The following is a 72,089-nucleotide window of genomic DNA, read 5'->3' as shown; positions in this document are numbered from 1 at the left end:
AGGTTCAGCTCTTCCATACCTATGCCACCGATACTAGCTCTATTGTTTTGCCCAGGTGAGGTCCATGGACTTCTCTTCTGAGGGCTACTGGTGACTAGAGGTAGAGACAACCCTCCTCCTCCCATAACCTCTGTGCCAGCTCTCCCGCCTGTCACAGGTAGTAAGGGGCAGAAGAGAGATTGGAGGAGGGCATCTTTCCCTCTCTCATGCTACCATATGGCAGATGAGGGGTGGGGTCAGATCTCCCATGATCACATTCTCAGACCGACTCACTGATGCCCTGTCTACAGGGTCTGTTCTACTGTGCTGCCCATGTGAGGTTTCAGGTCTGTTCTCCAGAGCACACGCACAGGGTGAGGGGCAGGACCAACTCTGTATAGCCCTATCCTCTCGGCCTTCAGTGGTATCAGGAGTCACTGACATCAACACATACTGAGACAATAGAAGGGCCATGGACCCAGACATGGAGCCTGACAGTAGCCCACAACCAGACATCACTTTGCTTGGCCTTGTGAGGCAAATGAGCCTCATACCTCAGCCCACTCTCCTCACCACTTTTACCTCTCAGATCTGCTTCTGTTCACAGGTTCACAGGAAATGAATCATTCTCATTCTCTCTCTCTCTCTCTCTCTCTCTCTCTCTCTCTCTCTCTCTCTCTCTCTGCATTTGCTCACCACGATAGTGCTAGATTGATGGGTACAGGCACCTATTTTCTTCTTTGCACACCGGGCAAGCTGCCACAGGTATGCGTGCATGTGGGTCTCCTTGTCCTACTCAGTCATGATGGTGCCGAGAAGGGCACATACGAGTTTCTAATATTCTGCTTTTTAAGCAATCTCACAATGAACACCATAGCTTATGTGTCAGTTGTAGGTGAGAGGATAAGTATGAAAGTATGAAAGGATTGAGTATACATAATTTAAGTTTAACTGTGCTTGTTTCTGAAATGGTAAAATCACTTTACCATAGGAAAGCAGTATATTTTGGGGAACTATGTAATGCTAAGTTATTTGAAATTATCATATCTTTGTATTTTTAATACTCCAATATATAAAAGAAAGCATCTGAGCATTGTTTCAATTCAACTTTTAGATACAAGTGTGCTTCTTCCTGAGAGTATAGCGTAGGTGTTTAATTCTATACTGAGTTTTAATTTTTTAAAATTATGTTGGCGCTTTCTGTAAATCCTCAATATTAATAATTAACTTTTAACACATAATTTTTATACAAAATGACATAAATTAGCTTTTAGTCTTTAAAACCATATTTATTGTTATTTTACGTGTATGCATGAGTGCCTACAAATTCCACATGTATTTTAAGTAATACACATACAATGCACTTCAGGAGGCCTTGCTGCACAACTGGAGAATAAACATGCTAAGTTCATACCCGACACCACGTGTGGAAGGCATTTCAATGAGCTGTCAAACTTGAAGGTATTACCCCTAGATGAGAAGACCAGAGTTGTAAAGGACATCCTGATCACTAGAACAGTACAAAGTCTCCTTGACTGAGGTTTAGATTTGCATCTCACTTGGAATTCTGCAGCTTCCTAACACAATTACAGGAGAACCCATTTACTTGCAAATCTGATAAGTGCATTATGTGCGTGTTCTTCAAGCCTAATGCAGTCTGCCAGCCTCGAAGAGCTGCGCAAAGACTAGCATAGTGTTCTGTGTTCCTCTTTCTGTCAACATGAGCCAGCATTCCCAGAGGTCACATGGCCCCACTGAGGACACCGAATGCTGCAACAACACCATGTCACTAAAAATACTTCTGGAGTTCAGGGAACAGAACATTAAGAGACCCTGTGAGTCTCAGGAAAAAGGTGTCTCTGTGTCATGTTAAGTAACTAAGTTTCTAACAATGCAATGTATTAAATCATTGTCACCAGCTCCTCCTAATGTGTGCATCAGAGAGGGGCTCTGTTGATGGAGCATGGAAACCAGAATAGGTTAAAAATGTTGTGACAATTTCTCTTTACTAATGGCTTCATATCCTGTAAAAGGCATTAGTTTTCAAGAGAGTGGTTATGATTTGCCTTTTATGTACCATTATGTCTAATTTATTTTATGTTTCAACAGTGAAAATTATTTTTCCCCTCCAATTTATATGACAAACATGAATGAATACTTCAATAAGAGTCCCATTGGTTTAATTTGAGCATCCTCTGTATCACCATAAAAGTGTGTACTTCCTCCTGAACCAAGTGAGTAGGAATAATAACGGTTGCAAGTCATTCATCTCAGAAAATAAATAAAAATGTTCCTGGAACAAATGTAGCATTCTCATTGAGGCAGGTGGAAAGGCAGGAGGATGTCCCAGGAAAGGACAAAGCATAGAGGGGCTTAAAAACCATGGCTCAGGGCAGGCACGGCTTTAGTTAGCAATTTATCCTAAGAAAAACATAGATGACAGAAGTGGGAGGTGTAAGCAACTGGATCCGATTAAGTAAGATATTAAAATCGTTAAGGCTAGAACAACTGTCTTTGTGCTCATTCATTTTTCTAAGCAAGAGCGAGACTGCATTTGTGGAAGAGCTAAGGAATGAAGAAGCTGAGATTCTCCTTCCAGCTTCTTCTCACGGCTGCAATAGCAAGTGTGTGGGAAAATGTGTACCTTAATTAGATCATTTAGAAATTCTTAGAGATACATTTCACAAGTGAGTGAAACAGAAATCCAGCCATTCCCCACACTCTAAAAATCCAGAGCAGTGGGTGGAGGGGTCATACTGTGAGGCTTCAAGGTCAAGACAGCCTAGAAATTCCAGCAGAGTGCTAAGCTCTCAATCTGTCTCCTACTAGTGAGTATGGGAATCAGTCTGTATCTGGACTATGAAAGAGAACACCAGTTCTTCCTATATCTGATTTCTCTCTCTCTCTCTCTCTCTCTCTCTCTCTCTCTCTCTCTCTCTCTCTCTCTCTCTCTGTGTGTGTGTGTGTGTGTGTGTGTGTGTGTGTGTGTGTGTGTCTGTGCATAGTCACATATGTCAATGTGGGTGCACATGCCTGTAGGTGAGATGATCACCTTGGGTACTAATCTTTGCTTCTCATCTGATTTGATTCATGGTCTCTTCTTTGCATTATGTGCAGAAAGGTAGCTTCCCCTGAGCTTCCATTATTCTCCTCTTTTCATTTCCCATCCTAACTTAGTAATAAGATTACTGGAGGCACTATGCCTGGCTTACAGTAGGTTCCAGGCATTCAAATTCAAGTCTTCATGATTGAGTGGGAAACAATTTGCCTACTAAGCCTTCTCAGGCCTTTTCTTTATTGCTGCTTATATAAACCCCACAAGTTGATTTTTCAAATACAAACAGTTCAAACAACAGAGTAAAATGTTAGGGGGTCTTTTCATCTACCTTCATCTTGGAAAATCTGAGAGGATGCTGCTGAAACATGCATTTTTTTTCCAACTCTGACTTTGTGGGGAACTGGATAAAAAGTGGATTCAACAATGACAGGACCTGTCTACCTTGACCACCCTACTACAACTGTTCACATTGGAGACTTTTCTCATTAAAATATTTAAGCCCCAGAGGTTTGAAATAGAAAACTATATATAAAATATAAAGTGATTTCATCTTTATTAGATTTCATAAACTGCACACTTCTCAGAACAAGTCTCTCCATGCTTGAAATAGAGTAGTAACTATAGTGCATGCCTTGCTAAATGGTATCAGTTACTTTAACTGTGACCAAAACACTTGACGGAAACAACTCAATGAGGAAAGGTTTATTGTGACTCATAGTTCAGGAGGGCTGGTTCCACAGTGGTGGGAAGGCATGGCAGTAGGTGTATCTCCATTGGTGGTCGTGAGGTGGAAGCTGACAATCATTCCTCAGTGGCATAGTATCAGGAGGCAGAGTGTGGCTGGAGTTAGCCACATGCATGACGGACACTGAGATTAAAAGGGGAAAGAGTTGTGAAGGTGTGCTAGTTACTTGTCCTGTTGTAATAAAACACCTCACAGAAGGAAATTAAGAAAAGTTTAATTTTGGTTTACTTTTGAAAGTCTGTAGAGAAGTTACAGCAACAAGAACCTGAGGTATCTAGCTATACTATACCCCCACACAGGAAGCAGTGAGGATAAGTGATTATATTGCCTCTGGCCTTCTCTTTGTTAGTGCAGTGTAGGACCTCTGCCCATGGGATGGCACCACTTACATCTAGGGTTGGCAGTCCTACCTCAGACAATCTAATCTGGACAGTCTTGCACAAGCATGTCTGGAGACCTGTCTTCTCTGTGATTATAGATCCTGTAAAGTTAACCATCACTATTAACCATCATAATAAACAAGAGTCGAATTTGCATTATATTGAGTGTGGTTCCTTTAAGGCTATATGAAGTCAAGGGGAAGTTGAAAATATTGAAGTTCCAAAAAGGGAAAGTTCAAGTTAAGAGTATTTTCGTGCTCTAAAGTATGCTCTAAACATGGGATCACTAAAGTAATGGGAATATTAATATTTCAGGTAAGGGGAGTCATTCAACATCAGTGCTTTTTTATTACCTATGATTATATTTTAATTAAAATTGTTTCCCTACAATAGATTTTGATTATGTTTCCCCTTGCCCAACTTCTCTCAGACTCTCCCCACCTTCTGATCCACTCCATTTTATACTATTTCTCTCTATTTCTACTTCCTCATTCTTTCTGTCTTTCAAAAACAAGCAAAAATACACAGAAAATAAAAAAGCATCAAAAGAATCAAAACACCACAGCAAGAAAAATGCCTAAACATAATAAAACAAAATAAAAAAGGCATGAAGTGAGTTACCAATAGTGGGTAAGGATTATGCATTTCTGAAATTGTATTATAGCATTTAAAAAATGCAAGGGGCTAAACACCTTTTGATTTATACTATTTTAAAATGAGCCTCCAAATTCAGACATCAGGAGCTAGAATACCCAATACCAACTTCTAATGTCTGTGTAGACTAAACAGTGGAATTTTGTCACTGTGAAATTCTTCATCATAGAGGGGACAAATGACATGTGTGCTATTTTAGGCATTGCTGAGAGCATGTACAGAAAAACACAATGGTGTCATAATTTCCTTAAAGAAGTTGACTTCTCCTTCTTGGCGATTATTAGAAAGTCAAACCTTAAGGAAGGTATTATCAGAGCTACTATTCACCGTAGCCCAAGTTATTTGCCTTTTTGAGCTCTGTACAGACTCCTCAGATTTCATGTTTACAAAACTTTGGCTCAAGAATCGCCTAACTCAATGAACAAGGTAATGCATCATCTGTCTCTTGACAAGGGATGGATGGGGCATTTCTGACGTACTAGGGAAGAAGTATGAAACTGATTTTCATACTGTTCAAGCATCATCAGAGTGTCAGGGATTAGATAGTCTTTGTCCATGAAAAGAATTTTTTGGTAAGTTACTATTAACGACTTGACAATACAGTTTTTTCAGTCACGTAGAATAGTCTCACAATACAGAAAGGATGAACGTGTTTCTGCATTTAAAGTACAGTAGTGTAAACCAAGTAATGGAGACATATCTACCCCTCTCTCATCACAAATCTCAAAGCCATAGAAATTATAACTATTCTGCTGCATCATCCCAATGGGGTCACAGAAAGTTCAGGCTCCACAGCCCTGGACATCCTTTGACTCAGCATCTGTACTTCCTCAGTACTTCCAAATTGTATTTGGCCACATTCTGGTGTTGGAACTGACAGCAACTTTAGTCTTTCATTTGTGTAACTTTAGTCTGTCAAAAATCCATTGTGCGACAATGTAGACGGGCCCTCTTTGAAGAGTCAATGCACAGCTAATGCACTTTTTTATTTGCTTTCCCACTACAGAGTTTCCAAAACTACCTTTCAATGATTGTCCAACTGCTTGTAATTTCATCCATTGCTCCCTAAGAGAATGTTCTGGCTTGGTTTTGATACAAACCTTCCAGGGAACTGGCTAATAATGTAATTCTTATTCAAGAACAAAACCATTCCTCTTCAATTGACATAGCATCCTAGAAAATACTGTTGTGCATTAGCCATGATCATGAATTTTGGATTTCAAATATTTATCCCATTTTTACTCATTGAGGAATCTTAATCTTTATCCCTGTTCTTTTTCTTTATCTCATCTTTCCTGTCTTATGTTCATAGGTGTAAAGCAGTTTCCCTCTGTGCCCACTGTTGTAATAGAAGGGATGGGGGGTAAGAAAAGTGAAAAAGGGAGCCATTTTAGGGTTTACAGGAGACTTGATTATATATGGAATCCCAGGTCCAAGGAGAAATCCCCCAGATTGCTCTCTGGACAGAGGAGAGGGTGCCTGAATCGGCCGTGGCCCATGACCATACTGATGTATATTTTGCTTATCACCATAGATCCTTCGTCTGGCGAAGGACGGCTATGCAGTCGGAGGCCCACATTGGAGCAACGGATTGAGCCCTCCGAGGTCCGGAGGGGGAGCGGAAGGAGGAGGAACATGAAAGACGAAATCAGTACTGCGAGGGATGCTATCACCCACTGATACAAGGGAACGGATCTGATGAGAATTTACCAGGGCCAGTCGGACTGGGACTGAACGAGGACGTGATCTAGCAAGATTCTCGGAATTTGGCCGGATTCTCTGACTGTGGCTGGCCCGGGGTCTTTCTGAAAAGCCATTGACTATGACACTGGGACCTGTTTCCTCTGCATATGCTGGATTTTGGGGATCCAGTCTGTTTGGACGCTCGCCTTCCTGGACCTGGAGGGAGGGGGAGGGAGCTGGAGCTTCCCACAGGGCAGGAAACCCTGACTGCCCTGGGGGACAGAGGGGAAGGAGGGGGGGAGTGGGGGGAGTGGGAGGGTGTTGGGAGGGGGGGCGGAAATGGAAACTTTTATAATTTAATAAAATTTACTAAAAAAAAAAAAAGAAAAGTGAAAACAAAAAGATGTGGATTAACCTTTAGAAGTTCAAAATGTTTTTTAATTTTCTGTCTTTAGCTTTGTAATTGAAATTTATTAATCTGCTGCCTGGTCCTGAGGCTACTTCCTGTCCTAAACCCAAAACAAGACAAGATGTCCAGATATGGTCATTCTAAATTTCTGAGCAGAATATTGATCACTTCTCTGGAAGATGGTTTCTAATCACAATATCGTAAAACAAAGGAAATATGACACAAATATTTTCATACTAATAGGGATCTACTACATAGCTGATATATGTGAAATATTTCTGTGTTAAATATATAAAATTAGTTCTGCTATTCATAAAGCGAAGTTGTGGTAACTCACTATAATCTCCTCATCTCAAGAGAGAAGAGAATTGATGCTGTGGCTTTTTCTCCCTGGCAGTTTCTGTCACAGCCCAGGAATTTTGGTACACTCATGGGAGAGCACTGAATGTGAATATTATATGTTATTTCTTATAGGAAAATCAGAACAAATGTTATCAAAAATTGTAACAAATATCATGGCATATGAACAGTTGGAGAGAAATATCCTCTGCTAAAATTACAGTTAATCTATAAGAAGAACCAATAGTGCAACATTTTAATAAATTGATCAGCTGTGTAGTAATAGTACAATGTAAGAAATTCAGAGGAAAATCAAATTAAATTTGATTAGACAAACTGAGTTCTATAAAAAAGATCAAGGCAGTGTTCAGAGAACATACAAATATACAGGAGATCTATGGGTATTTAGTTTAAAATATATTCCCTGAGTGAATTCGGATTTTTACTTAAAAAAATCCAAAACTACATTTTTAAATAATGTCAGTGTAGTGTCATGTTCAGCTTACAATTTTACACAATTTTTACAGTATTTGCCTAACAGCAAATAATATTTGTTGCTCAGTGATGACTGAAATTGTTAGACTAATAAGGCTTACCTCCTAGGATTTGTCACATTTCTGCAAAAATTACAAATAAATGTCTTTATTAACTGAAACTGAGCACACATATTGTTCATAAAAGTGAGGCCTGATTTTTCCACAGGGCTATCACAGGGTGCACATCTTTTACTATAAAACCTTATATTTCTCAGAGTATAGAGGCAAGGTAAGTTCCATCCACTTCTCACAAACAGAGAGTGTTAATCCCACCAAATGAGAGTACGAATACTTACCCATATTTTTTGGTCAAATTAAGCAAGATTTGTATTTGAGATGATAACCCGGAACATAAGAGAAGCGAACCTTTATAGTCACAAAACCACCAGACTAAGGGCTTCCCAAGTGCTGGGGAATTTCCAGAGGAATTTTGATTCCACTGGAACTTGGCAGAGCATCTTAAAATTATTTTTCCAAATACTATCTTACTAGAAGGGTAGGTGTAGGTCAAGCCTCAGTCAGGGTACGAATCAAATTTCAGGAAGGTTTTTTTTTTTCCTTTTCTTTTTTTAAATTAATTTTTATTGAGCTCTACATTTTTCTCTGCTCCCCTCCCTGCCTCTCTCCTCCCACTTCAATCCTCCCCCAAGGTCCCCATGCTCCCAAATTACTCAGGAGATCTTGTCTTCTTTTACTCTTGACTAGCAGACACATACACACAAAGGCAAAGGAAGAAAGGTTATATTATGTAACTTAGAACAAACAATTTTAGGGCAGATGTACTATTTTCTGGGTGCTGGAATCAAATATCAAGCAAAAGGTAACTTAAGACAAGAAGGGGTTTTCTGGCTTTGGTTTGTTTGGGCTCATAATTTGAGCTTTCTCTCTATTACTGTAGAGAAGGCATGGCAACAGAAACCTAACCCAGTTGTTCACACTGGAGGTTAGAAAGAGAATGAACAGAAAGTTTATCTGGATTATACTACCTGTTTGACATTACCTAGGCCCCTTGAAACACAGCTACAGTTGTCTTCAAGTACCTGGATGACTAGTCATGGTGAAATGAATCCCGGAAAACCACTTTCTAAGAATCCTTCTACAACAAGGTTCCTACCTTTTACACCCTTGACTTTGCAATATGCAGTCTAGACAGAGTACTCTCCAGACATGTTATATCATATGCCAAAGCACAATAATTAGCTTCCTTTTAAAGGTTCTAATCTCTTTAGCTACTATGCCTTCACTGGCCCTAGTTTTATACATGTTTATTTTCAGGCCAAATTGGAAGTTCAAAATTTCAATTCTGTTTTTCAATGATAATTAAAAAATATTTAGTATCTATATAACATGTATTTATATAATTTTATCTATATAATATAATTTATATGTATATAAATTATATATTTATATAATGTATCAAATAATGTGTGGTATATTCATTGTTATGTTCATATTATTATATATGTGCATATATAATATTATATATAATACATATGCTATAAAAGAAAGAGAGCAACACTTCTTAACAGACCTTGAGAGAACAATAATCAAGTTTATATGGCAAAACAAAAAACCCAGGATAGCCAAAACAATCTCATACAATAAAGGAACTTCTGGAGGCATTATCATCCCTGACTTCAAACTCTATTACAGAGCTACAGTATTGAAAACAGCTTGGTATTGGCATAAGAACAGAGAAGTCGACCTATGGAATCGAATAGAAGACCCGGATATTAACCCACATACCTATGAACACCTAATATTCGACAAGGGAGCTAAAGGTATACAATGGAAGAAGGAAAGCATCTTTAACAAATGGTGCTGGCATAACTGGATGTCAACCTGTAGAAGAATGAAAGTAGATCCATATCTATCACCATGCACAAAACTCAAGTCCAAATGGATTAAAGACCTCAACATTAATCTGTCCACTTTGAACCTGATAGAAGAGAAAGTGGGAAGTAGTCTACAAGATATAAGCACAGGAGGCCACTTCCTAAGCAGAACCCCAGTAGCACAGACAATAAGAGAAACAATGAATAAATGGGACCTGCTGAAACTGAGAAGCTTCTGTAAAGCAAAGGACACTGTCAGTAAGACAAAAAGGCTACCTTCGGACTGGGAGAAGATTGTGGGAGAATTGTCTGTATTCTGTAAATCATATTTTAATAAAACACTGATTGGCCAGGCAGGCAGTAGGAGTGGAGCAAAGAGACTGGGAGTATTCTGGAAGCAGAAGCTCTCTCGCCATTCCTGCGCAGACCACCGAAGAGGCAAGATGTAAGCTGTCACACTGAGAAAGGTACTGAGCCATTATGGCTAACATAGATAATGATAATGGATTAATATAAGTTACAAGGACTAATAAGAAGCCTGACCTAATGGGCCAATCAGTTTATAATCTTATGGAGTCCTGTGTGTGATTTCTCTTTGGGATTTGCCAGCTGCAGGGTACTGGGCGGGACAGAAACCCCAACACGCCGGCCCTTCATGTTACAGAAGATCTTCACCAACCCCTCATCAGACAAAGGTCTGATCTCCAAAATAAACAAACAACTCAAGAAACTAGACACTAAATCTCTAATTAACCCAATTAAAAAATGGGGTACTGAACTGAACAGAGAATTCACAACAGATGAACTTCGAATGGCCAGAAGACACTTAAGGACATGCTCAACCTCCTTGGCGATCAGGGAAATGCAAATCAAAACCACTTTGAGATCCCATCTTACACCTGTCAGAATAGCTAAACTCGAAAACACCAATGATAGCCTGTGCTGGAGAGGATGTGGAGTGAGGGGAACACTCATCCTTTGTTGGTGGGAATGCAATCTTGTACAGCCGCTGTGGAAATCAGTGTGGCGGTTTCTCAGGAAACTTGGAGTCAACCTCCCTCGGGACTCAGCAATTCCACTCTTGGGAATATACCCAAGAGATGCCCTATCATACTACAAAAGTATTTGTTCAACTATGTTCATAGCTGCACTATTTGTAATAGCCAGAACCTGGAAACAACCTAGGTGCCCTTCAATAGAAGAATGATTTAAAAAGGTGTGGAACATATACACATTAGAGTTCTACTCAGTGGTAAAAAACAATGACATCTTGAATTTTGCATGCAAATGGATGGAAATAGAAAACGCTTTACTGAGTGAGGTAACCCAACCCAAAAAGAGGAATATGGTATGTACTCACTCATAAGTGGATTCTAGCCATAGCTAAAGGTCTGTGAGTCTATAATTTGTGATCCTAGAGAAGCTAAATAAGAAGGTGAACCTGAAGAAAATCATATAGTTATCCTCCTGGATATTGGAACTAGGCAAGATTGCCAGGCAAACTCGGGTGCATGGGGGGTAGGGGGGTGGAAGTAGGGGAAGATGGTTACGGAGAGGGGAGGGGGGAAGATTGGGGATGGCTTTGGGGAATGGGGGGGAGGAAGGATGGTTCTGGGAGCAGGGAAGTTTATATCTCAACTAAGGGAGCCATTTTAGGGTTTGCAAGAGACTCGATTCTGGAGGGGTTCCCAGGCCCAAGGAGAGGTCCCCAGATTGTACTCTGGGCAGCAGAGGAGAGGGTGCCTGAACTGGCCTTGGCCCATAACCATACTGACAAATATTTTGCATGTCACCACAGAACCTTCATATGGCGATGGATGGAGATAGAGACAGAGCCACATACTGGAACACTGGACTTAACTCCCTAGGTCCAAATGAGAAGCAGAGGGAGGGAGATCGTGAGCAAGGAAAGCAAAATCAGAGGGGGCCTTCATCCGACGATGGATGGAGATAGAGACGGAGACCCACATTGGAGCACTGGAAGTCTTGACCACAAAGGGTGCATTCACCCAGTGATACAAGGGAACTGATGGAATGAGAGCTCACCAAGGCCAGCTGGACTGGAACTGAACGAACATGTGATCAAACCGGATTCTCTGAATGTGGCTGACATGGGGGCTGACTGAGCCCCCGAAGTCCAAATGAAGACTGAGAAGCCATTGACAATGGCACTGGGACTTGTTTCGTCTGCATGGACTGGCTTTTTGGGATCCTGACCTGTTTGGTTGCTCACCTTCCTGGACCCGGAGGGAGGGGGGAGGAACTTGGATTCCCCACAGGTCAGGAAACCCTGACTGCTCTTGGGAATGGTGAGGGAGGAGGAGAGGGAGTGGGGGGAGAGGGAGGGTATTGGGAGGAGGGGAGGAAGTGGAAAGAGTGTTTTCGGATACTTGAATAAACAACAACAACAAAAAATTTAGTATCAATATAATATGTATTTATATAATTTTATCTATATAATATAATTTACACGTATATAAATTATATATTTATATAATGTATCAAATAATGTGTGGTATATTCATTGTTATGTTCATATTATTATATGTGCATATATAATATTATATATAATACATATGCTATAAAAGAAAGAGAGCAACACCCTGGGCATACATACTGTGAGTGTAGTGATGCCTTAAAATTTAAACTCTGAGCCACACAAAATAACTGAGCACAACCAAGACTGAATAAATGATTTGCCAGAATGAATCATGGAAGGCCTCTGGTCTAGTTCCCAGTAAAGCCCTCATTCTTGCCTCACTTCTGTGAGTATAACTTCAACTGTGCACATTCCTTTCTACATTTTGGCATTCTTGGATCACAGAGGAATCATCCTTTATGCTCTGATTTTAATATTCTAATCCAGTCTGTTCTTTCTAACCTTTACAAACCCCTCCCAAAAACCAGTTGGAAGGCTTAATGAACCACATAACATAAATCACAGCAGTGTTCCTACTTTTGCTTCCATAATCTCTGCTGTTCAGGATCCTCCAGAGCAGAAGTTCTCAACCTGTGGATGGGAACCCGTTTGAAGATCAAATGAGACTTTCACAGCTGTCTTTTAAAACTCTTGTAAAACAGTTACAAGTTTCAGTCTAATTCTTATCAGTAACAAAACTAGAGTTAGGAAATAGCAGCAAAAATAATTTTATGGTTGGGTATCACCACAGCATGATACACTGTATTAAAGGGTCAAAGCACTAGCAAAGTTGGGAACCACTGCTCCACAAAAACAAAATAAATATGTGTGTGTGTGTGTGTGTGTGTGTGTGTGTGTGTGTGCGCGTGCACACACACACACACACACACACATGCTGAGATAACTTAATCTCAATTACTCAATTTAAAGGTCTTTTGCATTTGCCATCCAAGAGTATCATCTCACTTTCATCTTTGAGGCATATTTTATATCACATCTGTTCTCTCTGAAGCTTCTCTGCTCCTAGGCTGCTCATTCTTTGATTGCTTCCTGCTTCAATGCTGTTCGTCCTTCTCTGCTTCTTCTAAGTGCGGCAATTATATCAGTCTCTGGACTTCTTATCATCAACATTCAGCCCTTAAGTAATTTCTTCTAATTCTCTTGCTTTGAAAGACACCTAATATGTTAAAAGCTGAAATTCTAAATCTCTGCATTTGAACATTCCTTTGATCTTCAAACTGATCAATCCAACTCTTTATATGTCATTTCCATCTCTCGCTTAGGATACAAGATGCGTGCTTCCCACTTCCAAACCTACTCTCACTGCTTCCTTGGAAATGGTTTCTTTCTGCTGTCAGTCAGGTACTTAGTAACCTCAGGGAAGCTGAGTCACATCTCATTCACTGACATATGTGAACTGGTTCTGCCATTGAGAAATAAAAGAGGAAGTGACTGAAGACTCTCCTGGGGGGAGGTGTCTTCCCTCCTAAATGAAGAAGGAGGTAAAGAAAATGTCTTTTCTTTATCAGGTCTCCATCAATTTGCTTTCTGAACAAGGTTGGCTGCTACGGACACACTTGAATATTTTAAATTTTTCTATAAAAGAAATCTTTCCACACAGCTTATTCCCAAAAGAAAGGGCATTGTAATATCCTGGACTTGCTGGTAGCCTAAGTAAAAGACGTTTCAGAAGAATAATGGCAATAAGATTCTACAGGAAGGGGAAATCGGAGTGCTTCGGAATGCATACATATTTACACACTCACTTGCACACACACTATTTGCTGTGTTCCTCTAGAAGAGTAGATAAACTCTTGCCAATTTAACTCCTCAATAGTTCTTAGACATTGAATCTTGTTTGTAAAATGAAGCTAAGAAAGTGTTTGAAGCATATAAAGGAATAGAATACACAAGACTCTACAGGAGGAAGAAAGCAAAAAGCCCTCATATACAGTGTTATGAACCTATAGCCCTGATATTACAGGGCAGACTCATCATTATGGTAACTTCTGAATACAGACCTTCTTCTAAAAGCTAGCACTCAAAATGTTTTTAATGTGTTTAAAGGGGAGAGAAAAAGAGAAAACACTCTCTAGTTTATCAAAATTTCCCGGAAATTCTGTTATGTAGGACCAAAGCAATGACTGATTCACATCTACACAGTCTTCTATACCTAAACTTAACACATGCAAAATAAGATCATCCTTCTCCACCCCCAATATGCTGGTTTGGATTTGTCCAGAAGTTCTTAAAGTGATCATTTGATTTCAAGTTATATAATGGTCCCAAGAAAACGTGATAATGGCAAGTTAGACAATGGAAATGAATAAATAAAGCACGTGCAACCAAGTAAATCACCACTGTGGGCAACTGGAGGAAAATCTTCACTAGTCTCTTATAAGTGATGTTGAATGAATGTCTCACAGTTATTCCTATCTTGGAATGAAGAAATTGGTGTTTATTCTCCAGTTTCTGTAGGTCAGAGCTTGAACTCCGGTCTGTGCTCAGAATTTCCTGGCACATCTAGCCTGCTCTGCACGCAGGCAAAACAATAAAATAATGCTTTTTTGATTTTTTTAAAAAAAAGAACTTACAAATATGTCAAAATATAATGCAAATCCATAGAGTTTTAATTTGTTGTCTGAAGTCATACACACACACACACACACACATATACAAAGAAACAGCAGCATTTGTGTGGCTGTCTCCCTCTTCAGGCTCATTTATAACACTCTGCATTACATTCACCCGGTGTTAATGCTACTTCTCCAAAGAACAAGTCAAATCAATTTTCCTTTGAAAATCAGAATACAGAAAGTTAGTAGGACAAGCTCCTCTCTTTGCTCTTGTATCCCGAGGCTGCAACTTACGTTCCTCACCTTCTGAATGTCAGTTTTCATATGCCTAACAGGCTATGCACAGTGCATTTTCTCATTTATAGCTATCACTGATCTTGGAAGGAATACCAAGTGAACTATCTAAGAACACTGTACTATTTTCTTTGATTTCTTTTGGATAAGTAGCCTTATATTCTCCTGATAATGTAATTATCCCTCACAGTACAGTGGCTCATTTCTTTGACTCCTCGTCCCCAGGAAATGACGAGCACAAACTAAATACATAGTAGTAAGAAATGGGAGCAGAGGGGTGGTGAGAGGATTCATCCCTGTGTGATCCCTGTAAATGGAAATTTTTCCTGTGGAAAATGAAGCACTCTAATGGCTGTCACAATTAATCTTACCCAAATGCTTGGAAAGGGAGTAACCTAAATTCTCAGATTATCATCTTCTAACTATTAATATGGTCTGTGTCGTTAGTGTCATTTGATATTTCATTATACTGGATACTTCTGGCTGTTGCAATATATGATAGCATTTCTCTAAGCAGTGACCCTATATTAACGTACTAATCACAATACATCTCTCATTGTAAAATGGATCCCTTGGTTCAATAATCCACAACATTCCGTGATGATAATTCATATATTTGATAACTTCTGTGTGGGGCTGTTTGCCATGATGCTATCAGACTGAGAAGAAGGTAAATTCATAAAAACATGTTTCAATGCCAGTGAGAATTCATAACTCTCTCATCCCCCTCCCATTAGGCATGTCTGATTTAATCATCTTTGTAGCAGCTGACACATTGATCTATTCAGTCAGTGGTTTCAGAAACCAAGACTCAGCATCTGTCCTTGCTATTGATAGATTGTGTAATGGGGCTAAGTCATGGCATGGTCCTTCTGGAAGCATAACCTCCCTCCAAAACCCTGTGATCACTGTACTAACAGAGGCAGCACTGAGCCTGAGAAGGATACACGTGACTTACCCCCCTCTACAGTGTATCTTCTGTCGTTCTCCCAAATATTATAGCTGAATTTTACTAATATATTACTTAATTAACAGTGATGTCTGTATTAGACTTTGTTCTTAAATCTTTGACATATTTATAAATAAATTCTCTAATAAAATCCAAAATGATGAACATTTTGTCCTCTACACTAGTATATGCTCCAGTCTTCTCTAAATGCTCGACTAAAAAATATTTGTAGTAGAAACCCTTGGGTTGAATGCATAACTGCTCCTCTAAATGGCTGTTCATCTTGCTCTCTTTTGTCTTGGTGAATGTAAGTCATGGATGACATGAAACTCTGAATTACCTGCTCAAACAGGTCAGTATACTTTGACTTCATCTGCTTCTGACTTCAGTCCTATGACACACTTCATTGTTGAGGAAACTGAGTTTTAGAAAGAGCAAAACATCAGTGTTAACATTGTGTCAAAGCTGACATTTAGACTCAGGATTTCCAATAAATCTCCCATTTGTCATAGAAGAGGAACACTCAGTTCTTCAGAGAACATTAAATCATTCTATTTCCTCCATTCTCTGATCCTCTATAATGGCATTCTAATTTAAAGGAATGTGTTTGAATCACACATATAAATGTGTCATTTTTTACAGTGCTGAGCCGAATAATAAATGACTCATATAAATGCGATATTAAATGATCAACAAAAACAAGAAAAATGTGTAGATAGAAAGAGTTCTAATATGATATATGATATATGATATGAAGAGGGGAAGGGGGAATGATGGGCAATGATGTTTAAGTGGGGCAAGAGAAATGAGAGTTGAGTGTTACAGAAATACCAGCAGCAATGACAAAAAAACAGTCTACAGCCCCTCACAGTCATTAATACATCCAGCTGGGACTACACCCAGATATTTGGGGACATACGTATAGCCCAAGTGTCCAGGATATGAGGCTTTTGAAGGCATAATCAACATCCTGGCATCTCACTCTGCAGCTTCAGGAGGGGTGGGATACATCACATAAGCAAGCAGTTTGACAGAAGCTAAGATATGTGGTTAGTTAGAGATGAAGGTTTCTATAAATAGGACATTTAACAGATTAATTAGCTTAGACATCCTGATATTGGGCTCCTGTAATAGAGTGGGGTAATTTTTCATGGCATTCTCTGTAAAGGTCACCAAATTGTAGTTAAACCTGAAGTAGCCTCAGGAAGAATACAGGATTGAAGGACCTCTGCACTGTCTTATCCTGCCACAGTAGCACAGGAGAGTGCTGAAGTGCACACCAAACCCCATGGCTATTTAATAAAGTCATATATAAATCCACTGTCTTTGGTGAACTCTCATTAGATCAGTCCCCTTATATCAGTGGGTGATCACATCCCTCGCAGACCTGATTTACTTTTTCACTTTCTTCCTCCTTCTGATCGTCATTTGAACCTTGTGGGGCTCAGTCCGGTGCTCCAATGTGGGTCTCCGTCTGTATCGCCATCCATAGTCGGATGAAGGTTCCCTCTGGTCTTGCCTTCTTTGCTCATGTTCTCTTTCCTTCTGCTTCTCGTTTGGACCTAGGGAGTTAAGTCCAGTGTTCCAATGTGGGTCTCTGTCTCTATCTCCATCCATCGCCAGATGAAGGATCTAGAGTTCACCAAGGCCAGTTGGACTGGGACTGAACGAGGACGTGAGCCAACCAGATTCTCTCAATGTGGCCGGATTCTCTGAATGTGGCTGGCCCGGAGTCTTTCCGAAAAGCCATTGACAATGACACTGGGACTTGTTTCCTCTGCATATACTGGATTTTGGGGATCCAGTCTGTTTGGATACTCACCTTCCTGGACCTGGAGGGAGGGGGGAGGAACTTGAACTTCCCACAGGGCAGAAAACCCTGACTGCTCTTAGGGATAGAGAGGGAGGAGGAGAGGGAGTAGAGGGAGTGGGAGGGTGTTGGGAGGAGGGGCGGAAATGGAAACTTTTATAATTTAATAAAATTACTTTCTCATAGAAAAAAGAAAAATAATAAACAAATTAAGCAATGTGGCAGAGAACTGAAAAAAAATCCACTGTCTTTGTACCTTTCTCTCTCTCTCTCTCTCTCTCTCTCTCTCTCTCTCTCTCTCTCTCTCTCGTGTGTGTTCATATCAAAAGATTTAATTGGACTACTCTACACAAGAAGTTGTACTAACTCCAGAATCCATAGGGAACTCATGGGTTGCAAAATAAGAAGCCCAGTGCTAGGTCTGAGATGTCCCAGCAGAAACGTCTTAAAAATACAAACTATTGTCATTGTTCTTGGTTTCCCACTAGAACTTATTAGCAAGATTCTATTGCTGAAAACACTGTATACGTTGATCATAGGACACCGAGAAATCAGGTCAGCAGCTAGCTTTCTTCATACTAGAATTTTTATGAAGAAGAAATGTCACCTACCGCCTTGGCCACATATGGGCCTTGCTAACCACAATAATGACCCAGCATCACAAGACACACCCATGGGTACATTAGTGTCATAAATATTATGGGGGTAACCAACCACTTTCTGTTTGAATTTAAAGTAGACTATTCAAGAAGAAGCTTTGGCCCAGAAACTCCAGATTGTAGATCTCATAGGCCCCAACAGTGAACCTACAGTTAAATGGACATAGTATCAAACTGCTCTGTAAGTTCCTCTTTCTCTACACATCGATTAGTGCAAGGCTACATCACGTTCTGTCGGCAACTCCCAGTGGACCCCAGTACAATCCCTGCCTTTCTTCCTGTACTCCTCCCTCTGTGCTTAGACTACTACTCAGAGGTAACCCACTATTTCCTCCACTGACAGACAGCATGACCCATTTGGCTCTCTCTGTACACCTCCTTCATGAGGCCCAGGAAGTCACCTATTTTCCTTTTCTGTTAAAATTTCCAAATGCGGTGGCTCTCTCTGTGTTTCAGTCATTGTTATTTCCCAAACTGGGCCTGGGTTCCTTCCTCAGCAGGGAAACGGACACTTCCACTGTCATCCCGCGTTGTCTGCTGAACAGCTGACTGCAGCTGCAGAGTAGGAATTGCTTTGCAGAGACAATAGAAGAAGCTCATCAGATGTGACAAAGATCACATCACCTTTTTCAGCCTGTTCTTGATGAAGCGACAAGCAATCACACCCTTTTATGAACACCTCACCTTATTTTGAATACAATAGAGTTTTGTGAGATTTGGCAAGAAAATCAGCATATATGAATGTTTCATATATTTGAAAACATGGAAATGCCTAACAGCTGCATGTCACATTGGGATGAAGGCACTGAAGCGAAAGGAGGTCTGTCTAATGTTAGATGCTAACAGAATGTTGTTCAAATGCCGTTTAGGAGGAAACAAAAGGAAGAACATTTATGAAGTCTTTAGGAACCCTTGACAGAAGACACAGTGTACAGTTGCCAAGTTTTTGTATAGCCTTAAGTTTTATGTGGTACCTTGACATCGTTTAGCCTCTTGGGTCCCTCATAATTTGGCTGGATATACTACTCCCACCCCAATGGGAAAGAAGTTTCCACTAGGCAATTGTTCAATGATTAGCTGTGTGTGCTCTAGCAGGTCCTGAGTCTGTGGGTTTCACTCCCCTGGAAGCCCACTGCATGATTGACATGGACTGCAAGAATCTCTATCATTCTGTGGGAGGATGGGATTGCTTTGTGAAAATCACCAAGTCTATTGCTACAAATTCTTCCTCCTGCAATCCTGCCATTCATTCTGCTCCTTTGTAGATTATCCTTCCCTGTGAGTCCTCTAGAGTCTATGGTTGGTTTCTCCTGAGGGACACATATTTACATGACAAATACACTGCTATAACTCATTGACTCAGGGTGGGGTTTCCAGTGCCTTGCCACCTTGGACTATCTAACAAGGCATTCTCTGTCATAGCAGAACAGAAAAGAGTAGATCATCATAGTATAAGTATATCAACAAGACTGAAGAAAATAGAAATTAAGTAAATTTGCTTAAAAGTTCATTTATTGCTGCCATAGAGATGTGGTTAGGTCATTTGCGTACATATAAGAATCAAAAAAGTACACACATTAATATAATCATGATAATTGTCAGGGAAACACTAGAAGATTAGACTAGTTACTATATTACTTGCATTTCCACCATTATTTTTTAAAAGTGTAAGAAAACCAACTTAAAAGAAAAAAACTCCTATTTTGGCTCCTGGTTTCAGAAATTTACATCTCTGGTCCTATGGTTGATTGGCTTCATTATTTTGGGGCTGTGATTAGATTGAATACCCAGGAGCATACATACATAGGATGGTGCTCTTCTCATGATGACTAAAGAGCACGGGGAGTGGACAAAGAAGGATCCAGAAACCCTTCAAACGAAGCCCACAGGGCATACTTCTGCCAAAATTGCCTCACTTACTAATTCAAGCATTAAACATTTTATCCTCTGAAGAAGTTAGAGTTCCGGTGATCCTCTGAACACTGATGCAGGACCAAACCTTCAGCATATGAGTTCTTGGGGCATACCTTACCCAAAGCATAACAAATATTAGTAGTCATTTTGGAAATAAAAGAAGGGTACAAAAATAAAAGGGAACAAACAAAGAGATAGGCTGCATAGACCTAATGCATCTACGAGTTAATAACGGAAGTAGGGCTTAACAAACCTTCCATATCAGGAAACTCCCTGACTCTACATGCCAAACAAAACCAGAAATGTTTGCACATTCGTGTGTACACATTTAAAGGTAATATTTGCTTTCCATGTCTTTACATCTTTCTATCTTTTCCTATCTATATTTATTTTTGCATTTTAAGCTTGTGACCATTAACCTTACTGTTTTAGTCTGTTTCCTAGATATTCAAGGTCATTTATTAGGCTAAGGATTCCAGGGATGAATCCCAATCATCTGTAAATAATGTTATTAATATTTTGTCATTTTTTTAAATTTGCATTTCTTGGGTTTTCCTGTTTTGTTTGTCTAGTAGAAATGATGCTGTACTTGGAAAACATTAATCAATGATGACAACTCCCCTTTTGCCTTTTGTCAGAATGTTTCTGGTGTTTAATGACAAAAATAAAGCTGAATAATGTTTCTCCAATATTTAGGTATATACTTAATCATAAAACAACAGAATTATCCATGCAGATATATTAAGGGAATATTTTACAATATAGGTTTTCTCTTTGGTGAGCTAGTGGGAGTTGGATTTTATTGCATATAATTTTCTTATTTCTATAATTAACTGACTTATCAGTCAATAATAGAAATAAGCTGAAATTGCAGCTTATTTTCATAGTAATGTAGTAGATGTTCTTTTATTTAAATTACTTCTGAGAAAAGTCATAGTAAACATTGTTTGGTTTGGTTGTTTGTTGAATTTTTAAGACAGGGTTTCTCTGTGTAGCCCTGGCTATCCTAGAACTCACTCTGTAGACCAGGCTAGCCTCAAATTCAGAGACCCACCTGCCTCTGCTTCCATGTGGTGGGATTTAAAATATGTGTACAATACCCTATTGATAAATTTTATAAAATGAGATATCACCACTCTGATTCTCTCTCATCTCAGACTAATGTACTTGGTAATATTACATGAATATGCAAGCCTACTTAGAGTCAGCCAACTGACTTTAGAGAACTTTCGATAAGAGGGGCTCAAAAATATTTTATTTTGTCTTCCAAAGAGCATCCCCTGAGGGAAACTGGCCTCAGATTTCAATCACACCTATTCCAAAGGACTTGTGACTAATATGGCATGTAATAATTAAATACACACTCAGCACTATGAGTTTCTTTTCTCCAAGAGGAATTATTTTGATGTCATATTTCCCCCTGATTATGAACTGCACAAAGGAGTTGGATGTGTCTACATTGTAAATTTTCTATGGTGCACCATGACTTATTCAGATGTGGGTGTTTAGGGGGCTATTACTTTGCTATAAACCTGTGAGCTCTGAGAAGGTACAGACAGCATCTGTGGCATCTCTGGGGCCTTGCGGCATAGAAGATGCTCAATAAATATTTTATTTGGTTTGCTCGGATTTTTGTTTGGAAACAAGACTTTGATTCCAGAGCTTGCGTGGTAATAGCATTAGAAAGCCTAATTAGAACTCTGCTTCTGAAGTGCTGAAAGGAATGCTTGTAAGAATAGTGCATGCTCTATGGATTTCCTATTACCTGTGTAAGTATGTACTATGCAAAGGCTTTAAAAAATGTTTCTGTGGCTTAAGATATTTACTGCTTTTGGAGAGAAACAAACATTTCAGAAATTATTTCAACTAATTTTCACCAAACAAACAAAGGAAACAAAGGAGAGCCTCAGAGACAAAATAATACCTGATGATAAAACCTGGTAAGAGTTGAAAGTCACACTTTAGCATTTTATCATATTTAGCATATTTATTAGAAATCTTTGAATTGTCTGCTAAATTTATATTTTTGTAAATATCTGCATGCTCATCTATAGTCATCATATGTAAAGGAAATATTAAATATTGAAACAGTTTGTTTGTGAGATAATATTTAAAATTAAATATTTAAAGTTAATAGTAATATCAAGCCAAATGCCAAAAGGACAGACAAGATAAGAAAATAGACCTATGTTTTTATAGATGCTGAGAATATGTGTTGTTTAATACATTCATAAGAATCATTAAGCTAAAGAAAATATTTTTTTAAATCTATAAAACAAATGAAAAGAAAGGCTGCATAAGCAAAGAAGGAACTCAACAGTAGAAAACTGGCCTAGAATGTATGAGACCCTAGACCTGATCCCTGCTGGGAGTGGGGAGGAATAGTAGGGGCACGTGCCACCAGGACTAGCTTGAAAAAAATCCTTTCTAAAACAAAAAAAAGAAAATATTTCCATCTCATCTTTTTTTACATGTAAATAACTGATATTTGATATTTAGAAAATGACTAAAATGGTCTATTAATAATCAATCTTCATAATTGAATACTCCCAGTTTTATATAAAATGTTATATTAAATTTTTAAAATAAATATAATTCTACATTATTCATCAAAAACATTAATACTCACTTTATTGTAGTTGAATTAAGTGATCTTCCCAAATATATATTATGCATGTCACCCTTACGTTTTTATAACCTTAAGGATAAATGCACAGCTGCTACCATGTAAAGAAGCATGTTTCAGTCCTTACTGTCAGAGAGAGTTCCTCTGTGCATTCCTAGACTATAGCCAATCACTGATGTGCAGTATGGCAGACTACATGATTCACAACAGTTCTCCACTTTTTGCTGTGTTCACATCATTTGTGCTGTAACTTTGAAGTTCTTTCAGTCTTGTTGACTTACTTTTAGCCAATGAAATAGACATAAGGCACGCTAGCTCAGAAGCTAAGCCGTGAACTGTTTGGCTGTTTTAGCATACATTCTTGTGCTATTGCAATGGCTCTTAGGAAACAACTGTTGGAGTAATATTTAGTGGTTGGCTTCTTAATCCCAACTCTCCCAAGGCAGAGGATCTCTGTAAGAAAATTCAAGGCCAGTTTACCCAGTGAGTTCCAGAAAAGCCAGGAACACACAGTGAGCTCCTGTCTAGAAAAAGACAGGGAGGGAGGGAGGGAGGGAGGGAGGGAGGGAGGGAGGGAGGGAGGGAGGGAGGGAGAGAGAGAGAGAGAGAGAGGAAATTTCTACTTCCTCCCCTCTTCCCAATACCCTCCCATTCCCCCCATTCCCTCTTCTCCTCTCTCTCCAGTCCTAAGAGCAGTCAGGGTTTCCTGCCCTGTGGGAAGTTCAAGTTCCTCCCCATCCCCTCCAGATCTAGGAAGGTGAGCATCCAAACAGACTAGGATCCAAAAAAGTCAGTACATGCAGACAAAACAAGACCCAGTGCCATTGTCAATGGCTTCTCAGTCAGCCCCCATATCAGCCACATTTAGAGAATCCGGTTTGATCACATGCTCGTTCAGTCCCAGTCCAGCTGGCCTTGGTGAGCTCTCATTATATCAGTCCCCTTGGATCAGTGGGTGAACGCACCCCTGGCGGTCCTGACTTCCTTTTTCATGTTCTCCTTCCGTCTGCTCCTCATTTGGACCTTGGGGGCTCAGTCCAGTGCTCCAATGTGGGTCTCCGTCTCTATCTCCATCCATCATCGGATGAAGGTTCCCTCTGGTACTGCCTTCCTTGCTCACCGTTTTCCCTCCTTCTGCTTCTCATTTGGACCTAGGGAGTTAAGTCCAGTGTTCCAATGTGGGTCTCTGTCTCTATCTCCATCCATCGCCAGATGAAGGTTCTATGGTGATATGCAAAAATATTCATCAGTATGGTCTTATTCCTTAATGTTCTCCAAACTATTTTTGCCCAGGGTTCAAGGTATTATTAATAAATCTGTTCAAAATTTTCACTTAGCTAAGTAATGATTTAGAACCTAATGATATAGCAATGAAAAAAAAAGAAGCCCAATCTCATACTCATGGAGAATGCACTAGGGTATGAAGACAGACAGAATAAATAGAGTTAAGAAAATGTTTTCGTTCTAGCTCTGCTGCAGAAAAGCAAGCAGTGTGAGCCCTGGGCACACCACCTTGCAGTGCCAAAGTCCCTGTACTGTTTTAGACAAAGAAAAATACTGCCAGAGACATAGGGTGCTCCTCCAGGCCAAAAGAGTTCAAAGGCATTGGTGAGGCAGGGTTCTTTATGGCATCCATCCGCATAGGCCTTACCACCGCTTGTGTCCTTATCATAGAAGATATGGAAAAGCTAAAATTAACTTTTAATTTCAAAGTACAGTCTCACTAAAGAGATCAGGTTGGCCTTGAACTCGGGATCCACTTACCTCAGCCTCCTGAGTTCACCGTCACATCCAGTTCTGAAATTCAGTTTTTGCAGAATTCTGTCACACACACAGTTTAGCCCTGAGCTGTGCCTCATCTTTAATCCTCATGCAATTCCAGGGGAAGACAATCTCACATTATGCTACTAGGAGGCGTTGGTCCCTCTACATTGGTTGTAAAACAGTTAATAATCATTCCAGGCTTTTGTGAAGTTGTGTGAAGTTGTTTAAATCTATCAGTGTGCCCCAGCAGCAGCTATTAAATTACATATAAGAACTGCTTGATAACCCACCCCAAATATCAGAGATCCACTAATGCATTTTTGTCTACTGCTACCATATCAGAGTTCAGCATCAGTAAAAGTCAGTGTATCATTCATCCCTGGACCCTATTTTAAAACAAAGACCTTAAATGCCTCAGAAACCATTATAAATGAAAGAGTCTATGATGCAGATATAGTTTAGGAAGCTTAACATGGGAATTTTTTTGACCTCACGCCTGAAAGAGCAGGTGCAGCAGAACTGGAGACAGGAAGAAGTTGAACTGTGGAGTATTGCAGCTGAGATTTCAGCCCAGACCAGGGGCATCAATAGACATGCAATACCCTTGGGAGGTTTCTCTACTTAAATCCATTCAGGCCAGACCTCAGTAAGCCTGAATTGATTGTTCACTGGATGCAATCTGTCTCTATTAATTTGAGCTCACAACCAAAGAAACAGCTCCTTCAGACCAAGGTTAATTATTGGAAAGAAGAGTAGCTCTAAACCACCAATAATCGATGCTCCAGCTGCCAAGGTTAATTATTGGAAAGAAGAGTAGCTCTAAACTACAGATAACCGATACTCCAGCTGTTAGGAAAGGAGTATCTCCTTCCTGGAAGAGAGAATCTAGGGGCTGTCCCACAGCATCCGCTAGCACTGCCTAAGAACCACTCTCCCATTGTCTCTCACATTGCTGTTTTCTTCACAGCACATATCGAATTTCCATTATATTTTATTTCCTTGCGAAATTCCACATCCATAATTCTTAGAGCAATTTTATTTGGCTTCATCACGATATTCACGGTGTTTGCAATGGACTTGAACAATGGATATGTGTGTGTATTTGCTTTAAAAACGTAGACTTTATTAATTTGCACTGCCCCTATTTTACCTGTGTATTAGTGGCAGAGAAGAGATATAGCTATGTGCCTATTTGCTTTCTTCTGAAAATTTGTAGCTACAAATTTCACAGCTCTCTCAAAAGAAATCACTGCCTAGTGTGTGTTGCCTACTACTGGTTAGGCGCACTGGGGTATTAACAAATATTAATCTATTTATACTAAAAGTTTACTGTTAAAGAATAAAAACCTCAAGGATGTTCAAGTTCCAACTCAAATACTATCATCGGCATGCTCCTAAGACCTTGAGAGATCCTTTATTACTCTGAAATCCACTATTGTATCAGTAACCACTGGACATTTGGCAATTTTGGTTTGAAGGCCAACCTCAGGATTCTCAACAGAATCACCAGGTCTGACCAGTTAGTGATGCATGTTCTGGCCCAAGGTTGAAGGAAAAGGTACTGTGTGTGCTGAGGTCTGTATTCTCGTCTCTAAATCTAAATTGAATCACCACCTAATTACTCATTTGTTCTTATGGCTAACCACAGATAAATTTTACATCCTTTTACTCACTGGAGGGTTTCAGTGGGAAAAAAAATCAATAATTTAGACTTGATTTAGAATCCTAACCTCATACTGTTACCCCTGAAAACCGCTTCACCCATATCTTTTACTTCACATGGAAGACAACGGTGAATTCAAAAGCTTTCATTTGGCGGTGCACTTGTTTCATTATAAACCCTAACTAGACGGCCTCCGATCATGAGCCCAGCGCTGTAACTAGAAGAGTTCTCAAAATGCTCTGTGCTTATTAAGTTGCTTCCATAATTTCACTAATTGGGGCCCCACGGAGCCTCTGCCTTAACCTATATCCTTGTTCAATAAAATAATAGTAAAGAAAGAGACGTATCATATATATTTAAGGAGAAAGAAAATCTTATGATTAACTAATGAGCCCAGATTTCCCGTGTTGTTTAATATGAAAAGACAAAGGCTGTAAGATGTAAAAGTTGCTCTCAATGTTTTCATTAAAGGCCTTTGACTGGTACAGCCTTCCATCTTTCAGGCTGTAAGCTGCCCTTTCAATTAGCACATGTAAGTTTGGTTTCAAAGGCATCTCTTGACTCTATTTTCTAGAGAAAGAGGCTGTGCAGAACATTTTATGAACGTGCGTTTATGATTCTGTCGTGAAGGAAGCAATGCAAAATTAGTTAGTTAGTTAGTTAGGGGGGGATATATTGCATGCACACACATCCACATGACATAGCATAATTGATTCCCTCCTTTTACCAGGTGTCTTGCATGGATTCAGGATACTAGGCTTGGCAGCAGAAAGTTTTACCCACTGAGCAATTCTACTACTCCATAAAAAACATACAATTCTTTAAAAATATGTTAACTTTTTTCTTTTTTTCCTTTTCTTTTTTTTTTGTTTAATAAATAATACCATTCAAAATTTTCTCCTCCTCCCATTTTCCTCCCACTCCCCCTTCCTCATCCAGTCTTAAGAAAAGGCAGGGTATCCTGCCCTGTGGGAAGTCCAAGGCCCTCCCCCCTCCAACCAGGCCTAGGAAGGTGAGCATCCAAACAGACTAGGATCCCAAAAAGCCAGTACATGCAGTAGAATCAAATCCCAGTGCCATTATCATTGACTTCTCAGTCAGCCCCCATTGACAGCCATATTCACAGAGTCCAGTTTGATCACGTGCTTGTTCAGTCCCAGTCCAGCTGGCCTTGGTGAGCTCCCCGATTAGATCAGTCCCACCATCTCAGTGGGTGGACGAACCCGCAAGGCCCTGACTTCCTTGCTCATCTTTTCCCCCTTTCTGCTCTTCATCTGGATCTTGGGAGCTCTCAGTCCAGTGCTCCAATGTGGGTCTCTGTCTCTATCTCCATCCATCGCCGGATAAAGGTTCTATGGTGATATTCAAGATATTCATCAGAGTGGCTATGAGACAAGACCAGTTCAGGCACCCTCTCCTCTATTACTTACTTTGTATACATATGTGTGTGCCTGAAATTGCAGGAGGTTATGAGCCTCTAAGAGGATGATGGGAAACAAACTGAGGTTTTGTGGAAAAGCAGTAAGTACTCTTAACTGCAGTGGCATCTCTCTAACTTAAGGGGAAAATTCAGTACATATTTAGAAATACAGAATATGAAATATCTTAGAATTCTATGATTCTAAAGTAATTTAAAGGAAAATCAAGTTGTTACTCACTTGAAAGAAGAACAGAAAAAGGCCAATTACCAGGACCACTATGAGCCCTTATGGCTCCTGAGTTTGGTTAATTTAAGAGATGAGCTCATGACCCCAAGTGATCCAATGTTGACTTAGCGTAAGAAGCAAATTTATTGTTAATGAAGTGTGGGAATAACCCCCAGGAGAATTTACAGGGATTAATAGCCAACCATGCAGGTAGTTTCATTGACAGCAAGAGACAAAAAGATAATTCCAATAGAAAGCTCATGTAATCAGCTGTGGTGTCCAGTTCAAAGAGGTAATATGGTGTATCAAACAATGGGCCAAAGCCAAATCTCAAGCCTCTTTGTGTATGTAAAAACACGTTTCTGGCAGTAGGCTCCCAAGAGTATTTTAGGTTGCCAGCTAGCATTTTTCGTTATCTTAGTAAAAGACTGATTTTTTGTGATTAATTCTAATAATATGCATAACTGTCCCTGCAAAACATGTGACTGGGGAAAAGTGGATGTGTGGGAACGCCCAGTAATCTGTGGAAAAGGGGTCACCAGTGTCACAGTACCTTTATATATCTGTAACCACCCTTTCTCTTGCTAGGCTAGCAATTACATACCCCAGGTGCTTAAAAGTGCCATTCATTGTCTGCTCCACAGACACAACCTAGAGCATAATCAAGGCCAAAGATACAGACTTGTTCTTGTTTACTTGGGGAATCGACACAGGAAATTAAGAAATATTTAAGTGGATCCAGGGCCAACATAAGAAAAGCAATGTAAGTAAGCCCATGGGGCCTTTACAAAATAAACAGTATTTTCTTAATACTTTACTGTAAATCTAAAATTGAATGAGGTATGAAATGTGCCTTCAACTCAACCACAGCAAAGGAACATTACTGTCTGATTTGATACAGGTAAGTAGGATTCACTTAGTATATAAGGAAAACCATTAGGTTAGTATTTGTACAGTTTCCTAGGGTAGGGTGAAATTTCATCATCATTCGCCATCATTGACAGTGGTTGGGAAAGGGGAATCAGTCTACAGTAAGTACACATCCCTGAGAACAGGTACCACAAAGAAACTGGTGGTTACATGAATTATCCACACAACAGTTTCATTCATCTCACTTTTCTTGTCTTAACATCATAAAGAAAGCAATGTTTCTTTCTTTTAAATTGTTCTTTGGGTACTTCTGTTCATTTCTGAATGTTTTCCTTTCATGTGTAGTTTGAATGTTATTGGCCCCCCATATGCTCAGAGTAAATGGCACTGTTGGGAGGTGTGGCTTTGTCGGAGTTGGTGTAGCCTTGTGGGAGGAAGTGAGTCACTGTGGGGATGGGCTTTGAGGTCTCCTAGGCTCAGACTCAGTGTGGCTACTTCCTATTGCCTGCGGGTCAAGATGAACAACTCTCAGCCTCTTCTCCAGCATCATGGCTCCTGCATACTGCCATGTCCTGCCCCGATGGCAATGGACTAAATTTCTAAAATCGCAAGCCACCCCAATTAAATGTTTTTTTTTTTCCTTTATAAGAGCTGCTTAGTCATGGTGTCTCTTCACAGTAATGGAAACCCAAAATAAGACAGGTATGTGTGAAAGCATATTTAATTTTTAAATGATTTGTTGTATATTTGCCATCCAACATTTAACCTACAAAAATGACACAGAGAAGAAATTTTAATACTCAAAGGTAATCAATATTGATGAATGTTTGTTCATGTGAACATTTGTTTATATTTTCAGCCACCTGCTATATGTTATAATCGAGGCCTTTCTAATTTCTTCTTGGCACATCTATACATTAAAACAGAACTTTCACAGGACCAAGTCCATGGTCTCTTCTCTGTAATACACACTTGCATTTTGAATTGTCTACACATGACAAATAATTTTGTGTTTTCAAATAGTCTTGCATTATCCATTTAAAAATCCTTAGTATTATGTTTGCACACCCTATTGCAATAATCTGTAGATTATTCAGAATAATGTCAACAAAGAAGACATTTTCCCTACCAATGGTGTTTACAATATCAAGAATCTGTAACCAGATGTGAAAATGTCATCATAAAGTGAAAAGAAAAATAGCATATCTTGTCTTCTGTACAACATAGAAGGTAAAGTATGTAAACACTGAGATGACTCTGTGGATTCTACCAGTTTGTCCTTTAATTCAGGCTTCCTATTAATTTTCACTGCCCATTTATCTTGTATGTAGCATGCGTTTGGATTACAATTGATGCAGCTTTGTTACACAGCTAGCACTTCGGCCATTTATCTTCATCTTCCTTTGTCATATACTCAAGTAAGCATTTTGGCTGGTCTCATGATTCAAAAAGTGAGCTACTCTCTTGGTCTAACATTCAGATTCCAACTTCCTTAAAATCTTGGGTTTAGGTAGATCCTAACCACTCAAGCCTGACCACATTACAAACTCCACGAGGGAAGGGAACTCATTATGTTTGCCATTCTTACATCCTTGATGCTTAGTAGAGTCTGGTGCATGGTAACTATCTAATAATTAATGAAGATAGGAAATAACAATAAGGAAGTGGAAGGTGCAATGACTGAGCCATGTTGGTACCATATCCTAGAAAGTCATGTTGAAGACTGGCATAGTATTTGAATTTGTGATAATTGTTTTGTTCACTATGATTCATTACAGAGGAATTTCCTTACCAGCTTTCACCTCAAGCCAATCACATTTGAGGAAGTGGTTCTCTCCAACAAGGAGGGAGGCCTGTTTGGGAGATAATGTTCTGTATCCTTTCTCTATCTGGATCCCTGATCTCACTCTCCCCTATGCATCTGTCATTCTTGATCTTTGTAGGGTGATAACATGGTACTTGCAGTATTGGTGGCACAAACACTGGCTTGTAGTTATGTCCTCTTTCGCACCTATTAATTTTCTATCTGGCCTATGGCCATCTGAAAGTTGGGAAATAAAAGTGATGTAGGAAGAAAGTATGACCTACAATGTCAAGGAGCCCTACATATGAATTTTGACCCTGTCATTGCCCATGTAGAAGGCATATTTATCAATTATTTGGAGTCTAGTTTCATCATCTGTTAGATGGCAAGAGGGATTTTCAATAAGTTGCTGTAAGAATGAAAATACGTAATGTGTGTCTGACGTATAGCTAGAGTCCAGTGTTATTAACCCACCATAGATGCCACGGTGACCCTCAATATCAGGGTGCTTCTAGTTCTGCCAGATTTCTTCTCTAATTTCTTATTCAGACTCCCAGTCTTGTACCAGCCTCCATAAACCTATAACTCGCTGATCTCCAGGCTTCCCGCCTAGTACAAACTTTGTAGATTGATTAAATGAACCTAGGTGAATATGAGAAACCTGATCTTAGAAATGTGAGCAAATCAAGAATAAATGTCTGGTGCACTAAAAGGACAAACTGCATGTATTTCTGGGAGTGTTCACAGAGTTTCTATTTGTACTGTAAGTGAAGTAAATTATTAATTTTCAAATATATTCTAACTCAAGTTGTAGCTTTACATGAATGTCTTTCATCTGTTTTGTGACTGCTATAGTGTCGCAATTAATGACATGATTAATTAAGAAAAAGCTTACAGTGTCCATAATTTTATGATTTATTTAAATCTTATAATGCTAGAGTGCTTAAAATCACTTCAATAATCAGTCGAGTGGTTTCAGGTGCAGAGTTTAATGGTGCCAACTGTAGAGTCAGTAGTACCAACTATATAATGTATCATTGTTAAGTGTAGAGTTTCATAGTGTCTGGTGCACAGTACAGCAGCGCTTCAGTGTAAAGTTAAGTGTCAAGTGTACAGTATAGGAGTATCAAGTGTAGAGTTTAGTACTGTTAGATATAAGCTTAATAATGTTAAGTGTACAGTATAATACTATTAGAGGTATAGTTTGGTAGTGTCAAGGATACAGTTATGTAATGTCTAGGGTACAGCAGAGCAGTATTAAGTGCATAGTTTAAAGTATATAGGATGGTATTGTCAACTCAACAATTTCATAGCATTCCCAGGTATACAATGTGAGGGTGCCTAGTATACAGTTTAGTAATGCTCTGTGTATAGCTTCTCAGAGTTTAGTACATAGGTTAGTAGCGTCAATGATCTAATTGAGTAGTGTCAAGTATATAGTCTAGTAGTATCAAATGTATGCTTTTATAGTCCTGAATGTACAGTAAGTAACATAGTGTCAGGTACACAGTATAGTAGAGTCAAGTATACAGTGCACAATATACTAGTATCAATATATAGTTTCATCGTGCTAAAACTATAGTTTTGTACAGTGCAGTGCCAAGTGTACAATATATTATGGTCAAGTATACAGTTTCATATTGTTATATACACAGTGTATGAGTGTCAAGTACTGTTTTATACTGCACTCAAGTTCTGTCTGTACTGTAGTATCATGTGTACAGTGTGTTAGTATCATGTGTACAGTTCCATAGTGTCTGTGTACAGGGTTGTACTGTATAGTGTCATAGCGTCATATAATGTAGTTGTGTCAAGTATATGGTCTAATAGTGTTAAATGTATATATGCCAAAATTCATAATCAGACTTGCTGATGGCATCTATTGATAATACATGTAACATTAACTTTGTATGCTTTCTTAAAGAAAATATGGCAAATTTTTAGCATAACTTAATGTTTAAATTAATACTGAAAATTAAAACAGAACTTTTGGAACTAAGTACCACAAAGATTTTAATGACCTTATTAAATATATATTAAGGATAAAAACCATACATTTAAAGATTTTGTCCTTTTGCTTTCCATATGCATGTGTGTATGTGTGTGTTCATATGTGTGAAGGTACAATGCATGAGCATTTCAAGACCAGAGGACCATCTTGGGGTTTCTCTACAGGAACATCATCTGCCTTATATTTCTGAGGCAATCTCTTTCATCGGCCAGTAACTCACAAATTAGGTTAGACTGGCTGGCAAGGAAATCCCAGGGATTCCCCACTCTGTTTTCCTGGTTTAAGATTATAAGCATGCACTAACACACATGGCATTTATTTTCTTTTAAAAAATTAAGAGTTCTGCACATTTATATAATGTGTTTTTGTGTATTCCAACGCTTTTCCTTACAGTCCTGTTTATCATAGCTCCACACACTACTTTTCCAACTTCATGTTCTCCTTTTTTAAAAGCCAGCAAGTGTCCTCCTAGCGCTACCTGTATGATCATGGGTAGAGGAACATGTACAAAAACAAGGGGATCCTCTCAAGGCCCACATCCATGAATAAAACTGAATCTCAATCTCCCAAGGACCATCTCTTGCCAATAGGTCCTCTGCTAGATATGAAGATGTGAAACTCCATGTGTCCCCTTCTATCTATGCTGGGGTTTTGACAGGTTTGATCTCCTGCAGCTTTTCCACATGCAGTCACAGCCACGGTTCCTGTATGTAATGGTGCTGTCACATACAGAAATGCTGTTTTGCTTCAGTTGTCCACTACCTTTATTTTTTACAGTCTTTTCACTCCCTCTTTCATGGTGGGCCCTGAGCCTTGTGGGGAGGCAGTGTGACATAACTGTCCCATTTAGAGCTGGCCACTCCACAGTCTGTTTTTTCTCTATATAGTGGGACCAGCTGTGGGTTAATTCATCTACTGTTAGAATAGCTAGCTCCTCTGGTGAAGGTTGAAAGCTACCCTCACGTATGGATATGAAGATAGAAACTTAAGAGGTGTGTTATTGCTATCTCTGTTTAGCAATATAATAGAATTAGATTCTCCCCTAGGGCCTAAGACCTGGATAGCCATGGGATTTTGAACTACTTAATGGTACCAGACATGCTTCCATTTTTTTTAGATCAGGCTATAAATCCAATCAGAACGTGTCTTCATTTTTTCCCAAAACATTCCAGTCATCATGATACCAGCTGGCATATCATGTTAGACTGGGGCTACATCTGGCATTTTATATGGGTTCTGCAGATCAACCTCTGGTCTTTGGGCTAAATACATATACTATACCACTTAAGACAACCTTGTGACATGTTATTTAATTCTAAAACAAGGTTTCTCCATGTAGCTCCAGTTAGCTTCTAAATTACTGTGTGGCCCAGGTTGTCCTTGAACCCAAGATCATCCTGCATTTGACTCCCAGTTTCTGGAATCACAGGCTATGACACTACACCCAGCTTTGAAAACATTCATTTGAAGGAGGAAAAACCCTCAGAGATTGAGGCTGATTTCTACGTGCTACCTTGAATGGGCTCAGGGACACGTGCCTGTCTGGTCAAACATTATGAGTATCTGTGGAGGTCTTTCTATGAGGGTTTAGCATTTGCGAGGGGAGACTAATGGGGAAAGACAGTCAGTGTGGGCACTGTGCAATCCCTTTAGGGCCTGAACAGAACAAAAACCAAGGGAGCACAGTTTGTGCTCTTGATCTGAACAGAGACATCCCTCTTCTGTCCTCTGACATTGAGCTCACAAAACTTGGAAATCCACACTCGGACTAAGATTCACACTTCTGCTCCTGCCTTCTAGACTCTTCCCTTCCCTATTCAATTCTTTCTCCATTACACAGGCCTTCTGACTGTCAGTTAATTACAGGACCCATTGACTAGCTTTTACTTTTCTGGAGAGACTCCCAGCTCCTCTGGCTCATGGGGGAAAAATGGGGAAATATCCCAGTCCTTTGTCTATTCCACCTGAATGCGTTACATTTGTTTTCATTTTCCCCTTCAAGGCCCTGTCTCATGTGTGTGGTTTTCCTAACTCATTAGTTTAATTCATTCATCCTAACTAACCCTGGTGGCTTCCCTCCTCCCACATAATAGATTTCTCCTCTAAGCAATACATGTCTCTCAACAGCATAATCAATTCTGAGGGCTATTTCCAACCCTCTACTCAAATGGTGACTTAATTTGTGTGCCTACCAACAGTTTATTATAATGTTTTTCTACATTTCTGCCATAATTACATATTTCCAAACACTTTAGAATTTTGACAATCTGGTAAATAAAAAGCAACATTTCATTAATGCAAACTTGAAAAAACTTGAATCTGTATATATTGCTAGGAAGGTTTAGTCCTATGACTTATGCACACACATTTGTCATTGAAAATTTCTTTAAAAAGTCCTTTCTTTTTGCCATCATTCAATAAATAATTTTTCCATTTAGGCTTATAAGTTTTTCAAAAACAAATATAGGAAATTAGACCCATTTGATATTTAAGGAAATAAACAACATATATTGGTTAGGCTATTCTTTCTTGAGTGGAAAATCTCTTTATAAAATCTATACTGGCTTGGAGATGTAATTCAATAGTAGAATACCCTTACCCTTCAAGACCTTCAACTCCATCTCCAGTTCCATGAAGTGCACAGGTTCTTTCTTACTAAAATAGTATTTTTTAATAGATTTAAAGATTTTTTGTACCATTTTTAAAGTGTTTCCTCTAAGTTCAGGGTCATTCACAGTATTTTAATGATTGGCCATTGTCTCCGTAACCATTGTCCTCATCCACTATGTCCATCGTCCATTACTCCCTGTTTTCCCTCTCTGAATTCTGTGTAATTATCCCCAGACTTTTCTTCACGAGGAATTAATTGTTCCATGTTTCTTTTCTGTCTCTTTATAATATTATAGTCTTCAGTATTGTTTTGATTCATGTTCCCTTAGTTTGCCTATCTCCATATTCACCTCATTCTGCACATAAAGGCATAGTCTACATGTTCTTGTATTTAATTTATGTTCTCATTAAGCTTAATAAAATGAAGAATCCTGTAATGAAGTCTCTTTTGTTTGATTGCTTTCTTGGATGTGGTGCTATCTGAGGGTTGAACTGGCTTTTCTGTTGTCTCCAATTCATTGTGTCTCCTTTCCACATCAGTCTGTGCTACAGTATATACGTGAAGTGTCTGTGTTGTTGCACCTTCTCTCCTTTACCAATCCAAACACAACTTTACCAGCATTAAACCCAGATTATGTCCAGATGGTGAGTTGCAGATTGGTACAATGATAAAAATACTATGGGGTACCTAACAGCTTTCTGATTAGACTCAAAACCTGCTCCATTTCGTGAAATTTCATGCCTAGTTCTGCAATCCTAATCAAAAGCCAAGAACTGGGCAAGGTCATAGGTTCTTGGTTTTTGGTTTTTGGGTTTTTTCTAAGTAATCATGGTTTCAAAATGCCATCTAAATATCTGTTTGCACCCGTAGACCTAGAACACTCTCAGTCGTGCTCAGAGAAGCTTCTTTTTGTAGTGGGCAAAGATGCATGTGCATAGAGATGCATAGAAAGATGCAGAACTAGCCACAGTGCTGAGAGTAAGAGACTGCATGCTCCACCCTGAATGAACTATACTAAGTACCCTACCACCAAGGCTCGGGGAACATTGTAGAAGAAGAGACAGAAAGAGTTTGACAACCATGGGATTGGAAAGAATGCTGTGGAATTCTGCTTTCTGGTATGGGATGGCTTTTGTACCTACAGCACCCGTGTCTACACGCATGGGGCAGGAATTGCACAAGACCACACAGGCAAAATTCTTGCATAAACGGGTAAATTATCTCTAGGCCTCATATATACTAAGGAGTTGTTGGGACTTGATAGCTTCTGGAGAAGAAAGGATCATTACTTGAAGATGGTGCCTCCAGTAGGTCTCCCACGCTCCGTCAAATGACTCCACACCTATGCACAGATGGACAGCACACTTCGTGTGACACCAAAAGAAACAGAAAATGGGAGTAATATCATATTTTACTGCATGTATGATGAAATTCTGAAAAAATATTATATGGAAGGGAAGAGAAAGATAAAGCCCATGTTCAGATGCCTGTTGGCGATTCTAACATTATTCTACTCATAAAATGTCGTGTAAGTCTGATCCTAACTCCAAGGGTAAGGATTACTGTTTTTACATGTTGAGTTCACTTTACTGTAAAACTAAGATCTTGGGTAGATGTGGGCATCTTAGTACTTGTAATGTTTTAGCGTTCGAAAGCTGTTAATTGTATTAATTATAACAATTCAAATTTCTCTATGGCACTAAAGTCAAACTTCTATATTTTAGCTTATGGTTTCTAACTAAGACAAAACTATGACTCAATTTTAAAAGGGGACTCAGTCTGAAGCTCAATACTACAGACAGGGGATGGTGCTTAATGTAGCAATGCAGTGTGACCACAGTGACTAGGTATTATCTTTCTGTCAAACATAATAAGCAAACCACCAAATATGATCCAACTAAAGAGCCACAATACACAAAATCTAACTGTTTAATTTTTTCTCAACTACAACAAATAGTTAAATTTCTCTAAACATCCTTTTTTATAAACACAAATTTTCCCAAATATTGTGTGAGTTTTACCTCTCAACATTTGCTCTTTGGTGAAATGAGCTATGGTGCTGCCTTTTAGAACAGTTTTCATGGAAGGAAGGAAAAATGAGAAGATAGACATTCAATGTACCTATTGCTCTTCAATCTGACCCCTCAGCGTCCGACTGGGCATTAGGCATGGTTGCTCTAAAATAAGAGTCTTCAGACAGAATTTATTTGCACACCACAAAATAATTTTGGAAATTGATTTCTTACCTTTAAAACACATTTAACCTAGGTTTCATGAGGTACATATATACATGCAAATATCTGTAAAATGGAAACAAGAGACTTGGGAGTTCAAGACCATCTTTGGTAAGTATGAGGCTAGATTGAATATAAATGACCCTATCTTAACAAATAGCAATAAAATACCCCAAACCACATTTTTGTTGTCATTTCACAAATTTTACCGTAGGGTAAATTAGCTTCATACTAAAAATGCTACCACCTTTAAAGTAAATGACTATGGTGCCTACAGTAAAGCTAATCACATTCTTTGTTTTGTGTTTATAAACAATGAACGCTTAGGCAAGTTCTTCAAGTTCTCCCTGCCTTGATTTATCCTTATGGAAGGAAAATAGAATCTGCATATAGGATTCTTGCACTGTGTTAATGTTTAACTTCTGAAAATTATTCGATAAACATTTGTTTATATCAGGAATATGCATATTATAACAAAGAATGTTGTGACAATAATATCAGAACAATCTTTCAAAATTATATGACAAAACATTTATTTAAAAAATTATCGGAAATTTTAATACCAACTTGACCAAATCATTCTTTGAATTTAATCAAGCAAAGACTGACAACCCGTGAGTTACAGAAGGATATTTGGGCTAGGAATACTAGATAGTATCATCATATGATGCTTCAGTTACTCTTCCCCCATGAAGTACTTATATTACTGTTGTCAAAATCAATTGCCCACCAACGTGTGGTCAGTCCCTATGTGATCAATGTTGGGCTTTCAGTTCCATCATTGATCTGCAGTTTTAACCTATGTAGTGTTTGTTACCTTCAAGTAAATTCCATACTGTTGCAAGAAGTTTGAGATCAGTAAGTGTGAACACTGGATTTGATCTCCTTCTCCAAGGTTGCTTGCAATTTGTGATGTATTAAATTTTCATAAGACTTTTAAGACAATTATAGGTTCTGCAAAGAAGTCCTTGGATTACATTAAATCAATAGCTGTAGGGAGGATTGCATTTAACATTTATTGTTTTTCAATCTGTGAGCTGTTTCCTTCCTCCTGTTTGCATCTCCTTTCTCTGAATTTTTCTCAGGAGTGATTTGTAGTTTTCAGTTAACAGTTTTGATATTTCTTTGGATCACTTAATCCTATGCAATGTCATGTTGCTGTTAATTGAACTTTTTCCACCATATTTACAAATATTCGCTATAGCTTAATAGATGTATGTGTGGTTTTTATATTAGCTTGCAGGCTGTTTTTGCTCTATTCATTAATGAGCTCTGAAGACCGCTGCTGTAATTTGCTGGGGTTTCCTGTCAGCGAGCTCATGCCACCAGCAAATGCAGCTGTTTTACTGTTTCCTTCATAATCATATCTTCTAATTTTTTTCTTGTTATTTGGCATAATTAGAACCTCTCCTCTAATGGGAAATAGAAATAGAGATTAGATGATTTTGTCTCATTCCTGATATTATGTAAATGCTTTCAACCACTCATCCTCAAGCACAATTCTAGTTCCAGGTTTTTCACAGATACCCTTTGTCTGCCAGATGAGATCATCACCCTCACTAGTCAGAATATCGGTGGGATATGCTTGGACATTGAAATGGCTCATGGGTTAGATATTTGACCTCTACTGTGATGGGAGCCTCAAAAGAGATCTTCTAAAATGGCAATGTGATGAAAAGAGAAAGCTGCAGCCGGATGCACACTCCTAAAACTCTACTATTTGAGAGGCAGAGGCAAGAGACCACAGCCAAGTCTACAGAGTAAGCTTCAGAGTCATTGCCTCCAAAGCATGAAGATGGAATAGAACAAGTTGTTACAATAGCAAACACAGTGGGGTTCTCATTAAGCATTCTACTCCCAGATAAAATCTTTTCCTCCGGCACATGCCCCCACCACTGTGACTCATCAATCCTAAGTCCTAAGGAGTTCCACACTAATGCTGCTGCCATGCCTCTGACTCTTTCTCTTTTCTCTGTGTTACCCTGCCTTGTTAGACTTGCATAATGATACTAATAGTAACCAGTTAATGCAGCTTGTGTGCCCAGTGTGAAGATTAGACTTGCATGTTGCTCCTCTGCGTTGCTGGAAGATGTGCTTCTTTTCCTTTAAACTATTTGTGATGTGCTACATTGCTTGGTTTTTGTATCTCCAACTAACTGCATTCTTCGTATAAATCTCATTTGACCATGTTACATAATATATTCCACGCACTGTTGGATTTGGTTTGCTTACGGGAAAGATTTTGCATCTGTATTCACAAAGGTTACTGGCCTAAAGTCTTTTTCTTATTATGTCTGGTTTAGTTTAGAAAAATACTGACTTCATAAACAAGATTAGGTATCACCCCTCTACTTGTATTTTTTTTAAAGGATTTAAGGAGGCCTGTATTTTCTTTAAATAAAATTTAATAGTAAGACTGTGGAGTCATGAACTCTTCTTTGTGAATAATTTTAAATTTTTATTTATTTGCTTTTGTGTTTGTGTGCATGATATTTTTATGTGAGTGTGTGTGCCCACACATTCCAGACATAACTCTTCCTCCTGCCTTTACATGGGCTCTGAGGATTATTTTATATTATTTATGATCAGTGATAAAAGTTACATAGATTCTCAATTCTTTGCCATGCATGTTCACAGTCTTAGGTGTGTAAACAGTCCCCTAAATGTTTGGGAATATCCCAGGTGTGTGTGTGTGTGTGTGTGTGTGTGTGTGTGTGTGTGTGTGTGTAAAAAAAAAGGGAATATCCCAAACTTGCAAAGTCTACTTCTGCTGACATCCATCACTTCTGATAAGATGTGAATGAGCTTCACCACAAATGCACTGCAGCCTGGACCAGGGACTAGAGTCTTTGGGTTAATTCTCCACTGCCTGGAGAAATGCAATTTCGGGAATTTTCTTATGAGGGTTATTTTTCACCACTAAAAGAGAGAATACCCTAAGAATGCAGTGTAGGAAGCCAGTGAAGACATAAATGAATGAAGTTCTGATAGAATGTGCACTGTTTGACAACTAGTAGTCACGTCAAGGACCAAGGAATCAGACCCAAGGGAAACTGGCAAAGCTGTTCTTTGGGGTCAGGTTCAGAAAGGCAAAGCCCTCCTTTGTTCATGTATGAAAGCTTATGAGCAACTGGTCTTTCTGTGCAAAAACTAGCAACTGCTGCGTCCTCCTTCCATATGACTGCAATCTGAAACTACTCACCTACACACACCTCCTATCAAGACTAACCATGTCTCCCACCCCCGTGCTGTATGTATACATATGTTGAGCTTCTGGGTTGCTGTGGTAATTGTTGCAGCTCCATCATAATACATATAACTCACCTCATCTATATGTGTCTGTTTGTCTCTTCTTCACTCCTATTGATGACCCTAGTCAGGGTTCAAAGACCAAGCCATGCAGGATGCTACAATTCAGTATTGCTACTAACTCCCAACTTATGTGGCGAGGTAATATTCAGTCCTTTCTCCTGGAAGATGTCCTCAAATTTCCTTCAAACTATTGTTCTTAAACTTGAGTCTCTGTCCTGAGCTACATCCCTTTGGAGTTTCTTCATAGTAGAGTCAGCCAAGGAACTTGACTTCTGCTTGGCCATTCATTGCTTGTCATTGTCTTCTGTGTTCCTGGAGTTTGTCTGTCGTGTGAAACATAAATAATGAACATATCTATGGATTCAGTGAAAGCCTGAATTGTTAGCATATTGTTTGATTGTGACTCATTTGTAAAGTCACCCTGATGGCCAGAAAATCTTTTATTTCACTTACATCTTTTTTTTTTCAAACATAATATTTTTAGTGACTCTTTGGGGGTTTCTCACAATGAAACCAATCACATTCACTTCCAATTCCTCCCAGCTCCACCCTTTCACCCTTATGCCCATTCCCCAAAGAGAAACAAACACCAAGTACAATTTGTATTGCTCATATATTTTTTGAAACATAGTCAAGCCCCCAGGGGCCCATCCATTACAGATAATGGTGTACTTCCCTACCCCACACAGATCAGGGATGTCTACATGATCCCCTATTGTTGTTTTGTTTTGTTTTTACTCTTTGGGGACCTGCCACCTACTTCCCAAATAAATACATGAAGACTTATTCTTACTTATGAATGTCTGGCCATAGTTTGGCTTGTTTCTAGCCTGCTTTTCTAACTTAAATAAACCCATTTCTCTTCTTCTACATTTTGCTCCTGGGTTTTTTACCTTTCTTAATTCTATATATCTTTCTTGTCTTCTTAATCCATGACTGACTGTGGCTGGGTAGTGGGACCTTGTCATTCTCCTTGCCTCCTGTTCTTGCTCCTCCTTCTTCTCCTATTTATTCTCTCTGGTTGGCAGCCCTACCTATCTCTCTCCTGCTTAGTTATTGGTCATTCAGCTCGTTTTTTTTTCCCGTTCAGCTCTTTATTAGACCAATCAGGTGTTTTAGGCAGGCACAGTAACATAGCTTTAGAGAGTTAAAGAAATGCAACACAAAAGAACAGTTCTTTGCATCATTGAACAAATATTCCATAGCATAAATGAATATAACACATCATAAAATAATATTCCACAACCCCTCCCACCTACCCACCTTCCCACATCCCACAATCCCTCACAGCAGTAATGACCACAGTCATCAACACGGCTTCAGGTGACAGTACAGATCACATATATCTACATGGATCCTGGCACCACCACAAACCGAGGAGGCCCAATCCAGAAAATGAACTATTTTCCGTCTCCTATATCCTGTTTTGCTCAGAGCTAGAGCAATTGTGCAGCTGGGCAGCATGAGCCAGGGCAGAGCCTGTGTAAACTCCAGGCTGCTGTACACCACACTGCCAGCCCTACCACGCAAGGCCATGCATCCCTGTCAACCACAGCTGTATCCCACACCTGTGGTGGCTGCTGTGACTGTGTCTCATGTTCTGCCATCTTTCCCACCTCTCCATCACACATTAGTCATCAAAATGCCACTGCCAACAGCAGTATGCCACACTATACTTTTTTTTCCCAAACAGATTTACATGCAAATACTTACTGCAATGAGTTGTTGGTCAGGTTCAAGGTTTCTGGTTTCTGAAGCGCCATAAACACTGTGCTGTTGCTGAGACTCATCTCAGGTGTCATGTTGTTGCCGAGAGTCGGGGTGATCTTGCAGCAAGGCCAGGAGTCCGGGGGCACTGGAGTACTGAAGTCTGAGCCATGAGAGCTCCAGGCCACTGTACACCTCTTGTGTTCAGTGCTGGCTGTCCAGATGGCTCACCCGGTGTGATGGTTGTTCTTGTAGCACAAAGTCTCTATTGATAGGAATGACCATGAACGGGTAGAGGCCACACAGATGTCCCTTTGCACTTCTTATGCCCTCACCTTACCAAGGATTCCATTATTTCTGATCATTACTGATCAACTGACATAACCTCTAAGTTTATTTCAACAAACCTATATCTGCTGTTCTTTAGTTAATGATATCACCCTCTTGCTTGAAGGTTTTTGAAAGATCTTTGTCCTTTGTATAAAGATACAGCCAGGCAATGAATAACCCACCACCACTTACCAGTTCCTTCATGTGATTTCGCTGTCTTTCCATGTTTTCTTTTTTTTTTGGGTCTTTCCTTCATTTTTTGCTTTTCCCTTCCTTCCTTCCTTCCTTCCTTCCTTTCTTTCTTTCTTTCTTTCTGTTTTTGAGATGGGGACTTACTATGTAGCTCTGGCTGACCTGGGACTCACTAGGTAGGTAGGCCAGACTGGCCTTGAAAAGAGGTCCATCTGCCTTTGCGTTCTGAGTGCTGGGATTAAAGTATGTGCCCCTGCACCTAGTTGTCGTTGTATTTTCCAGAGCCAGACTCATATTCCTATTTCCGTGTTCATAAACGAGTTTTGATTTCCATCCCCAGAGCGCTTAAACACGCCTTTTCCTCTACTTTTGCTGGGTCCCTCCACACCGAATTCATCATAGTCCAGCCTTCAGAGACCATCTGGAGTGTTACATTCTGCAGGCAGCCATCTCTGCTAGCCTAGTCCACATCACAGCTTCCTTCTTAACAATATAAGTGTAAACCACTGGTGATGTATACGGATGTGTTGTCTTCAAAATAACATTGCTTTACCACAGCTGGAACTTCAGCCTTCTCATTTCTATATTCTTATTACTCAGCCTCAGGACTGATGAAACAAAGAGCAAATTAATTGTAAAGGGGGTAGAGCTTATAAATTAAATGAAAGATGGAGAATTTTTAAATACTTTCACATAGATTACATAATGCTAACAAAAAGCTTGCACAGTAAATAAATAATATTTCCCTTTTATAGATAAGAAAATTGACTCTCAGTTTTAAAGGAACATCCTTTGTGGTGAGAGGAATTGTTCTCATCTGAGTAAGGAGGAATGTCTTGGAACTAAGTATGGTTGCCCACTATAAAATGGCAGTGCAAGTGCATTTCCTTACTAACATGGAGTTGCCATCATTTTATAGATCTGATACCATGTTAAAATAAATTATATGTGTATCTTATTTTATATAATCTCTTTATATAAAGAAGGACTTTAGATTTAGTCCTACTTATCTGAAATATAACATCCTTTTCATTTTCATGGAATAACATCTTTTTCATAATTCTAACCAAGTGCAGTAAGAACTTTTTAATCTGCATTTATCTATTCTCAATGGATCATCTCTGTACATTTAGTAGCATAACACTTTTATGAATTTAGAATATAAATCATTTGTTCATAAGAATATTTATACATAGATCAATGTACTCCAGATGAAAATGAGGACAGATTCATAATGGGGTTATCTATTTGTGTATGTGTGTGTGTGTGTGTGTGTGTGTGTGTACATATAAGTTAATCTTTTCCTTTTCCAGTCTGAATGTCACCTTTAAACATTAATTCTATTTACTCTCTTCCAAGAAGGCTTAAGGCAATTTCTCTGTTGGTACCTTTATCAGATGTCTGCCGTAAGCAACAGTTTCAGCATGTTAAGTCACGAAATCCTTCTTGCAGTTTACCAGAAAATCTGGAAGCAGAGAGCCTGTAGCTTCAAATGCTTACAGCCTCAACAGAATATTTGACTTTTATAAGTAGGTCAGGTGTCCTCATGCTGGTTCAACGCACATCAATATAGCACATAAAAACAACTTTATCTACTAGGCATCTCAAATGAGCCTTTAAGTCTATTTCTAGTACTTCTTATATGCCTTTCCACTTAAGAGGACAGAGCTTTACATAGTGTTGAGAAGTAAAAGTCTGACCTCTTTTCTTTTAAAAAAAAATATGTTTCTTGACATTGAAATTATGCTAAGGAAAGAATGGAGACTAAAATTTGAACTTTATTTCTGCTTAATTATATAGATTTTGGGAGTATTAGTAATCTTTATGAGGCGATTTCTACATCAAGAAGATAATTACACAAGTATACCCAAGGGCAATAATATCCTATGACTACCCCAACTCTAATGATGACCACAGCAGGAAATGCATTTTGAAGTTTAACCAAACTATTAAGACACACTTGATGAGCCTGAGAAATTTTATATGATTGGGAAAAAATTAAGAAGCTATAACCATCTCAGCACGACTATTTCGGCTTCACACACACAAACACACACACACACACACACACACACACACACACACACACACACACACACACTGAGAAAGTACAACACAGGTTTTATTCTCTTACTTTATGCTATTTTCTCCATCAAGTTGATGCTTTTCTTTAAAGAAATTACTATAAGCTAAATCTGTAAGACAAACCAGTTGTTGATTTGGCATATTTTTCATATCTTGAAATTTCTGCATAAATAGCATGCACTATCCTCTCGATGGGTTCTAAGACTTTTCTATCTAATGTGTACTTTTATTGTGCTTAACAGTTTAACGATGAGACCAGTTAAGGAATTAGACACCTATAGCAAAATGCTCAAGAGTTGTGACATTTTTCCTGGGAGATATGAAGCCAAACTTGGTGAGCCAATGAATACATTATGGTTACTTAGAGAAATAACAGGTGACGGGTTACCTACAGGAAACAGAATATTCAGAGGCAGCTCCATCATGGAGAAAGTGGCCTGCTCTCAGCATGGGCTATGAGTCACAAAGACTGGACTGTGGAGTACTCTTCAGGACTTGCAGAAAGCTTGGAAGGCCATAGAATCTCCTTTGCTCGAAATCCCTCTGCCAATGTAACCTTGGAGATGGAAAGGCCTTACGAATCGGTAAGGTATAAAAACTTCCTGAGACTTGTGAGTTGTCTATATCCTGAGTTTTAAGAAACTTTCCTGGAGAATGGAATGTTTCAGATGGGAAGAAATTAGTGGAGAGTACCAGGATAATCTAACAGGTGCACTTCAGGGTCATTGAGAGACTTGTCTAAAAAAAAAAAGTGAATTGTAAAATAACTGAGAAACACGCCAATGTCTATATCCCCCAACACACACTCACACACATACACACAGAGAGAGAGAGAGACAGAGACAGAGAGAGAGAGACAGAGACACACACACATAGAGAGATACACATGTATAAACACCAGATTGTAGTTGTGTTTAATTTGTAACTAATGCATTTCGTTTTTCTCCTCTCTTGATCCTTCTCAGTGTTTTGGCTCTTTCTTTTTCTTTTTTCTTTTTTAATGATTTCCTAATAGACTTCCCTTGACCTACACACATAAGCCCATACGAGGAATACTGATTTGTCTTTATAGGTTTTGTTTCTTGCTTTTCTACTGTTATAAAAAATTTTCAACTTTATTGTGTTAAAATCAACAAGAAAATTATATATAAGTATTTAAAATATATGAATTTATACTTTGATATTTTAAAAAATTATATACCCTGTGTTTTCTTTTGATCAGTACAATCACTTATTAACATTTACATATAGAAATAATTATGAAAATAGAGAAAGAAACAGAGATGTAGAGAGAGATTGAGGTAGATTGATCTACACTTTTGACACTTTGAGCCATCTGGTTTGAGTTGTGCCTTCAGATTATTTTAAGTTCTCTCTGTCTAAATTCTTGTACAATAGGGCTGGAAATAGTAAGGTATCCAAATGATACAGGAATAAGACCCTTTTAAAAAGTAAAGAATCGTTTTTACAACAAAAATTCCCTGGTTCCTTTGTGTAATCACCTTATGTCATTATCAAAACTTTTGTCATGGATGAAGATGTCTTTTACATACTTGCCTAGTTGTACATTTGTGTAACCATAAAATGGCTGTCAGGATGCTGCCTGGTACAGCCTTAAAGTTGTGAGCTAGCTTGACCAGACACCTATTTTCATGATAGGGAAACAGGCACATAATGCATCTCTGTACTTAACTTTTATTCTTTGTCTTTTCTGTTAACCTTTTTGGGGAAGGAGGTGAGTTAAACATCACCCTCTCTTCGCCAGGTTCTATTGTCATTGGTGTGTTCCAGGCTCCACTCTCATTGACTCACCATTTACTTCATAATGAATCTTACCACCACCTTCCCCCACAGATAACCACTCTGATGCTCAATGCACATATTGAGAATGGTCCCTTTCTGAGGTTTCTTTATTCAGCTGACTGCTTATTTGTCAGAACATTTATCTTTCTCTTGTAAATGATGTTTCTTTGGCAACTATATTATTTAAGAACATTAGTGGGGGGGATGGAGAAATGGCTCCATGGTTAAGAGCATTGCCTGCTCTTCCAAAGGTCCTGAGTTCAATTCCCAGCAACCACATGGTGGCTCACAACTATCTGTAATGAGGTCTGGTGCCCTCTTCTGGTCTGTAGGCATACACATAGATAGAATACTGTATAAATAATAAATAAATAAATATTTTAAAAAGAACATTAGTGGGTTTTAATTCTTTGTTTTTACTCGTTCCCATTCAGTGAAGATGTTCAGTATATCTAGAACAGTTTTGAATTGACAAGATATTTTAAATATATCATCACCTAGAATCTATGAATGACCACATTTTGTGTCTGTTTGGCAATTGTCATAATTTGAAGCTAAAATAAGCTGATGTTGTCAGATCACTGTCCCGGGTTGTGGCTAAAGGCTCTTGAAGGACTAGAGTATGATTGTTTGAAGTAGGTCACTGAGAACAGGCTTTTTGTTTGTTTGTTTGTTTGTTTGTTTTCAAAGTTTATTAAATTATAAAAGTTTCCATTTCCGTCCCCCTCCCAACACCCTCCCACTCCCTCCACTCCCTCTCCTCCTCCCTCTTTATCTCTAAGAGCAGTCAGGGTTTCCTGCCCTGTGGGTAGTTCAAGTTCCTCCCCCCTCCCTCCAGGTCCAGGAAGGTGAGTATCTAATCAGACTGGATCCCAAAAAAATCCAGTGTATGCAGAGGAAACAAGTCCCAGTGTCATTGTCAATGGCTTTTCAGAAAGACTCCGGGCCAGCCACATTCAGAGAATCTGGTTGGATCACGTGCTCGTTCAGCCCCAGTCCAACTGGCCTTGGTGAACTCTCATTAGATCAGACCCCTTGTATCAATGGGTGATCGCACCCCTCGTGGTCCTGATTTCCTTTTTCATGTTCTTCCTCCTTCTGCTCCTCATTTGGACCTTGGGGAGCTCAGTCGGGTGTTCCAATGTGGGTCTCCGTCTGTATCGCCATCCATCGTCGGATGAAGGTTCCCTCTGGTCTTGCCTTCTTTGCTCACGTTCTCTTTCCTTCTGCTTCTCGTTTGGACCTAGGGAGTTAAGTCCAGTGTTCCAATGTGGGTCTCTGTCTCTATCTCCATCCATCGCCAGATGAAGGTTCTATGGTGATAAGCAAAATATTCATCAGTATGGTTATGGGCCAAGGCGGTTCAGGCACCCTCTCCTCTGTCCAGAGATCAATCCGGGGATCTCTCCTTGGACCTGGGATCCCATTTATAACCAAGTCTCTTGTAAACCCTAAAATGACTCCCTTACTTGAGATATATTCTTCCCTGATCCCATATCCATCCTTCCTCCCTCCCCCCCTCCAGCTTTTGAAAGTCACACTCAGCCCTGGTTTGGTCTAACTCTCTGCCTCCTGCCATGGTGCACGGAACGCATTGCGGCACCTCTGTCACAGAAGAAGCTGAGCCATTCTGTCCTGATCCTGATGGACTAAAATCCCTCTGAAACCATAAGACTTAAAATTAAACCTTTGCTTACTTAAGTCATCTTTATTCAGTAAGATGTGAAGTGATGGAGGTTGGTGTATAGCATGTGATTACAACTAATGATACTGAGATATATACTTGAAATCTGTTGAGACTGGGTCTTAAGTATTCTCTATATATACAAATAAAATTGCGGTGTTTGTGAGCTGATGCTTGTGTCAATTAATTTGACTATGGTAACAATTTTGCTACATGTATTTATATCAGATTGTACACTATAAATACATGTAATTTTCATTTATCAATTTAAAGTCAATAAAACTAAAGATAAAGCAAAATTCAAAGAAATACCAAAGTCTTTAATCACTTAAATACATTTATCTATCAGCCAGAAACTGAGCTAGAGAATTGCTGGCTTCCTCTCTATTTCCCCCCAAAACAAGTGGCAAAGTGATGGCTGCATGAGGGCAGATGCGATGTTTCATGGATACAGTACACATTCACCTAATATAGCAATATTCTCAACTACAAGTATTTTACAAAACTAATATTTATAAAACAGAGAACTCAGAAGAAATGGTTGTAAATAACAGAATTAAAAATGTTTACATAAATCTTCAGACTAAGAAGCAAAAGACAGAGTGGGGTGATATGCCAATGGGTAAAGGCTTTAGCCACACATACCTGTCCATCTAAGATTCATCCTAAGAGTCCATGTAACAAAAACCAGAAGCAGAGACATGTATCTGTAATGCTAGTATTCCTCCAGCCAGATGGGAGTCTGAGACAAGAGAACTAGCAGGAAGCTCAGTGGTGGCTAGCCTACTACTGTACACAGTGATGCAGAGATAGGACAGATTATCTCAACAAGGCTAGAACTAATTCCTGAAAAGTTATACTCACACACACACACACACACACACACACACACACTAAATAAGTTTTTACAAAAGTGGAAGATAAACACATTAATAAAAATTCATTCTTTCATTCCTTAAGCAGAGCTGACTTCATAAAAAGACAGTGGTATCAGCAGTGCAGGAAGGAGACATTTCTGTGCCCTCTAATCTGTGAGTTTCTTTCATTAATTGTACAAGAGAGTTGCAGAGCTAAGAACTGGAATTTCTTGAGAGACAAGGGAAAATCAAATGAAACCAGAAATGCACAGACTAGAATATGGTTATTGTGAAGGTTCGGTTTATATGTCAAGTGATTTTTTTGTGATTATTCAATATTTCTAATTCCTGGCCACCTGCATGCTAGCTGAAGCTAGGTCACAGTATACTAATATCCTTAGCTACTGAGGGGAGGCAAAAAGCCTGAAGCAGCTGCAGCTCGTTCCATTTCACTGGTGACAAGCGCTCGATATCTTCTCCCTTTCCTTGAATGACAGACAAGCAGAATAGGGCCTGACAATGTCTCTACATCACCCAGAGGCAAGGAGCACGATGTGTGACAACTGCTATTCAAGGCCCTCCGTGAGTCACTGAGTAGGGCCAAGGTGGGGTCAAAAGCCCAAGCCCAACTCATTCAACAATGGCATCACTAATGAGGCGTATGAGAAAGCAAGGTGGTGGGAACTACTGATGAGTTAATAACCAGACCGTGACCCAGAAGTCTCTTGTTCATGTGCAGCACACATGTCTATTTGAAATTAATGTAGTGGCTTAATGAGTTGAGGTAATGCAGCATGGTGGCTTCTATGGGCTTACGAACCCCAAACATGCACATTCCATCTTTTTCCTTCTTGTATGAACAGTTTTGCAAGCGCATACACACGTGTACATGTGTGTGTATTTATATGTACATGCATCTATGAAGAGGGCAGAGGTAAACAATTGTGTTTATTTTGTAACAATTGTTTTTGTTTTGTTAACAATTGTATTTGTAACAAAGGTATTTTTGATAACACCTTATTGTTTGAGAGATAGTGTCTCTCATTGAATCTGTGATTACCTGACTCAGTTAAACTGACTGACCAGTGAGCTTCAGGGATCCTCCTGGCTCTACCTTCCTAGCCCTGGGGTTATAAGTGTTCATCCCAAAGCTCAGCATCTAACATTGGTCTTGGGGACACAAACTGTGGTATTTATGCTTGTTTACTTATACAGCAAGCATTTTATATTCTCACCCTGCTCCCCAGCCACTGTGTGAATACCTGATATGAATAAGTTTAAGTTTAAAACCTATGGAAATCATCCCAAGCAATTTCAATATTTATTTGCCAATAAGAGTTTTTTTTAAAAAAAACAAATGCTTGAGAATAAAGATTTAAAATAAATTTGCAATGCCTTTGTTATAACCAATGATTTAATATACTAAAGAGAAGCATTTAATATCCATGGTTCAAAGTAGGGATCTTGAATTAAAGGCATGTGCCACCACTCCCCGGGTAGTGTGCCCTGTTATAATAAATGAAAGAGCAGGAAGATCATGGTGAATAATGATAAGCCATATTGTGCTTAAGTAAGCAAGTGCCTCAAACCCTAGTTCATTACCATGACTATCTTCTCTAACAGGGGAGTGCTACGAACATTAGCCGTTTCTTTTCTTTTCCCCCTTCTTTTTTCCTCGTTCCTTCTTATTCCCCCTTCTTCCTGAGGTCCTGAATTTTGGATGCTAACTGAAGTATATACTGTTTGGTTCTTCACTTGTTCCAAACTCTCAGATTCCTAAAGTTTCCCTTTATTGTGCCAATTTTCATCCATCACATCTATGATTAGTCAAATTTAGTGGCTGTATAACTGCATATTCCCCTGTAAAATTATGCACTCTCTTTGTTCCCAGGTCCAGTGTGTTAGTCAACTTTCCATTGCTATGAGAAAATACCACAAGCATCTGATGAGGAAGAAGGGTTCATTTCGGGTTGTTTGGCACTGTGGTGACATGGGCATCATGGTGTGATCACTTAGCAGATGTTTGTTTACCCTGAAGCAGCAAGGAAGCAGAGAAGTGGTCATCACCCCTTTAGGAACACGTCCCAATGTCTTAAGGGCTTTCTGCTACGCCTCAGCTGCTAAAGATTCCAAAACCAAAACCTTCTAACAGCTCTGGTAGATGGAGGTCAAACCTTCATCACATAAACCTTTTAGAAAATTCACCACCTAAACCATAGTGCTGCAACCCAGAAAGTCCTCCGAGATTACACAGAGGAACAAGCAGACAGCTACATTCCCTAAAACACTGCATACAGACAGCTGTGCTGGATGGGGAAGGAAGGGCAGTGGATTTTGACAAGGAATAATGTGTGGTTGACTCCAGCTTTCTAAGAGTCCTAGCAGCCCCTAGACATTCCTCAAATTCTGTGCGTATTCTATTAATTAGTTTACAGGTCTGATAATGTTCACCTATCTTTATAAATTTTAATATCTGTACATTGTCCTCCTCTGTTTTTCCTCTCTAAGGGGAGATAATTTCACTTTTCAACCATAGCACTGAGAAAGAGTAAATTTTGGTGACACTTCTCCATGGAAAATTAGAAACCACCTAGCAATAATTTATAGCTCAAGTATAAAATCTTTCTTTGCTAATACAGACCACAAGAAGGTTTGCTTTGGGTGTCTCCAGGATAGATTTAACTCAGGCAGCATCAGTTGAAAAGGTTCTAGTTCCCGAGAGACAATACATAAAATGTGTAGGTGAGTCTAAAGAAAGAACAGACGAGACTAGTGAGTGCAATCCAGCTATGGAGGGTTTTCACTGTGCCAAATACTATACAAATTTAACAAAATATGAGACAATTCTCTGCTTGTTGTTTTCATTAGCCCATTTTCTGTTGCTATGAGGAAATACTAGGTATGGAACTTCACAAAAGCAAGATGTTTATTTTGGCTCAGAGGTTTGGAGTTCAAGGTTGAGGGACCTGGTCTGGAAATGACCTTCTTACTGATAGAGTCCTAAGGCACTGTGGGCCACCATGTAGCAAGAGACCAAGAGACAGGACACATGAGTGCGTGTCTTTTCTAGTCACTCTCTCTCTTCCTGCAATTTCACCAGTGTTCAATAATGAGGGCACTCTAATAACCTTGTATAATTCCAATCATATCCCAAAGGCATCCCCTCTAACCACTTTAGATTAATTTTCTATTATTTGATATCTCACAACGGGAATTGAGTTTCCACACATGAACCTTGAAGGGCACACTCGAGCCTTATTGAAACAGAAACGCTCCAGAACCCAGAAAGCATCAGTAACTATCACATCCATTTATAGAATAAGCCTGGCATGGGTAGAACCTATATTGGGGAAAATATTTTCTTTAGTTTTATTATTCAAAAAATAATTCTTCAAAGATTGTAGCAATTAACAAATTCAAAATATCCAGAACGTTTGGGAAAAACTTTCAGCTATCAGAATTATTTAAAATTTCCATGCAGATTCTTTCTGGTCTTAGTGAGTGTGTTTCTTCCTACTAATTCCATAGATGCTGACACACAGGAATGTGTTCAGAATAGACTAAATTTCTTTTAAAAAGTTACTTATTATCTATAAAACTGGCACCAGGATTTGTTGGGAAATCTATTGAAAACACCCATCTTAATCTTCCATCTTAGAAGTTGTAATTATGAACTGTATCCACAGGGTTTATGCAAAATTATTCTATGAAAAGGAACAGAGAGACTAATCTGTGTTTTTGCAATGAATAACCAATAAATGAACAAATTCTCAAAGTTGTAAAATGCCACCTTGGAGCTGATAGTCTTATAGAGAGAATATCGAAATTTCACTACTATGATAATTTGGGGTCCAAAAAAAAGGTTATCATGAAATAGAAAACAATATAATCAGTTTTATTTTTTAAAAAAAGTCAGATATTTTCTTCTGTCACTTATACCTTCCCCTTAACTCTTTGTTATTCGGTAAGTGGGTGCCGTCCATGTCTGATGACTGCTGAGCCAGCTTCCGTCTCAGAAGCAGAACCAGATCAGGAAATTTAATTTAGCAAATCAGCCACAGAGGTTTTTGGAAGTATGACAACGTGAAGGTGGAGACACTTTGAACTTAAACCATCTAGCAAAGAGAGAGAAATCGAGCTTATTGAAATTCAGAGGCCTCAGCCACCAGCCAAAATCTCAGTGATTGGGCCGCTCAAGATAGCATCCTATGGGCCATAGAAAAGGCTCCACCCGGAGTAACTGAGGACAGACCACAGACAGTAATTGGTCTGTCTCACAGTGCTTGCTTGTAGGTGTGACTGAGGTCATGAAAGCTGGTGACAAGAGAAAGATTCCTAAAAGGACCTTGGAACATGAGGATTTCACTAATAAAGATTCCAACTGAAGTACAAGAAAAATTGAAGAAACAGTCTAACTGTCCTCACCCACCCCATGTCCTGCCACTCACATGGACAGAAACCAAACGGAGGAGAGTGGACACAGAATCCTGAGAAACAACTTTCAAAGATCAGCTTGCATTCATAGGAAGAAGGACAAGCTAGCGCAGAGAAGGGGGAAAGTACGCTCTGCATAGCTACTTTTCTGTTGCTTCAGTAAGGTACCATGACCAAACGACTTAGAGAAGAAAGAGCTGATTCGATGTGTGGTTGTAAAGAGCTAGATATTTATAATGGTGGGGGAGAGCATGCTTGAAGGAGACTGTAGCAGGAAGCTGAGAGATGGGGTCTCAACTTCTCACCTCCATACAGGAAACAGAGAGAGGAAACTGGAAGTGGGGAAAGGCTATAAGCTCTCAGAGCCCACCCCCAGTGACGTACTTCCTCCGGTAAGGCTCCACATTCCAGCTCATCTATGACCTTCCCTAACTGCACTACCAACCGGAGGGAGCGTACATACCACAGTCACGCAACAGAAATGGGACGGCGGACATATAGCTAGTAATAGACGTACCCCTCTTGCCTGTGTGCGCAGACAAGCACATGTGCCATGGGGTCTGTCCATTTGATCTATGCTTTTCAGACTAGATTCACCTTTTATTGGCTGACACTAAGTAGGGGCAAGTCTAAGAAACCCTTTTCTTCCATCTCAGCACCCTCACAGAGCTGCTAGAAATTGGGTATTTATTACAGAAGATAGAAGTCTTTACCTAAGACTTTTTGACCTAGAGTATAAAGAAGAAATAGGAAAAAATCAAGGACGACTGCACTGAGGACCAAATTATCAAGACCTGGGGCAGAAGTACAGAAACCTGGCCCATCAGAGATCTGTAATTGCTCACTCAAACAGAAACCACCATGTACTGGCCCAGAAAAAGAACGAGTACATCTTTCCTCTCTTCACCTTTTGGCCTCAATTTTCTCCTTGCTCACTTTTGGCTTCCCTTTGATGTGTGAAGAACACTCGTCTCCTTGTTCTCAGTGGGTCTCACAGGAGTGGAGGACGCAGAGGGGCAGCTGCACACAACATATACAAAGCCACTGATGAACAATGCAGGCTTCCCCTCCTACTAGTACAGGGGAAGGGGTAGCTGTGTGAGGGAGGGGGCTGAAAACCAATGTGCTATGAAAGACATAAGCAGTTTCCAGTTTCCTGTGATGTAGCCTTATGGGTATTCATGCCCAGATTAGGAATCTCTGGTGATAATCAAATAACTTAATATTCTAGGTTATTTTATTCTTCACATGCATGATTATTTATTTAATCATTTTTCTTACTATGCCTCATTTTAAAATTATTAACACCTTTTAAGTGTAAATGAACTCATTTAAAAGAGAAGCAATGATTTTATGCTACTGTGACTTCATAATGTCCCCAACCCCTGTTGTATTTGACTTCATAATACCCCACTCCTGTCATATTTGATGTCATAATACTACCAAACTCTGTCACATTTGACTTCATAATACCACACCCCCTGTCATATTTGATGCCATAATACTCCACCCCCTGTCATATTTGACTTTATATTACCCCCAAAACCCTGTCGTATTTGATTTCATAATACCCCCAACCCTTGTCTTGTTCATTTTTGAACCTGAGAACTCTACAAGTAAGCTTTTATTCCACTTCTGTTTTCCCCTCTTCAGCTTTATTAACAGTCGCACTGAAAAAAAATATGATGTGGGAGAATTGTCTGTATTCTGTCAATCATGTTTTAAATAAATGCTGATTGGCCAGGCAGGAGGTGTAGGCGGGAAAACCAGATAGGAAGTGGAAATGATGCAAGGAGAGCAGGAGAATTCTGGGGAGGAGGAAGTTGATTTCTCCCAGTCCTGCCCAGATCACTGAAGAAGCAACATGTGAGCTGCCCCACTGAAAAAGGTACTGAGCCACATGGCTAAAGTAGATCAGAAAAATGGGCTAATCAAGATGTGAGAGTTAGCTAATAAGTAGCCTGACCTAATGGGCCAATCAGCTTTATAACTTACAGAGTCCTGTGGGTGATTTTCTCTGGGGCTTGCCGGTTGTGGGGTACCAGGTGGGACAGAAAAACACAAACAGGCCCCACTCATGTTACAGAATGGCATCCACGTGGATAACTGAATCCACAGAAAGCCTGAGAAAGCTTGGGAAAGACTAGAGTAAAGCATTTCAGTTTTCAGCCGTAGCAGGAAAAAAAGTTGCACTGTTTTAAAATGCTGGCTTTCTGGGCTGTCCTACCAGGGAAAACTCTGGCTCTTTCAAGCAGGCTGTTCTGACTATGGAAACATTGTTGCAACTTGCTTCCTGGCAAGGACCTTGAAATGCCATAGGAGCTTTTGAATGTTGTTTTCTCCATATTCCTTAGCAAATTAAAGACCCATGTGGTCAAAAAAGAGAGAGATATACAGTAAAGAGAGAGTCAAAGAGTAAGAAAACCTCTAAATGGTTTACATTGTGTTAAAAATATATACAGGCTAAAGGTTAAAGTTCGCAGAGTAAAAAAAGAAAGAAAGAAAGAAAGAAAGAACGAATAGCCTGGGAGGCAGAGACAGAAGGATCTCTGGGAGTTCAAAGATAGCCTGGCCTACAGAGGGAATTCCAGGACAAAGATATGCAGAGAACCTGTCTCAAAAAGCCAAAAGTTAAAAGTAAAAATAAAAGAAATAGAGGTTAAAATAAAGCCACGTAAAGATGGAAAATACACAGAGAATCTTGATACTGTATGCTATTATGCTCTCTTTGAATCGTTTGAATGTTGAGGAAGGAGCAACAGCTGCAAAAAAATATTTGCTTATAAATGCTGTAGAATTAATCCAAGATAGATATTTTGAAAATACCTTGGCTCCAAAATTGAAGTCAAAAGGTATGTTACTTTGGAGAAGAGACTTTGCTTTTGTTCCCACAGAAAATGAGAGGCTCTGGATTTATTCAGAGTTAAGAAAAATCACCTTTGATCAAGGAAGGCCACCTGAAAAATCTCCAGTAGGAACAGATGGCCCAGATGTCTGAGTTCTTCATCCAGAACAGGTTCAAGACTGCTGCCTGAGATGATCAAGACTCACAGGATACTTCAGTCAGGACTTGATTATAACCCTAAATTTTCTTTAGGTCCCCATAAGATTATCAGCGCCCCCAACCAGCTGGAAGTAGCCTGGAATACTACACCCACATTCCCAAAAAATGGACTATGGATATTTTCCTTTGTTTTCTTTTTTAAAAAAGAGGGGGAAGTGGTGCGGGAGAATTGTCTGTATTCTGTCAATCATGTTTTTAATAAATGTTGATTGGCCAAGCAGGAGGTATAGGCGGGAAAACCAGACAGGAAGTGGAAATGATGCAAGGAGAGCAAGAGAATTCTGGGGAGGAGGAAGTTGATTCCTCCCACTCCTGCCCAGACTACCGAAGCAGCAGGATGTGAGCTATGCCACTGAAAAAGGTACTGAGCCACATGGCTAAAATAGATCAGAAAATTGGATTAATCAAGATAAGAGAGTTAGCCAGTAAGAGACTAGAGATAATGGGCCAATCAGCTTTATAACTTACGAAGTCCTCTGTTTGATTTTTCTCTGGGACTAAACAGCTGGGGGGCCGGGCAGGACAGAAAACCCCCAACAAGCAGGCCCGCCCCCCTCATGTTACAGAATACCTAATGGGCCAATCAGCTTTATAACTTACAGAGATCTTGTGTGATTTTACTTTGGGACTAAACAGCTGGGGGAACAGGGCAGGACAAAAGCACAAACAAACCGGCCTTCTCATGTTACAAAAATAAAATAAGAATCTTTTTCTTATTTACCAAATATGAATCACTTGTAGAATTCGGCATGTAAATAATTCATCTGCTCCTCTCTACAATTCGGAGATAAGCGGTTACTCTTCCTGTTCAGTTGTAAAAAAAAGTAGGAGGAATGGATACTAAGACTTAGGGTGTGTAAATCTGAGGAAACTGAGGCGGTACTGAAGTCAGGAATAGTTAAACTTATATGGATGCCAGGCAAAAAAAAAGACAGATTATATGACTCAATTCAAGAAAGAAACATTCTCCTGAGATCTTTACGAATTCATTCCTCTGGATACTCCTCTAAAATTCTAAGGAATATTTAGGTGTTACTCTTGTCTTGAAAAGAATCAAGACTTAACCTGAGGATTGAGTTTATAGCTCAGTTGGTAGAGTGCTTGCTCAGCATGCACAAAGCCCTGGGTTCTATTCCCAGCAACACTAACTCTGCCCTAGTGGTACATTGCTTAAATCCCAGCACTTGAGATATAGAAGCAAAAGATCAGAAATTTCAGGTCATATTTGGCTACATAAAAAGTTCAAGGCTAGACCTGGACTCATTAGATAGTCTTTTGAGAATAATTAACCTAAATTTTCCATTAACCAATATAGGTCCACTAAATTTGGCTATCTGGACACTGACTATCATAAAAAAAAAGTAATTAGATAATTTTACGCTGATTTTAAAAGCAAATAAAGTGGTTGGCACAAGGACTTTCTGAGAAACCATTGACAATGGCACTGGGACTTGTTTCCTTTGCATATACTGGATTTTTGGGTTCCAGTCTGTTTGGATGCTCACCTGCCTGGACCTGGAGGGAGGAGGGAGGAACTTGAACTTCCCATGGGGCAGGAAACCCTGACTGCTCTTAGGGATGGAGAGGGAGGAGGAGAGGGAGTGGGGAGAGTGGGAGGGTGTTGGGAGGAGAGGCGGATATGGAAACTTTTATAAATTAATAAACTTTTATAAATAAAAAAAGATGAAAAAAATTAAAAGTAAAAGCAAATAAAAACAGAACATTAGATTTTTGACAATAATATATTCAATAAAACACAAGTAATATTTAATATTATAACATTAAAGTTTACTTTGAAACCTCATAATATCTACAATAATTATAAGTTTCATAAAATAATTCAAAGAGTTTAAAGAACACACAATGATATACTGCCATAAAATTAAGGAGAAATAAAGAGAGTAAATATCTGAATCATACCCAAGAGAACACAACCATGTCTTATGGAAATAACAAAGACAATCTAGGACCTGACAACAGAATTCAATGAAGAGATAAAAGCTCTGTAGAGAACTCAAGATAAAACGAAAATGAAGTTGAAAAGCCTAGTAACCCAACTTGAAATCTCAAAGACTGACAAGTAGAATGAATAAAACAGAAGCCAGAATAACAGGACTTGAAGCTAATGTAGAGAATCTAGATGAAGTAAGCAAGGAAAATAAAATAAGAAAGAGAACTGAATGGAAATGACCTTCATAGGCTCATATATATGAATGCTTGGTCTTCCCTGCTGGTGGGACTTTTTGAGAAGGGAATGGAGTGTGTCCTCACTGTGTGAGGTGTGTCACTGTGGCTTGGTGCTGAGGCTTCAAAAGCCCATGACATTCTCATTTGGCTGTCTCTGATTGCCTTGTGGTTGTTATTTCAAGATGTGATCTCACACTTCAGCACCATGCCAGCCCACAGGCTGCCGTGTCCCCCCCCCCCTCCAACTATGCTCATGGACTCACCCTCCGAAACCCTAAGCCCCCAGTGATGTCTTTTTTTCTCCTGTAGCAGCTAAAATGACTCCATTTTGACCAAAGCAACCATTCTCGAAACCTGGTGCTGGCCCTGCCAACAACTGGTGTCCATTAAAACAATTCCAGATGATTAAGTCTGTTAAACTCTTCCAGAACTACTGTCTGCCCAAGCTCTCATTGTTTGCCCTCTCCCCAAAATATATAACTGTTGTGAGGCAATAAACTAACTGTTTATTTGATTTCTGTACACCTGCTTAATTACCACTTGTAAAAACCAGGGGGGTTACATCAGGTCTGCAGAGGTTCACATCCACAAGAATGAAGTAATTGTATAATTGTGGCTTTTGACCTTAAAAACTCCATCCAGCTTCAGACAGTTTCACAGTCCTGAATCTACAAAGAGGCTGTGGTCAGCTGCATACAACTTAAAAAATTTTTTTGACTGATTAAAATCTCAATAGAGTCCTACTGTTCTTTTGGTGATCTGGAATTCCACAATGCTCTAAGTTGCCTTGGTCATGGTGTCTTATCACGGCAACACAGAAGGAACTAAGACAGATACTGGGACCAGGAAGTGAGCTACTAGTGTGACAGACCTGAGCATGCTGTGCTTTGGAGGAATGTGAAGGATTCTGAAACGTTAGACTAGGACCTTGGACAGTAGTGCTGAAAGCAGTGTGGAGTACAGAGGTGAAGATCACGAGGTTTCAGAGGGGAATAATATACACTACTGGGCTAAAAAACCATCCTTTTGGTATTTTGGCAAAGTCTCTGGCTACTCTTTGTCTTTTGTCCTAAAAATCTCCATGAGGGTAAGATAAAAAGTTTTAGACTAATTTCAAGGCAGCATAATACTGATTCTGTCATGTGGTTATCAGTAATAATCCATATGCAGCTCCACAATGAAAATGAGCAAGCAGGGTCAAAAAGAAACACTAAATGTAAGTTTGAGGATAAAATGACCAATAGGAGAATCAATGTTGGGGCCACGGCTTGTGCTGATAGAGAGAAAGTGAGGTCTGACACATAGCAGAATAAAGGAAATGAGAAACTCAGGCCAAGACCCCACCTAAATAACGCAGATATAATTCAAGGAAAGAACCAGGCTTTCTCTCAAGGGAGGAGCATAAACCGCCAGCTTCAGTCATGTAATTGGTACTGGTTTTAGAGTCATGAAAGATGCACAACAAAAGGAGTTGTGGAATCTTTGCCTTTATTTAAGAAAAACTATTGTGGCCAAACCTGTATTAGTCCCTACATGAAGGTCCTTGTTAATCCCACCAGCAAGACTAAGACCACTACCACAATTTGAGCCAAATTTGAAGGAAGCTTGAATTTTATTGGGGTGTACCCTAGAGCTGGACATCAACTGCCTTCTAAATCAGGTAAAAGAGAAGATCCCTGTATCCACTTTGGGACCCCTTTTAAAAAGCAAAACTGTGAGTAGTTGCAAAGCAGGTTTACAGAAGAGAGATAATGGGGCGATAAGGGAATGCAGAAAAAATTCTCCAAAGGAACCATGTGTTCACCATAGGTTATTATATCTCAGTGCTTAGCCAGTGACACTATTTGTTGGAATGGTGATAATAAGATCACTATCACGTTTGAACCACATTTGATGCAAGCTTCATTTTTTATTGAGGTACACCTAAGAGCTGGCCAACAACTGTGCTGTCAGCAACTGTCTCCTAAATTGGATTAAAGAGAGCAACCCCAAATCCATTTCTTGCCCCCCATAAGGAGTAAAATCACAAGTAGTTTTAGAGAAGAATGACAAAGAAGAAATAAGGAAATACAGAAAAATCTCAAAGGAAAAACATCATGTGGTCACCAAGTCATTAGGGAGGGTTCAGGGATGGGGAGGGTCAAAGATGATCAGGGAGGGTAAGGGTATTCTCAGAAACAAGTAAAGGTCATGGGTTGGCAATTGTCAAGTTCCAGGAAACAGGGAATAGCCCAGTAAAGTGGAACAATTATAATCCTATCTAAATCTCTCATTCTAAATATCTGTCCTTATATCCACAGACAAGTGTAGTCTTAATCCCTCATCAAGAAAACTTCTCTTTGCAACAGACAGAGTCCAGGAAAGAAAACCACAACTAATCAAAATGCAATGCTACGGAGTCTAGTCACAGTTAATACATCTACAACACAACCTAAGACAAAGAAATAATTATGGAAGAGGGGATAGAAAAATTATAGGTTCCAGAAGATCAGGAAGTTTGCTTGTTGTAGTTCATAGGAATGTCCTAAGCTACAACCATAAAATCTCCTGTATGTGACTGTCTCAAACATGAGATGAACAAGGACAGCAGCAATAGGCGTGCTGATGGGGAAGCGGAAAACCCAGGGGATATCTATCCATACAAACAGCTACAGGCAACTAATGAGTGCTGAGAGCAGGAGAAATCCACTCCTCCTGGGAAAAGCACACCAATTGATTATCTAATGCCAAATGGTTAGCCCTGAAAACACACATACAAGTAACATTATTCCAACAGAAAAGGTTGTGTTTATATATTTAGGAATATATATGAACGCATATTTATATATATATGTATATATATATACCTACTCATATATGTATGTAAAATCACTTAATGTAAAATAAGCCATGAATTTAAAACACAGAGGAGAGCATATGAAATGGTTTAAAGAGAATGATTTAAAGGGAAAGGGGAAATGATGTAACTACTTTTATAATAAAAATCTCAAAAAGCTAAAAAAAAACTAATTTAAAAATTGAAAACAAATTTTTAATAAATAGAACATTTATGGGATGGAGCATAAGTGAGGCACTTTGTTTGATGCCTAGCAACACAGAAAACAAGGTCATAGAGAAAGAAAACTCAAAGCACTTTTCCTAAGTAAGACATGATGAAATCAGCCAGAAACTTAGTATGAACAACAGTTTGAGTCTTCTTTAATTGGGAAATTTTAGAGATTAATTTTTAATATATATTATATGTATCATATATATGAAACAACCACTTTATTCTGAGTTCCTAAAGTTCTGAAAAGAACCTGTGCAATCACTCGTGTGTGTTAGGATGGAGGGATATGGATTCATCCTAGCTGGTTATTGGTTCACAGCAAAAGTTCAATTTGAGGACACAGAATATAACTCAGCAACTGTTACATTGCATTAACTTGGAAATTATAGTATTTTGACATTTATAAAGAACAGAGATCTGAAGGAAAAAGTTGATTATTTAAACATATACAGAATGGAAGGAAAAAAGGATGCTTGCGCACGCACGTGCACACACACACACACACACACACACTCCAGAATACTGAGTGAATGAAAGCCATAGCAGAAATGACAGGAACAATTTAAACCAATCGCTAGCACTCAAAATGGATGTGGATTTATTGAAAGTCCTTGTTGAAAGACTGGCTTTCAAAACTAACTTGGTAGAAACCTGTTTATAAGAGGCCCACTAGCACTAAAGTAACAAGAAAGTGCTTTAGCAAATGGAAAAATAAGAGAAAACCCACAGCATGGGGCTTCTGAGAACTCCAGAGCACAAGGGTTATGCCCTCACTCACAAATCCACAGATATAACTAAATGCTAGATGTTTCCTTAGACCACAGCTGTCTTCCCCAGCTGTCTCAGCTCTTCGGGGATTGGGAACCGTCTGGTAAGCATCTGGCAATGGGCAGGCAAGAGGGACAGGACCACCTTCTCTTTACTTTGTTCACTCCTCTTGCTCTTGTCTGGGCAATTTTCTGGAACTTTTCAGCTACCTCCCATTGCTATTGTCTCTTTTATCGCGTCCTTTTACTGCCATGGCTACAGCCATCCACATCACCGCCATTCTACTTCTGTGACCATGGTCAGTATCACTGATCTGCTGCTGTATTTCCATGGCTTCTATGACGCCCACCTCAAGTTTCTGTTTCCTGTATTTCCTCTGAAATATCTACTAGCCTAATCATCAATTTATATAATAATCGTTGGAGATAGGTATGAGGAAAACAGTGAAAGAGTGTGTGTGTGTGTGTGTGTGTGTGTGTGTGTGTGTGTTTAATATTGAAAACAAAGATTAGGATTCTGGAAGAGAGCACGAATGGGTATATGGAAAAGTTCAGAGTGTGGGAAATAGTTTAATTATATTATAATATCAGAACATAAAAGAAATTAGAAAGAAGGACAGTCATGGGGAGGAGAGGCCATAGAATATAGACTCTACATAAACAGCAAATGCCAATGCATCTCAGTGCACACAGCAACATTTCCTTTGTAAATGCTAAGACTAATGAAAAAACACAATGTGAATGCTATTTTCAGCCACTGTGACCACTGCACAGCTGCTAAAATATAAATAATAAAATAAAATAAAAAAAAAACAGTAAAGAGAGTTTAAAACAAAATTTGGGTACCCTGATTCCACTTTAGCCCTTTCAAATGTTTCCCTATGTTAGTAATGTTTAACATTAAGTTGGTAACATTGTACTACTCCATATCGATCTCAGCTACAGTTACTTGAAACTTAAATGAGAATGGACCAGTACTGTTGACATGTAGAGCTAAAACTTCTGATGATAGAAGTCCTTCAAAACTTATTTTAATTGCCAAAATGCATGTTCTTGAATATTTCCATTGAAACAATCTTAGAATTTAATCCATGTTTTACTTTCCTATTCAAACACTAGCCGAATATCCTAGTTTGGGTTGAGGCTGTGTTAAAACACTGAGTGACATCAAATTGGGGAGAAAGGAGGTTTTTTTTTCCTCCTTTAGAGGATCATCAAGGGAAAATGAAGGCAGAAACTCAAAGACAAGGAACTTGTCTTAGGGTTTCTACTGCTGTGAAGAGACACCATGACTATCTCAACTCTCAGAAAGGAAAACATTTAATTGGAGGCTCACTTACATTTTTGGAGTAATTTTCCCATTATCATCATGGTGGGAAGCAAGGCAGCATGTAGTTAGATTTGGTGCTAAAGCTGAGAGGTTTTACATTTTGATCCAAAGGCAATAGGAAGTGATCCAAGATACTAGGAGTGGCTTAAACATAAATGAAACCTCAAAGCTCACCTTCACAGTGACACAGTTCCTCCAACAAAACCACACCTACTTCAACAAGGCCACACCTCCCAATAGTCTCACTCCCTTTGGGAGTCATTTTCTTATAAACCTTCACAAATCTGGAGATACAGCCTGAATCGGAGACTATGGAGAAATATTACTTACAGGTTTGTAATCTCTGGATAGCTCAGACACCTTTTCCTGTAACCCAGACACAGCTGCCTAAGAATGATATTTCCCACAGTAGGATGGGCCCTTCCTTTATCAATTAGCAATTACGAAAATGCCCCAATAGCATGATCACAGGTCAATCTGATTAAGGCAACTACTGCCTACCTGAGGCTCCCTCTTCCCAGGTGTGTCAAGTTGACAACTAAGATTAGCCATCACATCAAATATGTTAATTATTCTCTCTGATTTTTACAATCTGTTTCCTATAGAATGATCATGGACTGAGTTGATTTCTTAGGTAAGATATTTTAAAAGTACTTAAAGATACAGTCTTTTATATCCACATGAATATTATACTTCAAAACAATTAATGGGCCAGCCAGTAGGCATTTGTTAACTTGGTAACCCTCACCTTCATTGTTGGTTTGTGATCTAAGAAACCAAACACTGAATCTGAGGGTGACAAACTTTCTCTACTCCAAATATATTAGAATAAGTCTTCTGATGTGTGAAAAAGGCAACTTATGTACTGTAAATAATTGACTATAAACCAAGTTGTCAGAATTTATAATGAGAAAAAATTAAGGATTTAATCGGCCTCTAAGCAGAGGAATGAGTTCTACTCTGTTGAATTATATTTTAGGAAACATTTTTAAATGTCTACATTAGAAATCACAAACTACACCAAATTAGAAATCACATGCACGATAAAACTTCAGGCATACTTTTATATCAGAAACTAAAGTTTTATTAGGTGACATAAGGAGCAGGAAGGAATCTGATTCTTGGTTCTTTAGCTATCATGAGATGAATGCTAATGTGCAATTTTATTTCAGTGAATATTCCTCTATGATGACTAAAAATTTTTAGGGTACAATTATAACTTAACAATTATGACCCGGAATTCCTCATTTTTTATGTGAACATTAGTTTTGAAAGTCAGCTCCTTCAAGGACACTGACCCATCACAAGCATTGGTACCCAAGGTCTTAGCGTTCAATCTTTTCTTTCAGATACCTGTAAAATCTTGTCTTTTTACCCGAGCCCTTAACAAATTGTCATTAACAATTAAAAATATCTTTGGAAACATTGAAGCTGTATTTTATTAGAAGATACCATGGAGACAATTCCTAACAACATGTAGAAAATTTCAAAAACTGAAAAAGGAAATAAAAATGTAATCTGGGGAGGATTATTAAGAGAGGGTCAAGCTTATCACACCCTTGTGACAATGTCCTAAAGTGCATCTATAGAGCATGCACTGTGGCCTCACAGGATTTAACAACAGGAATTCACAAAAGGAAACAGGCTCTAAAGACCAGAGCTTTGAAAGCAAAGGACAATAAGGTAGGCACACCCTTTGCTGTCAAGTCACAGCAGCCTTACTGATGAAAAGCTGCAGCAGCATCTCCGGGGTGTGAGATGTATGTGCTTGTACTCTAAGCTTGATGGCCACACCCCAGGAAAGCTGTGAGATTGTAGGAAATAATATGGACTAGAAGTGACCCTGTGCTGTCATTGTTTGGGAAAGTGTTGGTCTACTCTTCAGATAACAGAAATGGTGAAGCTTCCCTTGGTGTTAGGAGTTTTTCTCTGACATTATGGATGTTTAAGACATAATTAACATATTTGTCTTATGCTATGTGATGTCACTAGAACACTCAAAATATTCCAACCTTCAAATTAGAGACACCTCTGTTGTCTGGCAGTTTTACTCCTCTGAAGGAAACCAGCCAGTTGACTGCCCCTCAGCAAGAACCCTCTGATACTTTAGTTCCTGGAATATAATATAGTGCCTTTTATTATAATATTATATTATATATAATAATATATATTATAATAATAATTATATATAATAATATATAATATATAATATAATATAATAATATATTATAATAATATATTATATTATAATATAAATAGTGCCTTTTTCTCTTCTGTCATAGGTAAAGAGTGGAAGAAAAGGGATTTCTTTACTATGTTTACTACTTTCTTCACCTCCATCAGAAAGGACATTCAACAAATGTACATAAACAAAGATTCACAGAGGGTAACATAAATGAATACGGAGAAAAGATTACAAGAGACACATGGAGACACAAAGCGTGACCAGACTCTGAGATATGGAAACAGAGATACACACTCACAGACATGAACAGAGAGACCCAATGACAGAAAAATACACAGACTGTGTCACAAACAGTCATGAAGACAGCAGAAAATAGACATTTGCAGTGGGCCACTGAGAAGCAAAGAAAACAGAGACTGATTCACAGATGCACAGAGACTACACAGACATACCCAAAACACTCCATGAGTGGGAAAAGATGCAGAGAGACATAGGAAAACCAGACAACTCACCGACTGAGACACTAGGGAAGTTACAGGCAAATAAGATGGAGAAGCAAGGAATCAACAGAAGGGCAGAGATGCATGGCTTTTGTAGATTCCGTGACGGTCAGGCTGTCAGTCACACCTGTTATTTACTTGTTTGTTTGCTTGCTTTTTTATTTATAAACAAGAAACTAGCAGAGATGCGTTTAAAACACGACATGGATACCTCTTAGACCAATAAATTAGAATTTTAGATTCTCACAGAATGTCTTGTGGAACTAAATAAAACCTCTAGATTACTTCCACCTTTTAAAGGGGTGAAGTACATGCATGATAATACATTAATTTATATATGTTGATAACTTCAAGAAAGAATTGGTTTAAAAAATGGCAAATACAGAAATATTTATTAACGGAGAAAATGTATATGTGTTTTCTTTCTTTTGATGGTTACTATGTATCATAATACAAAATGGAATTTATCTTTTAAGAGAATAAATCAAAAGCACTTCTGTTTAACTAACTGAAAATATGAGTAATGAATATGTGTGTTCCAAGTATACTAATTTCAAAACAAACAAAAAAGACTAAGATATATTTTACTAAAATTCATGTTTTGGAGGATTTTTCACTGAAATATTCTCTATACATAAGTAAGTAATTTTTCAAATGACAGCTTTCATTAATTTTTTTTCAAAGACTATATTTTGATCACGTGTCCCCTGCTCCAACTCTTCCCAGATCCTCCCTACTAGCTAATTTCAAAACTAAAATCAGTTTTATTTACCTTATATTATTTTTGAGATTATAATATAATCACATTTTTCCTTTCTTTTTCTTCCCTCCAAACCCTCTCATAGAACCCTCTCCACACTCCTTCAAATTCATGCCTCCTTTTTTACTGATTATTATATACACCTATATTTCTAAATATGTCCTGTACAGTTTATACAGCATTATTCATATGTATGCTTTGAGTAGACTGTCCCATGACAAATAAGTCAGAATTTGTCAGACAATGAATTCCAAAATCATCTCTCGCACATTCTTCCCTGCTTAACACAGCATTTCTGACTGAACTCTGGTAAGCCATATATATATCTATCAAACCTTGTAAACCTGAAATATTTCACAAGAGAATGAAGGTATTGCTTTGGGGGCTGCTGAAATCCCAACAAAAGATGGTGTCTTAAAAGATACTGGGAATACTAAGACCAGTTTCAGCGGGCATGCGATGTGACAGATACTTCAAGAGAATAACCTGAAGATTGGAGGATTAAAGAAGGCCTTGGGGAAAAACTGACAAAGCCATGAAATATTGCTTTTTAAAATTAACCTCTTTCTGAAGTTATTGCCAACATCAGTGTCTAGGGAAGGCTGATACATTGTGCTGTTACCAAAATTTAGTTTTCCGAAACCATTAGTTCCTTTGTCCACTCTTTGTAACATAGTCACCTTTCTAAGTGTAAAGCGGGTGGTCTGTTTTAACATATGCATAGCATAGGATGCAAACATTTTATTTAAGTCAAATAGTTTTGATAATTTTTAGTACAAAAACAAATCAGACATCGTTGATGTCTCAAATGGAGTCATTTTCAGTCTTCTCCAGATTGCAGGCATTCCTAGATTGTTGGAAGCTTCTGTCTAGTAAAGTAAAAGATGTTCAACATATAGATATAAAATGACAGCAACATAAACATAATAATAGACCTAAGTAGGTGTATAGGTCAGAGTAACACCATTAATAAATATGGTAAACATTCTCAAAAACATTGTTATATTTGATTTACTAAAACAAATTTTAGAAATTTTATTATTTTTAAAAATTGCAATAGGAGATGGTGAGCTGACTTGGTCAGTAAGGTACTTATCACACAGGTGTGAGGATCTGCAATTGTGTCCCTAGCCCTCACACGTAAGCCAGACAAAGTAGTGTGAATATAGGACCGCAGTACTAGAGAATGGGTAGGGTTCACTGGCTGGCCAGCCTAACTACGACAATGAGCATCAGTGAGGAACCCTATTTCAAAAACTGAGTGGAGAGTCATTGAGAAAGATGCAGTCACCTCTGGCCTCCAGATGCATGCCCACATATGGGCGCATGCACACACACACACACATGAATATCCTCACATGAACACATGTATAAGAAACACACACAAACTGCAATATAAAATGATCAATGAGTTAATCAATTTCATTCTGAAAGTAATATTAGAATTCCAAATGCTCTGCATAACAGGCAACTTTTATAAATCCACAATAATGTCGTCTATATATTAATGTGAGAAATCTTTTTGGTTTTAGACAAATTTTAATTATGCATCCCTGGCTAGCCTAGCGATCATCGAGTGAACCTCTGAGTTCAAGGCCAACCTGCTCTATATATCTTATACATCATATAAAGATCTACCTGCTTCTACCTTCCGAGTGCTGGGATTGCCTGTGTGTCCCTTCAAACCCAGTTCTTTTAATCTTTTTAATCTTTCTTGGAAATTCTGCTTAGCTTAGAAGCTCATTTTCATTATTATAATGAAAAGATTTTCCATATTCCCCATAACTTGGGCTATGTATCATTATATTCACATGGCTGAAACTATACCTTACTTAAATCTCCTTAACAAAACCTTAGTACATTTCAGAAGTAAGACAATCAGAGGTAAAGGTCTGTAATGTTAGTGCTGTAAGAAAAAAGTAGATGGCGTGGATTTGGATAACAAACTTGCAGGAAATAACGTCAGCACAATCTAGGCTAAGAAGATTCTGACTTGGGCTCACAGGGAAAACCACTGTAGAAATGGCAGAAACACATACACATAAGGCCATATAATAAAACCAGATTGCAGAAAGGAGACCTTATCTATGTGGTAAAAATATTTTTTATAAAGACAACAACATGATTAAAAGTAAAAAGGTGGCTGAATAAATGTTTCAGTGGGTAAAGTAGCTAATGTGCAAGAGTAAGAACTAGAGGTCAGATTCCAGAATCCATGTAAAAGCATTTAGGTATGGATGCACACCTGTTTCCTCAGTGCTAGGAGGTAGCAACAGGGAGACCACCTGGGGCGTGTTGGCCAGACTGTCTAGCCCAAAGGTGATTTCAAGGTTCTGTGGAAGACCCTGTCTCCAAACACACGGTGGTGAATGCTAGAGAAAAGACATCTGATGTGGCTTTCTGGCCTCCACGTATGTATGTATGGCATACTCACACACAAACACACATGTGCACACACATGCACACAACACATGTACAATTTGCTGATTAAACAGGAAAAGAGAGTCTTTACAATAAATGATGGTGAGAAAACTGGATGTCGACACATGAATGAAAATGGACTCTCAATGTATATTACAAAAAACTTAGTTCATCTTTCTTGTAAAATTAGCATAGTTGAAGGCTTGCCAATTTTACTTGTATTTTTGAAGAACTTGTTAATTTTTTGAACATTTTTCAGTTTCTTACTTCTCCTCTGAATTTTATTTTTTCTAATGTCTTCTATATTTGAGTTTGGTTTAGTCATCCTTTCCTAGCTGCTAGGTGAGCAGGAATAGGTTTTTGGAGACCTCTTGATAAAGTACTTGATTCCCAAAAGCTCCCCTTTTAGCACTGCTTTACTATACCCCACATCTTTTCTTATGTTATATTCTCATTTTCATTCATTTTAAAAATGTACTCATTCCCCTCTTCATCTCTTCCTTGACCCATAATTTTAAGTTGTTTGATTTCTATGCATTCCTATAATATTCAATGTTTTTCTTCTTGCTCGTTTATATATTTTCATCACATAGAGAGTGGAAAAGGTAGTCATTATGGTTTCCAAGTCAAAGATGATAAAAGAGCTATTACAACAAAATGTAAGGAAATGAAAATGATCATTACAACTATTATGATCAATGAGCTTGAGGAACCGGAAGAAATGGACATGATCCAACACATGCACAGCTTAACAAGATTAAAATACGATGAAACAGAAACTCTGAGCAGGCCAGGAAGGACTCAGTAATAAGCCTTTCACTAAAGAAAAGCCTAAGAACAAAAGCTTTTGATATCCATTCTATTAAACTTTTAAATAAAAATGAACAGTTTCTTTTTCAATTATTCAGAAAAAACAAGACAAAATTATTCCAAACTCATTTTATTAGGGCAGCATTGTCCTAAGACCAAACATAAGCCAGAATATACCAACAACAGCAATGACAAAATGAAGCTTACAGGACAATGTTTTTGGTTTCTAGACTTCCAAACTCTTAAAAGACTGGACATCTGAAATTGAGCTGGATATATTTTATTATGGTTAGCCGTGAGCATACAGAGACAAAAAAATGGAACATTATATTTTAAAAGTGTTATATCTGGGTGTCAAGTTGATGACACCCAGATATAGGAGTGAACTTGTGATGGTCACTATTTTCAACATGAAATACCTACATACTTGGAAGGCAAACCTCTGAACATGTCTGCAAGGGAAACATCTTGTCTTTAGATCTGGCAATTATTTTTAGGATTTTAAACTAAAACAGACAGGCAACGAAAGAAACAAAGAGATAAAGTAAAAGTTTTAATACTATAAGGACTATCAACAGAGCAGAATGAGCTCCCTACAGAGTGATAGAAAACACTGTCATATAATTCAAATCGTGAGGGATTCATATCTACAGTGTGTAAAGCACACAAAGAGCTATATGAACTCTACAACAAAATCAAGCACCTAGATGTTAAATGTCCTAGCGACTGCACCATCACTCAAGTGCCAATGTGATCCACAAGTGGAAAATATCACACTACTAAACATTCTACAAAAATACTTTATAAAATTGCTTCTGGGGAGATGGCTTTCTAAGAGCATTTTCTGCTCTCGCAAAGGACTAGGAAGAGGGTGTTTCAGTTCCCAGCACCCACAGGTGCCACACAGCTTTTGGTAACTCCAGATTCAAGGGATCTGCTGCCTGCTCCTGGGATCCAAGGACACATGCATGCATGTGTGTGGTATACACATACATGGATGTAACTTATAAAATCAATAAACACTTTTAAATGACTTTCTTATATACATTACCATACTTGAAAAAAGTTAATAAATTCTGTTTAAACTTATATTCCATCCTCAAGACATTCCATTATGGATATGCAAATATTTCAGACTCCATAA

This window comes from Myodes glareolus, chromosome 16 (genome assembly GCF_982192425.1).
Source record: "Myodes glareolus chromosome 16, mMyoGla1.1, whole genome shotgun sequence".
Lineage (NCBI taxonomy): Eukaryota > Metazoa > Chordata > Mammalia > Rodentia > Cricetidae > Myodes > Myodes glareolus.
Note: the sequence above shows the minus strand (reverse complement) of the source record.